Source organism: Arachis hypogaea, chromosome 12 (genome assembly GCF_003086295.3).
Source record: "Arachis hypogaea cultivar Tifrunner chromosome 12, arahy.Tifrunner.gnm2.J5K5, whole genome shotgun sequence".
In the NCBI taxonomy this organism is placed as follows: Eukaryota; Viridiplantae; Streptophyta; class Magnoliopsida; order Fabales; family Fabaceae; genus Arachis; species Arachis hypogaea.
In genome coordinates this window covers 84,617,625-84,689,713 of record NC_092047.1, presented here as the reverse complement: position 1 = coordinate 84,689,713, position 72,089 = coordinate 84,617,625, and the positions used below count along the sequence as shown (strand labels likewise).

At 35.8% G+C, this 72,089-nt stretch overlaps 2 long non-coding RNA genes, 1 other non-coding gene and 1 pseudogene across 3 annotated transcripts; 3 read left to right on the top strand and 1 right to left on the bottom strand.

The window, feature by feature from the left end:
* Positions 1-487: 487 nt before the first annotated feature.
* Positions 488-1,986, top strand: LOC140177053 (uncharacterized). The gene is made up of 3 exons (XR_011868681.1): positions 488-633; positions 989-1,132; positions 1,291-1,986. It is a non-coding gene; the product is annotated as an uncharacterized lncRNA (long non-coding RNA).
* A 24,278-nt stretch (positions 1,987-26,264) lies between these two features.
* On the top strand, positions 26,265-26,372 carry LOC112730982 (small nucleolar RNA R71). Its single transcript, XR_003166779.1, has one exon. It is a non-coding gene; the product is annotated as a small nucleolar RNA R71 (small nucleolar RNA).
* Positions 26,373-45,595: 19,223 nt separating this feature from the next.
* Positions 45,596-50,340, top strand: LOC112727604 (DEAD-box ATP-dependent RNA helicase 18-like; annotated as a pseudogene).
* On the bottom strand, positions 48,973-51,667 carry LOC112727605 (uncharacterized). Its single transcript, XR_011868680.1, has 3 exons — positions 50,894-51,667; positions 50,522-50,682; positions 48,973-50,219 (listed from the first exon to the last, which is right to left on the bottom strand). It is a non-coding gene; the product is annotated as an uncharacterized lncRNA (long non-coding RNA).
* Positions 51,668-72,089: the final 20,422 nt, after the last annotated feature.

Sequence of the window (72,089 nt, the reverse complement as noted above, 5' to 3'; positions counted from 1 at the left end):
TTCACTCTCAAAATCTATGTTGATAAGAAGCAAACTAGGATGTGAAGGTTTCTGCAGTTGAAATATCTCCAAAGCCTGTGGTTATTGGGAGCGCCACAACCTTTTATAGCAAGGAATTTGAAACTTACCATTTAGAAAAAAAGGATTAGTTGATTTTGAATCAATGTGGGTAATAGAGTCCTTTTTCTGCGCTTAACACACCATGCTGACACTACACGTAGGTTTTGAATTAGTGCGGTAAGAGAGTCCCTTTTCCTATAACTATATTTTAAGGCAAGAGATAAAATTGGTTTATCATTGATTGCTCAAGCAGCTGAATTGCCAACTCTTCCATGGAGTGGTTCTGATGTATATTTCACTCCCCAGTAATTGTGCCTTTCTTCTGTCTAGGGTGCCCAATTATAAGTTTAAATTTTTTTTCTTATAGGTGAAAATTCCTCCAGGATTATATGAAATATTTGCATAAAGAGAATTGGATAAATACCCTTTTGAGAAACTGTCCTAACCTTACTTTTGTGTTCTTTTTTTTTTCTTTTGGCAAAGTTTAGAAAGTAACAATCACAAGGATGTTTCAAGTAATAATCACAAGATGAAGTTCTGATGCACATCCTCATTTATCTATGAACCTATCAGGTATGTGCTCTACTGCTCTCTGAAGTTTCAATTCTTAATTACTTTTGGTATAATCCTTACATGGTGTCTGTCATAAAATTGTTTATTGCATTATCACGTGAGCTGTCACTCATAATTTTAACATTGTTTTATCAATATCCCTAAATGCTAATTGTATACATTCGACTTCTATTAGCATTTAGCAGTAAGCAATACATGATGCCTACTCTATTCGGATATCAACAAATATATTCCTAAAGTATATGACATTTTGGCAAAGAAAATGAAAAAGAAATAATTTTCAACTCCGTGTGTTATATTATTGTTTATGAAAAAAATTAAATAATAAATATGATGATTTCTCTTTGTAATATAGATCAACCAAGTTGGAACTGTTACAGAGGTCATTGAGGTGGTGAAGCAGGCAAAGGAAGCACATTGAGAAGTGGTAACTTCCCATAGATGTGGAAAAACTATAGACCCTTTCATTGCTGCCACTGGAATTGAGAAAATCAGAGAAGTAATATGATTTTCTAGAAAATAATTCTTCTGCCTTCAATGTTAAGATGTTATGAGTTTGTTCAAGTGAATTTTCTTGAGAAAAAATTCTGCTTCATTTGCGAATTGGCTTCTTGAAACTTAGGTCATTACTCTTTAAAGCTTTTGTGGTGATGCCAGAGTTTGAGGCCCCAAAAAAGATGCGAGCTGCCCTCCCTTCGGAGATTGGGATGCCGCATTGCGTCTGGAACTGCAGCCAGGCAGGGGCTTTGGTGGCGTGGGTCCTGCAGGGGGACTCACCGGCGCTCGGGAAGGCTCTCTCCTCTGACAAGATTGTTGAGCCTTGCTGTGCCCCCTTGATTCCCGGCATGGAGGGCATCAAGAGGGCTGCTCTCGGCGCAGGTGCTTTCGGCTGCACCATCAGCGGTGCTCGCCCCACTGCCGTTGCGGTCATTGACGACGAGCGCAAAGGAATGGAGATCGGTGAGTGCAAGGTAGAGGCTTTTTTCAAGGAGGGCAACTTGAAGGCCTTGGCTAACATTAAGCACCTTGATCACATTGGTGCTAGGCTTATCAGTGGCAACTGGATTTGAATACCTATGCCACTGCGGCTGCCATTGCCATGGTATGTTATGAACCATCCTTCATCTTCAGTTCATCAAGATGGTACTTCCCCTATCACAAAGAAAAAGACTGCACTTTTGCAGTGCTTTACACTCCGAATATGTTCATTATACTTGTGTTTGCATTTGTTTCTCTGCATTGCTGGCGATAAGATTGGGAGATTTCACTCATAAATTTGGCTTATATGTTATATTTGTAAATTATCTATCTATATCTATATCTTTTAAGATGCATCTGCTGATATGCACATCATTTTCTGAGAGTTTCTTTTTCCGGTTAATTGCTCTCTATGAAACCTTTGGGTTTATATTCTCTGGGGAGAATCCAATAGTTTCACTCTGGTATAATTGCAAAGGATAGCAAGGTAAATACGTGAAATTACAATTAGAAATTTTGAATAATGCAAGGTACTTCTTGAGAAAACTCATGATTTTATAGAGAAGTTAGAAAGAAATGCGGTCATGTTATTTAAAGATTTATTCATCGAAGAGGAAATTTTATTTTTGTTATTTATATTTTCCCTATTTTATCTTTTCACTTAACTTCCATGTACTCCCAACAGTCCCAAGTATTTATCAAGAACCTACTCTTAGAGTTAGAACAATGTTGGTGGTGGGTGTGCATTGGTGGTGGTGGAGTTGGTGGTTGAATTGGAAGTAATTTAGTCTTTTTGAATATTTGTTTGATTTGTTCATTCAATACATAGACAAATATTTTGATTCTGTCTTCAATGTCATATCATCTACAATTCTACATCAACCAAAAAAAACCATATATTGGATTTGATTTTTATGCACCAAGTGTAAAAGAGTTTTCACACACACAATTAATTTAATAATTTTGTATTGTTATGTAAAAGTAATTAATTTTTAAATTTACTACTTAAAAAATATAAAACCGATTAAATAACTGTAAAATTAAGAAATTTATAATATTAGTGTATTAAAATTAAATTCTTGTTTTCTATTGCCATTAATATCAAAAGATATAAAGAAATAGAATTGTCATGACATTATTTTAACTTCTTTCGATGGAAAATACCGAGTTTTTAATTTGAATATGGAACCAAAAGCAGTGTTGAACTCGCGTATGGGGAGGAGGGGTGTTTCATCTCGTTGTGGGATCAGAGGAAGCAGAACTCGGACCCTGCGAGTTGTGTCTCTCAGAGTGTAAAAAAAAATTACCCAGAACAAACAAAACGGAGGGTCCAAATTCCATGTTTCAGATTTCAAATTCCATCAGCTGCAAATCGGACCATGCGATTTGTGAAGCAAAATTTCATGACCAAAGAACTCGCATGGTCCGAGTTGTGTACTCTGAGTTTTTTCAATTTTTTAACACAAATCGGACCCTCCGATTTGTGTACTCTGAATTTTTTTCAACTTTTTCAACACAAATCGAATGGTCCGATTTGTGTACTCCCACAATTTTAAAAAACACCAAAAATTACCATGTTAAAATATATTACTTATTTTGCTTCCATATCAATTTTTTTTTTGTGGAAAATACCACATCGAGCATAAGTGTCAGCCAAGACAGACAAATGCGCAAGTGTTATGCCATACCGTTATAGACTTTTGTTCCTTCCCAATTTGTTTCTGAACCAATCAATTAGAAATAAAGTCTATTACTATTTATTTGTGTATAAATATATATTTTTTAATTTATTTTTATATGTATTTTATGTAATAATTGATTCAGTGACCAAGAATATTAAAACTTGTAATTTGCACCGATTAATAGGTCAAGTATGTTTTTAAAAGAAGAATTTGATGTCTCAAAACAAAAGCAAATATCATGTTTTTATGGCTTACTTATTATGTTAGTTCTTATAATTTTACTAAATTTTTAATTAACTTCTTATATGAGATTTTATTTTCCTACGTTCTCTTTCTGATTATAAAGTAACAAGATATTCTCTTTACAAAATTTGTTTATATATATATATATATACATGAGATAATAATATCTCCAGTGAGAAAGTGATAGGGCACTTTTTCTACGAGACTTGTTTATTCATGCATTGAGATATTTTTTTTTTTCAGGAGATGCACATCAGAGAGCAGATGTTCGAGTTAACTACCGGATGTGTCAGGTCTGACAATATAACTGACACGTGAGCTCATGGCCCGTATAACAGGTATGTATCATATGTATTATAATTGCTTGAGTCTGCATAATTACTTGGTTTGCCTAATTGATATTCGTTAACTGCTAATTGTGATAGTAACTTGTCATAATTATTTTCTATGTGTGATTGTTTGATTGTCTATCGGATTACTTGTGAATGTAACTTGTTGGTTCGGATTATGGTGGCTTGTAAGAGACTGATTTTATTATGGTTTGAATGTTGAATGAATTTTGGGTCGGAGGCTGTGATTGATTGATTTAGTTATATCTCTTGTTGTGTTGTGGATTTTGGGACAGAGGCTGTGATTGTTGGAACGTGAACGAATTTTGGGCCGGAGGCCGTGATTGGATGAATTCTTAGTAAGTTTGGTGAAATTGTTTCTTTAGTATGTAGTGAAATGTTACGGTATATTGTTGAGATTGGAATTTTCGTAAATAAAATATGAAATTGGATATAAATATGAGTTTTGATGATTTTTGGTTTTGAATGGATAGTTCCATGATTTTGAATTAGTGAGTATTATGCGCAATGATCAAGATTTGAGAAGATAGTTTGGCGAAAAGATTCGTAAGACAAGCTATAATCACGGCTGTAAAATAAATTCTCATATATATATATATATTTTTTTTTATGACAATTCTGAAACTCCCTACTGAGATCGTGCATTTAGATTCTCATTCCCTACAACTTTATCTTTTTCATAAAACAAAAGAGAAGTCTATAAAGACTTTACTAAGTTTTTGGTTGTACCTTATTTATTTTATTATCTTAGATATTCTTTTTCGTCCTGTTATCATTATTTATATTTTTGTAAAGGACAATAAGAATTGTTATTTTATGATATGTGTTTGTATATTATTTGTGTAATTATTTTTATATAAGTTATTTTTGTGACTGTAAAGTGTGATGAGATATATTTATGTCTATTTGTATGTTTGTATAAGATAAAAATATTTTCAATTTTTCAAAGAAAAATCAATAAAATTTTTAGTTAAAGGCTCTTATTTATTATCGTTATATATAAAAAATGGCACAATAAAAAATACGACATTTTGATAATGAGAATGTTACAATACAAAAATATTTTAATATTACAAATAAATGCTACAACTTACTATGCTTTTTAACCTTCATTTTAAATTTCAAACATCATTGTAAACACCAAGGTTGCGAGAACCGGACCGGTCATTAAACCGGTGAGGTCACTGGTTTAATGGTTCACTGGTTCGATCGGGATTCAACCGGGGTTCAACCGGTTTAATTAAATATTAAATAAAATTATTAAAAAAATTTAAAATAATCTTAAGTATATAAATTTAATAATTTTTAACTTAATAAAATTTAATATTTCACATAATAAATTATCCATTATTTAATATTAGAGGTTCACAAACAACTTCAAACATCAAAGTTTATAACTAAACAAAAAATAAAACGTACATAATGACAAACCCATAATGTTCTACATTCAAAAGATGAACCAGTTTGAGAATTTTGAGCAGCATTATCTTGTGGCTGTGAGTTACTTTGTGAATGTTCCATCTATAACAATCAGAAAATCAAAGACAAGAAATCAACTTCAAAAAACCATGAAAATAATGAAGCAGCAAACAGAACAGGCAGTAGAGAATCAAAAAATATTTCCAGCAAACAGAACAGGCAGCATAGAGAATCAAAAACTATTTCCAGATTCCAGCAAACAGAACAGGCAGCATAGATAAACTTCATGCAGCTTGACAGTCACAGAAATCAACTGATTCAGGTAAAATAAAAATTTAAAGCTATTTCCATTCAGAAGCAACAAAAAGCAGAAGCAAACAGAATGGTCGAGCATAGAGCAAACAGAAGCACAGAGCATATTCATGAACCAGCAAACAGCCAAACAGAATCAGCAAACAGAACAGGTATTTCCAGATTCCAGGAAACAGAACAGGCAGCATAGATCAACTTCATGCAGCTTGACAGTCACAGAAATCAAACAGAATGGTCGAGCATAGAGCAAACAGAAGCACAGAGCATATTCATGAACCAGCAAACAGAATCAGCAAACAGAACAGGCAGCATAGAGAATCAAAAACAAAAATTAAGATCAGCATGTTATCCATGAACCAGCAAACAGAATCAGATGCCCTGTTATTTTTTTTCCAAACAGAACAGGCGAGCTAGAAGGAAGCATGTTCAAAAGTTCAAAATCAAGAAGACAAGAAAATCAGTCTTACCGGCGAATGAGAGGCGGGCTCGGCGAGCTCTTCGAGGTTCGGCGACGAGGAGGCGGGCTCAACGCGGTGGTGGTCGCGGCTGCTGGGTGGCGAACGAGGAGCGATGCTGGGTCGCGAACGAGGAGCGATGCTGGAATCTGAAGCTTCGTCGGCGGTGGCAATGGTGGCCTTGGTGGATGAGGGGGGAAGAAAGGGGAGGAGGCTGGGAGCTTCGAGGGTTTGGTGGGTGGCTGATTGATTAGGGTTAGGTTGGTTAAGGTTAACGCGTACGCCAGTTTTGTTTTTTTTTGTTTTTTTGTTTTTTTTTTAAAGCCAAAACGACGTCGTTTGGCTTCTGAATTTCCAAACCACTGAACCGTTAAAAAACCGGACGGTTCTTCCGGTTTACCAGTTAACCGCCGGTTTGACCGGTTTTTCCACCGGTTCTTTGCTAAACGGTTTTTGAGGTTACTCGGATCGGTCAGGTAACCGGTTTTCGGTTTTTCCGGTTGAACCGGCCGGTCCGGTCCGGTTTTCAGAACCATGGTAAACACTACTAAAATGCAAACATCTTAAGTCTTGTTGTTTCTTTTGGACTACCATCGTATGAAGAGTCAAACATTTTTCCTATAAAGGTCAAAATAAATTTTAAAGTTTGCTTCAACCTCTATGCTGAATACTTGACAACAAAATTCAATTTAAGATTGTGTTATTGATCTATTCTATCTTATAAAAATTAGGTTTATGTATTTACTGATGGAGTTGATATGATATATTTCTGAGAGTATTTTTGATTTATTTTTTTAACTCATTAAATATAATTTACTATGATAAATTCATTATATCAACTAATTGATTTGATTAGATATTTAAATATCACACAATTTATTATAATATATATCAATTTATTTTGGTAGTATTTTTTAATTTATTTCTTTCAATATTCTAATAATATTTTTTTAATTTATTTTTTAATTTATTAAACCAAATTAATTATACTAATTATATGTATTAATTAATTGATTTGATTAATTTATTAGTCATTAAAATAATAAATCTATGAATAAAATAGTCATTAAAATAATTGATTTGATAATTATTAGTCATTAATTTATACAATAAATCATATCTATCGAGTCAAATTCAATAATGTGAATTAAGGACCAAACTAAAATAAGATGATTTCTTACTTATTCAAATTGAATATAATAAATACAAATTAATTTTATCAGATAATCATAATCTTTTGATCTTTTATATATAGATGGCTAAATAAATTTATAAGAACATCTCTAATGCTTGGTATTAATTTTATTTTATTTTAGGTCCCACAAGATGCCACATGAACATTTGTGGACTATATATCATAAGACTTGATTTGAAACTTAATGTAAAATTTGTCACTCCAATGCTTGGTTTTATTTTAATTTAAAGTTTAAATTATTTTTTATTATTTTAAATAAATTTAATTAAATTATAAAAATTTAAATAAAATAAAAATATAAAATTATAAAATTAATAATTATATACCATATTTAAATTGAGAGAAAAATTAAAATTTTATAAATAATTAAAAAAATGACGTTAAATTGATTTGGATCCATGATCCATTTTTCTACCAAATTGGTAAGATAATAAAAAATAAAATAACAAAATATAGAGTACAAATAAGTATATCTAATTTATTTGAATAAATTTAGTTGAGTCTTTGTCACAATATTACAATAAAACAATGTTACAATAACATCGTTAGTATTTAATTAATGGATGAGTTTAAACAAGTGACAACATTTCACTCTTCTTTTTTTAAAGTGATATGGTATCTTACTGATACGAGTGTCATTTCAAAAATGGTATCCAATGCAAGTTTGAACTTTAAATCAGTTCATTACTGTACAAATCAAAATTGATACCTAAAATTGATCTCATTGGAGTTGCTCAAAGAATCATCATTTTTATTACTATTTCAACTCTTTTTTTTTCTTCTTTTCTTTTTTCTTTATGTATAAATGTACTCAAAATGAGGAAGCAAATATAAATGTTTCATTGATTGTTTATTTGATGAATACCATAGCCTAGAAATGACTCAATTTTTACCCGGAGCAAGTGGACAATGCCACTACATCTTACCCAGTGGTATATCTCAATCAGATTCAATTTTCATTCTCAAATTCATTTTCAATATCATTTCAATTTATTCAAAAATCATAATTAAAATTAATCCTCATCATCCTTCGTTCTCGTAGCCAACCTCATCATTCTCAATCAAATCCAATTGTCATAATTCCTCATTATCACACTCATCCTCATCACACTTCTCATTTCATTTAATCTATCTCTCCTTAGTTCACTTTTTCGACTCATTAGGTATCATTTCTGACTCCTCTACCCTCCATTACACCGGCTCTAGACTCATAATAGGATTTATAAAGGGTTAGGAGATTCGAAGAATGGTTAAAAACACAAAAATACATTTTCTGTAAAACTGGGTGGTCATGCGTACGCATGCCACCTCTCGCGTACGCATGATGTTAAAAATTTGGTCTCGTGTACGCATGCCAATGATGCGTACGCATGATGTTAAAAATAATATGTTCACGTACGGAGATAGTGCTGCGTACGCAAGAAAATTGGGCAGAGCTAGATACTCGCGTCGTGTGACACCTCTGTGTACACATGCATATCAGAATCCAGAAAAAACTAATATGCTGCAGAAATACATTTTTTTTACCAAAATTTTAAATGCGCATAACTTTTTCGTTAAAAATCAGTTTTCAACCGTTCTTGAACCGTTGGAAAGATCAATAAATAAACTTTTATAAAAATCTATTTTCGTTAAATTTTCAACTCCGAGTACTGAGTTATGACGCCGAAGTTGGCTAAAAACCAATTTTCGCCCAACTCCGAGATATGACTTGAGTAATGAGGAAGAAACGGAAGAAGTTGGCGAACAAGAGGTGAAAATTGAAGAAGCTTGTCAAGAGGGGGAGGTTATCCAAGAGAAATAAAAGGAAGTGGAAATCACATTGCCAAAAATGTTGGAAGCCTCTCTACCTAAGTCACCATCGTCTATCACATCATTTGCGTGGGTGAAAATCTTGTCCTTTAGCTTTATTAGTCCACTTGAATACGGTTTGTTAGAAACGGATGATCAACTTAGCGTCCTTTGTGGATTAAAGAGAAAGAGTGAGATGGTTAGTGGTGGACAACGTAAATCAAGGCTCACTAGGATTGAAACCTCAAGATTTGGGTTCCAAGGATGGTGCAACTCTCAATTAGATGGATCTCGGAGGATGGTTTGGCATTTAAGTGAGAATTCCGAAGTCTTGTCACCCAAACAGAATCATGAGAATTAACTAGAAGACTGGTACAAAATCAAGATTTGGGATCTTAGAATACAAAGTGAGGATCAACAATTTTGGGAGCTTTTTGCTTGTTTGAATGAATTTGAAAGTTTGGTGCACTTAATTGGGAATTTTGGAGCATACTTGATGGCCAAGCATTGGTAGAAGTATAAAGATGAATTCAAGCATAAACCTCCATGACAAGAGCTCACCAAAATGTCCAACTTAAGAATAATAAATAAAAGTGCTAGGTGGAAGACACCTCATCATGGTAAAATCTTCCAACCTTCACTTGTTTTTACTATTCTTGTACATATTTCTCTTAGTTATTAGCTTGTTTAGGTAAATTGTTAATTGCATGCTTGAATATCTTGTTTGATGTCACTTTTGAAATAGTTTGTAGCTTTCTTAATTTGATTTTCTAGCCTTATTGCATTATTGATTTTTCAAGTAATTTTTTAGTTGATTTTAGCTTTAGGATGTTAAAAAGTAGGTTGAAAACTTTTTTTAGGATTAGTTATGCATGTTAAAAAAAATCACATCATGCGTACGCATAGAAGATGAATACGCACGATACCTTTCTAGAAGCAAAAGTTATTTGTGCGAGAATCATGCGCACACATAAAGCTTGAAATCATGCGTACGTATGCCTCATGTTCACCTTTTTTCTTCTTTCTTCATTCTTCTTCCTTAACCCTCAACCCTCAACCCTTCCACTACTCAACCACCATTAACCACCACAACCGGAAAAAAACCATTGCCATCGGACCACCCTCCACCACCCATCTTCTTCCTTATCCTTCTTTTCTTCTTTTCTTTCCTTTTTTCTTCCTTCACCATTCCTCTTCTCCCTCATCACTTCACTGCCGTACCACCACGAACCACCACCGCGGCACCCTCAATGTCGTAGCCACCTTCTTCTTCCTCTTTTATTCCATTTCATCTTTTTTTCATTTCTTCCTCCATTCCATGGTTGAGTCCAAAAATAGGGCAGGCCGCTGTTCTCCATCATTTTCAGCGAACTCACTACCATCGGCACCACCTAACAGCTCCTGTCCCTGTTCCTCTGCCCTGTTCAATTTGCCATGTTTCAGGTTTTTCATTCATTTTTTTCTTCTAAATTCTATTAAGTTAGATTAATTTTGCTAGTTAGTTGATTTTTTTAGTTAATTATTTAGTTAGATTGGTTCTGTTAGTTGATTCTAGGTTGTTAGATTAGTTGCGGTTAGTTTAAGTTAGTTTCATAAGTTTTGCATTGTTGTTATAATGTGTTTGGAATTATTATTGACGGTGATGTCGGATTCACTAACTTGTTGTGAATTGCTGCTGATTTGATTAATTGCTTGGTTCTATGAATTGTTGTATCACTGATTATTTTGTTGAGATTTTGTCACTTTCAATGTTGGATTGCTGGATTAAATTGATTTGAATGACTGCCAAAGCTCTGTTGTTCATGCTAAACTTTTGAATTGGTTGCAAGTTTACCTTTTCAATGCTATTGTATGTTGTTATGTCCTTGCATACCAAATGTTTGTAATTTTGTCTGAAAGAGTTTTGTATTGAACATTTTTGGTCAATTTCTTGAATTCGATGCTTGTTTTTCCTCTTGTCTTACCTAATTACATTGAATGAATATGTTAAATCTATAATTGACCAAATTTGTTGAATTTTGCATATTTGAGGTCGTTTACCTATTATTGCAAGTTTGATACATCTTATCCTATGTAACCTCATTTGATTCACTTTGTTTGCCCTTAATTGGTTTTTGGGTTACATTAGGCATAAATCTCACTCTTTTGATATCAACCTTGTAATATTAGTGTTTGAAAGCATTGATATTTGAACATGTTGTGTCATGCATGAACATCTTTTCTTTATTTTCTATTTATTTAAAATATGAATTTATTGAGTTTTAATTAGATTTTAGTGTTTGAAGCCTATTTGGATGCTACTTTGAGCTGCTTTAGTGTTTTAATTATTTCAAGTGAAGTTTAGATCGGTTTGGCAGAGTTCGTATGCAAGGAAAGAGAAGAATTTTGAATCTGCCAAGCTGGCGTTAAACGCGAACCTAGGCGTTTAGTGCCAGGAGCCTTGTGAGTCATGCCAATACATTCTCCTGGACCTCATTTTGCACTTTACACATTTTTTAAACCCTAGTTTTTCTCTGAGTTATGAGCAACTAAACCTCTTTGGTTAAGGTTAGGAGCTCTGTTTATTTCCATGGATTAACACTATTATCACTCTATTTCAATTAATATATTAATTTAATTTCAAAGATTACTTTCATTATTCATCTTATGAATCTGAGTGTATTGGAAAATAACTCGTGTTCTATATGAATTCTTGTTGATTCTTGGAAAAGTTATCTCACTTGAATACTAGCTTGAAAGTAAATTCCTCCAAAATTGCTAATTACTTTGACTTAATAGGATACGTGACATATAATCCTCTTATATTTGGGTAATTAGGGTTTTTGTGGCTAACAAACTAGAATTGAACCTAATCCTCTAATCTATATTAAGTGACTAAGGAATTGGCGGTTGATTAGGTTAGAGGAGACTAAATCACTAAGGAATTAGGGTTTAGTCAATTATAGTTTGCCATGAAATGAATCTTGCATGATTAAAATAGTTGGTAAGAAATCTTAATTTGGAAGAATAAATAACTCTGAAACCTTAACTATCTTCTCACATACTTCTCACACCAATTTCACTATTTGCTTTCTTATTCTCTGAATTACTATTTAATGCTTTTGAACCTCAAAACACCATTTTTTGCCTGCCTGACTAAGTGATCCATTTGACTATTATTGCTTGGTCCATCAATCTCCGTGGGATCGACCCTCACTCACCTGGGGTATTACTTGGTACGACCCGGTGCATTTGTCGGTTAGTTTGTGGACTATGAAATTTGGATACCACTGTGTTTTACTGTTTTTCATGTTTGATTCAACATCAATTGCATATGTTTATGCCTATATGTTTAATTTTTGCTTCGAATTACATGTTGTAGCTACCATATAATTTGACTCATTATTCCTTGTTTAGGCATTTACTTGAGAATGCTGCTTCTATATCACTGAATGATGCTTGCTTATATAATCTCTATTTCATTGCCTTGTGATTCCATTTTACATACCCTATTCCCCTACTCTTTTACAGAATGACTGATAGAAAGAGAAAGTCAAATGCCATAGGGCCGAGTAAGAGGGGAAGAACTTAACAAACCACTAAATCAGCGGATGAGCCACAATATGAGAGACAAATCAGTAGGAGAGACTAGATTAATTAGAGAACACCTCCTACTAAACCGTCTAAGTTCTCCAACCTCTACGCAAAGCTCAAGTTCTCTGAATTTCTGAAATGAAGCCTCCATGTTGAGAGAAAACTCTAGATCCCTGCTGAGTTGAGAAAGTTCACTGATGATCAGATTGATCAGCGAAAATGATTGTTTCTGGATAGAAAACTGGTGGAGGCGAACGCATCTTGGGTCTGTGAATTCTACGCCAACTACTACACGGGGACCCTCAATGCATTTTACCTTCGAGGTAAGCAGATTTTGGTGACTGACGAAGTCGTTGAGGAGATCATCCACATCCCGCCTAAGCTTGAAGGCAAGGATGATTATGAGGGGGAAAAGAAGGATAGACTCATTTTGACCTTTGATTGGGATAAAGTCCTGAGCGTTATAGCACAGCTGGGTAGCACATGGATTTATGGTACTCAGAAATCGGGTCACAAATCTATTACCATCAAGTACCTGACTATTGAGGCTCGGCTATATTATTAGATCCTTTCTATCTATGTGATGCCGAGTACCTATGGGACCGAGATCACAACAGATATGGCAGTTTTTATTTGGTGTATTTTGGAGGGTAAACAGTTGTACCTTCCAAGACTCATTAGGAAGTACATGGGGGCAAGCTCACATCATTGGCAACCTCGCCTTCCCTTGCTTGATTACTCAGTTAGCTTTGAGGCCGAGGTTGTCTGGGAGGACGTTGATAAATACCTATAGTCGCTGGAAGCAAGAAGATTATACCTCATGGCAACTAGTACAAATCTCAGCCATCCACCAAAAACAGAGGGTGCAACTAGGCATAGGAAGAGTGGCTAGCTATATAGGAAGAGTGGTTTTTAAGGGAAATAAAGAGAGATGCCTCACACATTCATATAGTGAGTGAGTAAATAAATAATCAAGTAATGGGATCATATGAAACTCGAGAACCTTCAGAAGAGGCCAAATACAAAACACTCGATAGAAACTGTAAATTCTTTTTATTGTTTTTGGACCTGCATAGAAATTGAAACGTGAGGACCTTTGATGTGAGATCACTGTCCACTTTGACTTTGGCTTCTAGCATTTTTTGTATTGATGTGTGGTATAGATGCAATGTTCATTCACTTCTATTCTAAGGGAACCCTTCAATTGGATTATCATGCACTTTATTATCTCACATATTTAAACTATAACTCTATAATACACTTATTTTAAGAAAATATGTATATATTACATAGAAATCACAAATGAGATTATTATTAACATGTTATGAACATGAAGTATGAATCATCAGTGAGCAACATGATTCATAATGTTGTCTAGCGCCATCCTTCCCGCCACTCACCCGTCGACGGCCGTGTAGGCCCCATTACAGCCTCACCGTGCGAGGTAGCGTTATCGATGTCTAGCGCCATACATTGTTACATTTTGATACGTGCATAACTGTCACATGCACGTAAATGGAGTCCAACTTGGATGAACCGTTTTGTGATGTCCCATCGTCATTCATCAACGACAATTTCTCTCATTCATACGTAGTCACCAATGAATAATAAACCAGATATTCAGTTCATTAGGTATGCAGATGGTTAGTCTAATACTTATGCAGTTTGATTAAGTAGTTGCTAGTAACATATGTCGGATGTTTAATTCCATAGGTATGTAGATGGTTATGCTGATTCTTAATTAGATGGTTATTCCTTCTGGTTCGGTTTACTCATGCACAGTTAATAATGATTGGATGTTTAGTTCACTAGGTATGCGGATGGTTATCCTAATGTTAGGGTTTAGGGAGTAATTTGGGGTGGAGTATGTTTTTACTTTATTGGGCCAATTTTAAAGCCTCTTGTTCACATTGTTCACAAAGGTCATTGTCTACCTAGCAAGAGTATAAGAAGTTCTATGGAATCGATTTGATGATTAAGTATTTTCTCAGATTCCAAAGCATATGTTACAAAGAGGACATTAACTCCCCATGGATCATTCTAATACCTAATAATTCAATTTTATGAGGTTAATTATTACATTGTAAGAGACCACAATAAGACATCAAACATCCTATGATGAGAGTAGTTCATGAAAAAAGCAACCCACATAAGAGATGCTCATAATATCACACACACACACATACACACACACATTTTTACTCTATAACTATTCCGATATCAAAAAATTTCAATAATTTCACCTTTTTTTAGAAAAATTAGAAAAATGAAGAAAATTTTTACTCTATAACTATTCAGATATAAAAAATTTCAATAATTTTACTTTTTCTTTTTAGAAAAAATAGAAAAATGATAAAATTTTTACTCTATAACTATTCAAATATCAAAAAATTAAAAGAAAAATAGACAGAAAGTAAAATTAGAGAGAGTTGCAGTGGCAAATTGAAGAGAAAGAGAGAGAGAGACGGTGATGCGAGCCGCGAAAAGGAAAAGAAAGAGAGGTGGAGGCGATGAGAAAGAGAAGGCAGCAGGGGATCTGAACTAAATAAGGAGGAGGTGTGACAGATCTGGACCATGGGAGCGAGGGTATATTTTCTGTGTAAACAGATTCACCTCTGGCCCCTGGACACGTTGGAACCTCATGAGTTCACCGGGGTGGAGCACAGCGGCAGCGACGAATCTGGACAGATCTGGATCTGAAAAAGTATTGGAGAAAGAAAGATAAAAAGAGAAGGGTGCGACGGTGACAGCAGTGGCAGTGACGGAGAAAAAAGGAAGTGACAAAAAAAATAGGGAGAAAGAAGGAGAGAAGAGGAAAAGGGCGGAGCTTCTTAGAAGAAGAATGAGGAAGGAGAAGATGAAAAAAAGGGTTAAGATTAAGGGATAAAAATGGTATTTTAAAAAATAATCAGGAATAAAAGAGTAAAAATTTGTGTCTCATTTAGTGTGTCTCAGTGTCTCATCTTTTTTTAAGGACATTAAATACATGTATTTTATGTATGTTTGTGTATTTCTGTATCTTTAAAAAATCAGCGTCTTAACAACCAAATATTGTACAAGTGTATCCGTGTCTATGTCTTTTATGGACACGCACATGAAACAAACACACTCTAATGTATGATCTCTAACTTAGTTCTTCTTGAGACCCATGCTAACTTGAGCATTGGAGTCCTTGCAGGAACACCCCCACCATTGGGAATGACAAACTTAGAGAATTAGCAACTCGGAATAAAAAGATGTCGGCAACATTGTGTCTCCAACTTACTCTCTACAATTTTGTTCAAATAACTCTTAAACTTGGAAGAGCATAAACACTTCTAAACACTTGGAATATACACGTTGATTATATCCATAGATTTTGTTTTCTGTAAATCTCAGCAGCCACTTTAATTTTCTTATTGAGATTGTATTTTGATTTTTGTTGATGTAATTTTAGTTGCAGTTGTGATTTGTTGTTTTCCAATATTTAGCATCACTTAAACATGCAACAATGTCTATATGTAGTTACTCTATTTATTTATTATTTTTAAATGTTATTTGTATATTAAAATTATCTACTAAAATTACCATCAATGTATTTATGTATAAATATATATATATAGTTTAATTTATTTTTAATGTATATTTATATTCCAACATGTATTTTATACTGGTGGCTGACTTTGGTGGCTGATTTTTGTGTATACGTAACAATATAATAGATTTTTTTTAATATATTTTCAACAATTATGCTACGTGTACACTAAAATTAGTCATCAAAGTCAGCCATCAATATAAAATATATGTTGAAATATAAATATACATTGAAAATAAATTAAACCACACATATATTTATACCTAAATACATTAATAACTAATTTTAGTAACTGATTTTAGTGTACGAATAACATTTTTATTTTTTCAAATGAACTTGCATATCTTATTATTTTTCTATACAAGGGACATCACTTTATAATTGAATTGTATCACAGTTCTAATTATTATGTCAATTGCATTAGTTTTGGTATTACATGTGTGACTTTTCGAATTGGTGAATATGAATTCTGTTAGGGCTATGTTATTCTTGAATTTAATAGTAGAAAACCTTAAAAAATAAGTTAATTATATACCATGATAGGCTCAAGAACTTGGTTGTGGAATTAGGGATGGTGTTTTAGTTGAAAATGGGTGTAGTGAGTGTATTTATATTTTGGTGGATGTGTCAGATGCAAGGTCTAACATGCAGGGGGCGTGTTACATGCATCACGTGGAGGACGTGGAAGACACGTGGCAGAGCTGCTGGGGTTGGCAAGTAGCACGTGGGGGTGTGTTGAGCCTGCGTGCTGACACGTGGCAAAGCTTAGTTGGGTTGGCAAGCAGCACATGGGGGGAGTGATGAGTTAGCACGCATGGGGCATGCTGACACGTGGCAAATCCTGGTTGGTTGAAGCTCCAGCACGTGGGGGCGTGCTGAGTTAGCATGGGTAGGGCGTGTTGACACGTGGCTCACTCTGATTGGCTAATGAAGCAACACGTGGGGGGCATGCTGAATGCTCCCCTCTATATAAGGCAAAGCTCCGTACCATTTTCATTGCAAAGAAGAGTGTGCTTTGAGTGTTCTTTGAGTGTTTTGGTATTGTAATAAAAGGGTATCGCAAACTTGGTAGTATATCACAACGGTGAGATAATATGGAATACTCATAAGGATTGAGGTTTGGGTGCCAGAATTCATTTTTGTTTGTGGTTCCATGCACATGACATTAATAGAGATTCGAAACAGTCTCTGTCAAAGCATAGAGAACGTTATGTTAAGGAGAGTGAGCAGAATTCTGTACCGGAATTCTATTGTAGTTTTTGGTGGTCTAATATAGTTTGATGTCATGCTGATCATTGACGAAGCGAGTATGTAGAATGTGTTCCAAATTCACTGGCAGACTCAGATGCGACAGCCACGGATTGAGCTTTATGTTGAGTTTGAAAACGTAGAGGCAGATGGGATTCAAAATGATTTAGATATAAAGGATGATAGAGCTGCAGTATACGAAGGAATAAATGGTGACAGCGAAGAGGACTTCGAAGCCACTTATGAAGCCGGCGACAAAGATGAGGATGGTGATGTGGGAGTTGAGGCAACAGTAGAGAATGTAGTGGTTCATCCCTCGGGTAGTCAACCAATGAACATTTCACCTTTTATGCATAACTTGGATCTTGACGCCATGCATGCACCGGAATTTCTGGAATATGCAAACATAGGTACGTGATGACTAAATAATACGTTTTTGTTAATAGTATATTAGAACGCTAATATTAATGTTTGGAAATAGGAAACACACAAACCCTAAATATTTACCTCCTCCATGTATTTTATATCCTACCTAAATCTTGCTGCGGTCTTCGATAACCACGTTGTGGTCCGTTCCGAATGACTCCACCTGAAACATGATTTATTGAAAAAATTTCAAAAAGTCACCGTAAATCAAACATGCATCGTGAATAATACGTAGGACTAAAATAGGTTTTTTGTTATCTCATAGCAATTGGTATCTCAGCCGGTGGAAGGGCCTGTCTCGGTATGGGCGCAATACAGGGCATTCGCTCCCATGCCTAAACAAACAATAGATTAAGAGGGCCATCCATCTTCTTTGTATCATATCGTGATGCACGGTATAGTGCTCTGTAAAGATGTGAGAGACATACTGACCCCCAACTATAAGTCTGGATCCGCTCGAAATCGCGAACCAATGATAGATACTTCGCGTAGGCATATGCGGTCGACTTATCTGTGAATAGAGTCGAACCCAACAAATAGAAAATCTGGCATCTAACGTATCTCCTAATGGACTCCTCAGTATCCAACAGCTCTACGTCTCTAATACGTCGAACCTAACACAACTTTATATAGGACTTCAAAGAACTACTGACTTCTGGTTCACGACCGAATATCGTGATGCTCTGGCTCTGTAGGAAGTTGCTACTACCATTTGTCCATCCGCTCCTAGACTCTCCATCAACGGGTAGGTGATGAATCCATATTTGATGATGATTTTTGGCTGAAATTGAATGGATTTCATCATAAAAACTTGCACTTATTCCAATAAATAGCATGCATTTGAACTTTTCTCCTAATTTGTGCTTGATTATGAAAACATGCTTTTTTGTGCCTAATTTGATTAATTTTATTCCATTTACCTTCCATTCGATGCCTTGATATTATTTGTGAGTGATTTCAGAGGTATAAGACAGGAATGGCTTGGAGAGAATGGAAGAAGAGCATTCAAAGTGGAGGAAGCATGAAGAAGCAAAGGAGAAGAGCTCAGCCTAGTGTGCATATGCACAGACTTGCGTGCGTACGCACAGCCATCAAATCAGAGCCACGTGTGCGCGTGAGCCGCATCGTACGCGTCGCGCGTCCATTCAAGCATCGCCTAGTGTGCGTGCGCACAACCTCCTGTGCGTACGCACGGGTAGAGATTTTTGGCAGAGTGTGCGTGCACACACGTCTGTGCGTCTGCACAGGTGGCCGTACATGCCTTCATTAAAATCTTACGTGACTCGCAATTTTGGTGGTTTGGAGGCCCATTTCTGAAGCCATTTAGCTCATAAGGAAGGGAAAATGAAGGGGAGACCATAGCATAACATTAGGGTAGCTTAGGAGTAGTAGTAGATAGCTTTAGTATAATTTTTCTTTAAGTTTTTCATCATCTCTACTAGAATTTATACTAGGGTTTTTACATTCAAGTGCCATTTCCATTTTGATCTTGGATTTTGCTAATTTCCGTTGTAAGTATCTCTTTGTTACTACTCTTTATAGCTATATTGTTCTTACTCTTTCATTATTACATGCTTTCTTGAGTCTTTATTGTTGATTGAGATCATTTGTTGCTTTTGGTTTCAAGCTTTTCCTCATTTTTCCTATGATTAAGGTTTTTTCCCACCAAGTGTTTGACAAAATGTCAATTATGATTTTGGGCTAGTTTTCTATCTCTTGGCTTGGGAAAAGTGAGCAATTGGGTTCCTAGAGTTGGAATGTCCAACATTTAGTGTCAATTCTTGGATTGTTAATTGTTCTTGTTCCCACTAACGCTATGTTGTTGCTAAGGCAATTAGCAAGCAATTTAGGATTTGTGGGTTAAGAACACTTATCCTCATTTAACTTACTCTCCGATGTGAGGTTAATCAAGTGAGATTGATCCATTCTAGTTGTCATAGTTGTGGTTCCAACAAGGAAAGGACCCTTAGCTCACTCCAAGCCAAGATACCTTTTATGCTTCAATTCTTTCATACACATTTACATTAGTTCCTTTTACACTTTACTTGTCTATATTGCATAGTTACTTCGTTAATTCCTTTATTAGTTCATTTATTACAATTTTGCATGTTCTTTTATTGCTTTATATGTTTATCCCTTTATTGAAAACCCCTTGATCCTCACAACCAAGATTGCACACTCATTGGTCTCAAGTGTTCTTGGGAGACGACTCGGGAATTGAAACTCCCGGAATTGAATTGGTTTTAAATTGTGACATTGTTTTGAATTCAAACTTTGACTGTGAGCATTATCCATTGGCTTGGACTATACTTGCAATGGAACTCAATTTATGGAAAATTCTAAGCCGACGGTTTGCACTATGTCAAGTTTTTGGCGCCGTTGCTGGGGAATTAATTTAAGTGCAATGAGTGCTATAATTTTGGTTGTTGTGAATATGTGAATAGTGTGAATATTTGGTTTTTGTTTGCTACTTGGCACTAATTTGTAGATAGCGCCTCTACCTAAGTAGTGATAGTAACTAACATTCTTGTTTGTTTAGTTCTAGGTAAATAGATATAACTCGAGTATATATTCATTTATCTATTACTTCTATTAGTATTGTTGCACTTTATTTTTTCTTTCCATCATGAGTTATCACCCTTTTTACTTGGAGTCTGGTTGTTATCATGTTGTAGGGGGTAACAATTCCAACTCTAGTTCACATCAAGGTATGGGAGGCCAATTCGAGGGAGGGTCACAAGCAAAAATTCTTGGCAACAAGGACCCTAGGATCCTAATATTTATCAACCTCTCACTCCAAGTGGAACACCTCATCATTACAATTTTTTTCATCCATATGCTCATGCCCCATACCCACTATACGAAACACAACCATTGTACTCTCAAGCCCCTTTACAATTCCCACCACCAACTTTTTCTCAACCAACCTACCCATCACCATATATGGGATAACTTAGCTTCTGATGCACGAAATTGTGATCTCCAGGCTCGAACAAATCCTGGTAATGGCTCCAAAGCTTGGTGCTCTGATCTTAATTCATAATTGTCACAACTTCGATACAACTAACCAGCAAGTGCACTGGGTCGTCCAAGTAATACCTTACGTGAGTAAGGGTCGAATCCCACGGAGATTGTTGGTATGAAGCAAGCTATGGTCACCTTGTAAATCTCAGTCAGGCAGATATAAAGTGATGAAGATGTTTTCGAATAATAAATAATAGAATAGGGATAGAGATACTTATGTAAATCATTGGTAGAAATTTCAGATAAGCGAATGGAGATGCTTTTCGTTCCTCTGAACCTCTGCTTTCCTGCTATCTTCATCCAATCAGTCTCATTCCTTTCCATGGCTGGCTTTATGTGATACATCACCACTGTCAATGGCTACTTTCGGTCATCTCTCGGGAAAATGATCCAATGCCCTGTCACGGCATGGCTAATCGTCTGGAGGCATCACCCTTGTCAATGGCTTCATCTTATCCTCTCAGTGAATAATATGCTCACGCACCCTGTCACGGCACGGCTATTCATCTGTCGGTTCTCGATCATGCTGGAATAGGATTTACTATCCTTTTGCGTCTGTCACTAACGCCCTGCAATCGCGAGTTAGGAGCTCGTCACAGTCATTCAATCATTGAATCCTACTCGGAATACCACAGACAAGGTTTAGACTTTCCGGATTCTCTTGAATGCCGCCATCATTCTAGCTTACGCCACGAAGATTCTGGTTAGGAGATCTAAGAGATATTCATTCTAGCTTATTTCATGTAGAACAGAAGTGTTTGTCAGGCACGCGTTCATAAGGGAGAAGGATGATGAGCGTCACACATAATCATCACCTTCATCACGTTCTTGGGTGCAAATGGATATCTTAGAAGCGAAATAAGATGAATTGAATAGAAAACAGAAGTACTTTGCATTAATCTTTGAGGAACAGCAGAGCTCCACACCTTAATCTATGGAGTGTAGAAACTCTACCGTTGAAAATACATAAGTGAAAGGTCCAGGCATGGCCGAGATGGCCAGCCCCCAAAACGTGATCAAAGGATCATAAGGTAATCCCAAGATGCCTAATACAATAGTAAGAGGTCCTATTTATAATAAACTAGCTACTAGGGTTTACATGAGTAAGTATTTGATGTATAAATCCACTTCCGGGGCCCACTTGGTGTGTGTTTGGGCTGAGCTTAAGTGTTGCACGTGCAGAGGCCATTTGTGGAGTTGAACGCCAGTTTTTGTGCCAGTTTGGGCGTTCAACTCTGGTTTTGGATCCTTTTCTGGCGCTGGACGCCAGATTTGGGTAGAAAGCTGGCGTTGAACGCCCGTTTACGTCGTCTATTCTTGGCCAAAGTATGGACTATTATATATTGCTGGAAAGCCCTGGATGTCTACTTTCCAACGCAATTAGAAGCGCGCCATTTCGAGTTCTGTAGCTCCAGAAAATCCACTTTGAGTGCAGGGAGGTCAGAATCCAACAACATCAGCAGTCCTTTTTCAACCTCTGAATCTGATTTCTGCTCAAGTCCCTCAATTTCAGCCAGAAAATACCTGAAATCACAGAAAAATACACAAACTCATAGTAAAGTCCAGAAATGTGAATTTAACACAAATCTATAGCTTTTTGCCTCTTGAATAGTTTTGGCATCTCACTTTATCCATTGAGGTTCAGAATGATTGGCATCTATAGGAACTTCAGATTTCGAATAGTGTTATTGACTCTCTTAGTTCAGTATGATGATTCTTGAACACAGCTTCTTTATGAGTCTTGGCCGTGGCCCTAAGCACTTTGTTTTCCAGTATTACCACCGGATACATAAATGCCACAGACACATAATTGGGTGAACCCTTTCAGATTGTGACTCAGCTTTGCTAAAGTCCCCAATTAGAGGTGTCCAGGGTTCTTAAGCACACTCTTTTTTTGCTTTGGACCTTGACTTTAACCGCTCAGTCTCAAGTTTTCACTTGACACCTACACGCCACAAGCACATGGTTAGGGACAGCTTGGTTTAGCCGCTTAGACCAGGATTTTATTCCTTTAGGCCCTCCTATCCACTGATGCTCAAAGCCTTGGGATCCTTTTTATTTCCCTTGCCTTTTGGTTTTAAGGGTTATTGGCTTTTTGCTCTTGCCTCTTGGTTTTAAGAGCTTTGGCTTTTTCTGCTTGCTTTTTCTTTTTCTTTCTATATTTTTTTTTCGCCTATTTTTTTTTTCTGCAAGCTTTGTTCTTTGCTGCTTTTTCTTGCTTCAAGAATCATTTTTATGATTTTTCAGATTATCAAATAACATGTCTCCTAGGCATCATTCTTTCAAGAGCCAACATATTTAACATTCTTAAACAACAACTTCAAAAGACATATGCACTGTTCAAGCATACATTCAGAAAACAAGAAGCATTGTCACCACATCAATATAATTAAACTAAGTTCAAGGATAAATTCGAAACTCATGTACTTCTTGTTCTTTTGAATTAAAACATTTTTCATTTAAGAGAGGTGATGGATTCATAGGACATTTATAACTTTAAGACATAGTTACTAACTACTAATGATCATATAATGAAGACACAAACACAGATAAGCACATAACATAGAAAACGAAAAACAGAAGAAATAAGAACAAGGAATGAATCCACCTTAGTAATGGTGGCGTTTCCTTCTTGAGGAACTAATGATGTCATTGAGCTCTTCTATGTCTCTTCCTTGTCTTTGTTGCTCCTCCTTCATTGCTTTTAGATCTTCTCTGATTTCATGAAGGATGATGGAGTGCTCTTGATGTTCCACCCTTAGTTGCTTCCAATAATTGTGTGGAAGAAAATGTATCCCCTGAGATATCTCAGGGATCTCTTGATTTGCAGTCAAATGTTCTACCACTGAGCTATAGACCCTTGATGGAAGCTTTTGTCTTCCCTTTCCTCTTTCTAGAGGTTTCTCTGGCCTTAGGTGCCATCAATGGTTATGGAAAAAACAAAAAAGCTATGCTTTTACCACACCAAACTTAGAATGTTGCTCGCCCTCGAGCAAAAGAAGAAAGAATAGAAGAAGAAGAGGATATGGAGGAGATGGATGGCTGTGTGTATTCGGCCATATGGGTGGGATTGGGTGGGGAAGAGATGTTGAATTTTTGAAGGTAAGGGGGTGTATGGGTGTGAGTGGTAAATGGAAGACAGAAGGGATGAGTGTTTATTGGGAATAGAGGATGATTGAGAAGAGAGAAGAGAGTGAGTGAAGGTAGGTGGGGATCCTGTGGGGTCCACAGATCTTGGGGTGTCAAGGCATTTACATCCCTGCACCAATTTAGGCATGCAAAATGCCCTTGCACACAACTCTGGGCGTTCAGCGCCAGGTTGGTGCCCATTTTGGGCGTTCAACGCCCCTTTGCTGCCATTTCTAGCGTTGAACGCCAGAACCATGCTTGTTCTGGGCGTTCAGCGCCAGGATGCTCCCATTCTGGGCGTTCAGCGCCAGAACTATGCTCTGTTCTGGCGTTTGAACGCCAGACAGATGCTCCTCCAGGGTGTGATTTTTCTTCTGCTGTTTTTGATTCTGTTTTTGATTTTTTTGTTTATTTTGTGACTCCACATGATCATGAACCTAAGAAAACATGAAAAACAATAAAAATAAGAATTAGATAAACATTGGGTTGCCTCCCAACAAGCGCTTCTTTAATGTCAATAGCTTGACAGTGGGCTCTCATGGAGCCTCACAGATGTGCAGAGCTTTGTTGAGACTCTCCAACACCAAACTTAGAGTTTGGATATGGGAGTTCAACACCAAACTTAGAGTTTGGTTGTGGCCTCCCAACACCAAACTTAGAGTTTGACTGTGGGGGCTCTGGTTGACTCTGCTTGGAGAGAAGCTTTTTCTGCTTCCTCTCCATGGTTGCAGAGGGAGATCCTTGAGTTTTAAACACAAGGGAGTTCTCATTCCATTGAAGGAATATTTCACCTCTGTCAACATCAATCACAGCTCTTGCTGTGGCCAGGAAAGGTCTTCCTAGGATGATGGATTCATCCTCTTTCTTTCCAGTATCCAGGACTATGAAATCAGCAGGGATGTAAAGGCCTTCAACCTTTACTAACACGTCCTCTACTTGTCCATAAGCCTGTTTTCTTGAACTGTCTGCCATCTCTAATGAGATTTTAGCAGCTTGCACCCCATAGATTCCCAGTTTCTCTATTACAGAGAGGGGCATGAGGTTTATTCCTGAACCAAGGTCACACAGAGCTTTAAAGATCATGGTGCCTATGGTACAGGGTATTATGAACTTTCCAGGATCCTGTCTCTTCTGAGGCAATATCAGTTGATCCAGATCACTTAGTTCATTGATGAACAAGGGAGGTTCAACTTCCCAAGTATCAATGCCAAATAATTTGGCATTCAGCTTTATGATTGCACCAAGAAACTTGGCAGTTTGCTCTTCAGTAACATCCTCATTCTCTTCAGAAGAGGAATACTCATCAGAGCTCATGAAGGGCATAAGGAGGTTCAATGGAATCTCTATGGTCTCCAGATGAGCCTCAGAGTCCTTTGGTTCCTCAGAGGGAAGCTCCTTATTGATCACTGGACGTCCCAGGAGGCCTTCCTCCTTGGGATTCACGTCCTCCACTCCTTCTTTGGGTTCGGCCATGGTGCTTATGTCAATGGCCTTGCACTCTCCTTTTGGATTCTCTTCTGTATTACTTGGGAGAGTACTAGGAGGGATTTCAGTGATCCTTTTACTCAGCTGGCCCACTTGTGCTTCCAGATTTCTAATGGAATACCTTGTTTCATTCATGAAACTTACAGTGGCCTTAGATAGATCAGAGACTAGATTTGCTAAATTAGAAGCATTTTGTTCAGAGTTCTCTGTCTGTTGCTGAGTTGATGATGGAAAAGGCTTGCTATTGCTAAACCTGTTTCTTCCACCATTATTAAAGCCTTGCTGGGGCTTTTGATCCTTCCATGAGAAATTTGGATGATTTCTCCATGTTGAGTTATAGGTGTTTCCATAAGGTTCACCTAAGTAATTTACCTCTGCTATTGCAGGGTTCTCAGGATCATAAGCTTCTTCTTCATGAGAAGCCTCTTGAGTACTGTTGGATGCAGCTTGCATTCCATGAAGACTCTGAGAAATCATATTGACTTGCTGAGTCAATATTTTATTCTGAGCCAATATGGCATTCAGAGTATCAACTTCAAGAACTCTCTTCTTCATAGGCGTCCCATTACTCACAGGATTCCTTTCAGAAGTGTACATGAACTGGTTATTAGCAACCATGTCAATGAGTTCTTGAGCTTCTGCAGGCGTTTTCTTTAGGTGAATGGATCCACCTGCAGAAGTATCCAATGACATCTTTGATAACTCAGATAAACCATCATAGAATATATCCAGGATGGTCCATTCTGAAAGCATGTCAGAAGGACACTTTTTGGTCAACTGTTTGTATCTTTCCCAAGCTTCATAGAGGGATTCACCTTCTTTCTGTCTGAAGGTTTGAACATCAGCTCTAAGCTTGCTCAGCTTTTGAGGAGGAAAGTACTTGGCTAAGAAAGCCGTGACCAGCTTATCCCAAGAGTTCAGGCTGTCTTTGGGTTGAGAATCCAACCATAATCTAGCTCTGTCTCTTACAGCAAAAGGAAAAAGCATGAGCCTGTAGACTTCAGGATCTACTCCATTAGTCTTAACAGTATCACATATCTACAAGAATTCAGTTAAGAACTGAAAAGGATCTTCAGATGGAAGTCCATGAAACTTGCAGTTCTGCTGCATCAGAGAAACTAATTGAGGTTTCAGCTCAAAGTTGTTTGCTCCAATGGCAGGAATGGAGATGCTTCTTCCATGTAAATTGGAATTAGGTGCAGTAAAGTCACCAAGCATTCTCCTTGCATTGTTGTTGGGTTCGGCTGCCATCTCCTTTACTTGTTCGAAATTTTCAATTAAGTTGTCTCTGGATTGTTGTAATTTAGCTTCTCTTAATTTTCTCTTCAGAGTCCTTTCAGGTTCTGGATCAGCTTCAACAAGAATGCCTTTTTCTCTGTCCCTGCTCATAAGAAAGAGGAGAGAAAAAGAAAAGAAGAGGAATCCTCTATGTCGCAGTAAAGAGGTTCCTTATTGTTAGTAGAAGAAGAGAAGAAGAAATTCGAACACAGATAGAGGAGGGGGTTCGAATTTGGTGATGATGTGAGGAAGAGATGTTAGTAGATGAATAAATAAATAAAATAAGATGAGAGAGAAGGAGGGAATTTTCGAAAATTAATTCTGAAAAGGAGTTAGTGATTTTTGAAAATAGTTTTTGAAAAATGTTAGTGATTTTCGAAAATTAAGATTTAAAAAAAAATAATTAATAAATTAAAAAGAAATTTTGAAAAAGGGGGAAGATATTTTCGAAAATGAGAGAGAGAGAGTTAGTTAGGTAATTTTGAAAAAGTTAAGAAACAAACAAAAAGTTAGTTAGTTAGTTGAAACAAATTTTTAAAAGATAAGAGGTTAGGAAGTTAGAAAAGATATTTTGAAATCAAATTTTTGAAAAAGATAAGAAGATATTTTTGAAAAGATATGATAGAAATTAGTTTTGAAAAAGATTTGATTTTTAAAATCACAATTAATGACTTGATTCACAAGAAATCACAAGATATGATTCTAGAACTTAAAGTTTGAATCTTTCTTAACAAGCAAGTAACAAACTTCAAATTTTTGAATCAAGACATTAATTGTTATTGTTATTTTCGAAAATTTGGTATAAAAATAAGAAAAAGATTTTTGAAATTTTCTTAAATAACTAAGAATTTTGAAAAAGATTTGATTTCTGAAAAAGATTTTGAAAAAGATAAGATTTTCAAATTGAAAATTTGATTTGACTCATGAGAAACAACTTGATTTTAAAAATTTTTGAAAAAGTCAACTCAAATTTTCGAATTTGATGAGAGAAAAAGGGAAAGATATTTTTTTTGATTTTTTGAATTTTTATGAAAACATGAAAATTATGCAATGCATGAAATTTTTAGATCAAAACAATGAATGCATGCAAGAATGCTATGAATGTCAAGATGAACACCAAGAACACTATGAATGTCAAGATGAACACCAAGAACATATTTTTGAAAAAAATTTTTAATGCAAAGAAAACATGCAAGACACCAAACTTAGAATTCTTTAATGCTTAGACACTAAGAATTCAAGAATGCATATGAAAAACACTAAACAACACAAAACAAAAACTCATCAAGATCAAACAAGAAGACTTACCAAGAACAACTTGAAGATCATGAAGAACACTATGAATGCATGAATTTTCGAAAAAAAATTCAAGATGCACATGCAATTGACACCAAACTTATGACATGACTCATGACTCAAACAAGAAACAGAAAAATATTTTTGATTTTTATGATTTTCTAATTTTTTTGGATTTTTGTATAATTTTTTGAAAACATTTGGGAAAAAGGAAGTAATGAATTCATAGTTCTCAATCAAAATCCTGGGAATTAGACATGGCTTCATGGCCAGTCAAGCTAAAACCTGTTATATGAAACACTAGAATTCATTCTTAAAATTTTTTGAAGAAAAATATATTTTTGAAAACACAATTTTTTTTTTCGAAAAATTTTTGAAAACAAAACAAAAAGAAAATGACCTAATCTGAGCAACAAGATGAACCGTCAGTTGTCCAAACTCAAACAATCCCCGGCAACGGCGCCAAAAACTTGATGCACGAAATTGTGATCTCCAGGCTCGAACAAATCCTGGTAATGGCTCCAAAGCTTGGTGCTCTGATCTTAATTCATAATTGTCACAACTTCGATACAACTAACCAGCAAGTGCACTGGGTCGTCCAAGTAATACCTTACGTGAGTAAGGGTCGAATCCCACGGAGATTGTTGGTATGAAGCAAGCTATGGTCACCTTGTAAATCTCAGTCAGGCAGATATAAAGTGATGAAGATGTTTTCGAATAATAAATAATAGAATAGGGATAGAGATACTTATGTAAATCATTGGTAGAAATTTCAGATAAGCGAATGGAGATGCTTTTCGTTCCTCTGAACCTCTGCTTTCCTGCTATCTTCATCCAATCAGTCTCATTCCTTTCCATGGCTGGCTTTATGTGATACATCACCACTGTCAATGGCTACTTTCGGTCATCTCTCGGGAAAATGATCCAATGCCCTGTCACGGCATGGCTAATCGTCTGGAGGCATCACCCTTGTCAATGGCTTCATCTTATCCTCTCAGTGAATAATATGCTCACGCACCCTGTCACGGCACGGCTATTCATCTGTCGGTTCTCGATCATGCTGGAATAGGATTTACTATCCTTTTGCGTCTGTCACTAACGCCCTGCAATCGCGAGTTAGGAGCTCGTCACAGTCATTCAATCATTGAATCCTACTCGGAATACCACAGACAAGGTTTAGACTTTCCGGATTCTCTTGAATGCCGCCATCATTCTAGCTTACGCCACGAAGATTCTGGTTAGGAGATCTAAGAGATATTCATTCTAGCTTATTTCATGTAGAACAGAAGTGTTTGTCAGGCACGCGTTCATAAGGGAGAAGGATGATGAGCGTCACACATAATCATCACCTTCATCACGTTCTTGGGTGCAAATGGATATCTTAGAAGCGAAATAAGATGAATTGAATAGAAAACAGAAGTACTTTGCATTAATCTTTGAGGAACAGCAGAGCTCCACACCTTAATCTATGGAGTGTAGAAACTCTACCGTTGAAAATACATAAGTGAAAGGTCCAGGCATGGCCGAGATGGCCAGCCCCCAAAACGTGATCAAAGGATCATAAGGTAATCCCAAGATGCCTAATACAATAGTAAGAGGTCCTATTTATAATAAACTAGCTACTAGGGTTTACATGAGTAAGTATTTGATGTATAAATCCACTTCCGGGGCCCACTTGGTGTGTGTTTGGGCTGAGCTTAAGTGTTGCACGTGCAGAGGCCATTTGTGGAGTTGAACGCCAGTTTTTGTGCCAGTTTGGGCGTTCAACTCTGGTTTTGGATCCTTTTCTGGCGCTGGACGCCAGATTTGGGTAGAAAGCTGGCGTTGAACGCCCGTTTACGTCGTCTATTCTTGGCCAAAGTATGGACTATTATATATTGCTGGAAAGCCCTGGATGTCTACTTTCCAACACAATTGGAAGCGCGCCATTTCGAGTTCTGTAGCTCCAGAAAATCCACTTTGAGTGCAGGGAGGTCAGAATCCAACAACATCAGCAGTCCTTTTTCAACCTCTGAATCTGATTTCTGCTCAAGTCCCTCAATTTCAGCCAGAAAATACCTGAAATCACAGAAAAACACACAAACTCATAGTAAAGTCCAGAAATGTGAATTTAACACAAAATCTATTAAAAACATCCCTAAAAGTAACTAGATCCTACTAAAAACATACTAAAAACAATGTCAAAAAGCGTATAAATTATCCGCTCATCAGCTTCCATCACCATCCCACTCCCATCAACCTCCCTCACGAGGAGCATAACTTTCAAGTCCTCATCCAAGAACAGCGGGAATTTAAAAAAAAAACAAGATGATTGCATGGCAACTCTTGTCGAAGTCTTGTCCCGTCTGACACCTTCTCATTCCATCCCTAACAACCTTGCTCCTCCACAACTTAGGACGCCTAGTGATCCCCACTTGCCGCCTTCATCAACTCTAAAGTTTAGCATTGATGCTATAACCCCACAAGGAGGCAAGCCACTCGAAGAGATAAACTTTCAACCCACTCTACCTATGGAGAAATCCATTGATGCGGGTGAGAACCTTGTTGAGAGTGGAAGAGAGGATAAACTCAAGATAGGCAACCACCGTGAGACCAAAAAAGGTCTCATTGATGAAGAAAGCTCAAAAGAGGGAGAACTTGAGGATGAAGAATATGAAATTACTTCACAAGTTTTCCATGACCTAGAGGGTAAGCTACCACTCCAAGAAGCAAGGGAAGATTTGAAACCGCTTCCACCCCATGTTAAATATGCATTCCTTGACAAGGAACACAAATTCCCGGTGATAGTGGCAAACGATCTTTCCAATCAAGAGGAGCAACAACTCCTTGAGGTTATCCGGAAGTATAAGAAAGCGATCAGATGGAGCCTAAGTGACATTGTGGGAATAAGCCCTCAAGTGTGCCTTCATCAAATTTTCTTGGAGGAAGGTGCTAAACCGGTCCGGCAACCGCAAAGATGGCTAAACCTCACAATCCTTGATGTAGTCAAGAAGGAAGTAACTCGCCTCTTAGAAGCGGACATCATCTACCCATTTCAGACAGTGAGTGGGTAAGTCCAATCCAAGTAGTGCCGAAGAAATCCGGAGTAACCATGGTGAAAACAGAAAGTGGAGAGCTCGTTGCAACCCGGATTCAAAATACTTGGTGAGTGTGCATACATTACCGCCAGCTGAATCAAGCAACACGGAAGGACCATTACCCATTGCCGTTCATAGACCAAATGTTGGATCACTTGACAGGTAAATCTCATTATTGCTTTTTAGATGGATATACGGGGTACTTCCAGATTTATATAGCTCCTGAGGATCAGGAGAAAACCACTTTTACTTGCCCCTTTGGACCGTTTGCGTATAAGAGAATGCTGTTTGACTTATGCAATGCACCGGCAACGTTCCAAAGGTGCATGACAAGTGTTTTCTCAGATCTTTTGGAGAATTGCATGGAAATTTTTATGGACGATTTTAGTGTTTATGGTAGCTCCTTTGATGCTTGTTTAGGGAACTTAGCTCGGGTACTAGAACGATGCACCAATACTAACCTTGTATTGAACTTTGAAAAATGCCACTTTATGGTGAAACAGGGTATAGTGTTAGGTCATGTTGTATCTAAAGACGGAATTTTTGTAGACCCGGCTGAGATCGATGTCATTTCGAGTTTACCTTACCCCTCCTCGGTGAGGGAGATTCGTTCCTTTCTTGGCCACACAGGTTTTTACCGCCAGTTCATCAAGAATTTTAGCCAAGTCACCTTACCCCTTTCCCGCTTACTTCAAAAGGATGTGGACTTCAATTTTGATGAGGATTGCAAAAAGGCTTTTGAAACTTTGAAGGAAGCATTGATCACAGCTCCTAGTGTGCGAGGCCCAAATTGGGATCAACCTTTCGAGATCATGTGCGATGCCTCAAATCACGCCGTAGGTGCCGCGCTAGCACAGCGCGATGGTAAAGCTCCTTACACTATAGCCTATGCTTCAAAGACCTTAGATTCGGCCCAGTCGAATTACACCACTACCGAAAAAGAGCTCTTAGCTATTGTTTTTGCGCTAGATAAGTTTCGACCCTATTTGCTAGGCTCTAAGGTAGTGGTGTATTCGGACTATGCCACCTTGAAATATTTGCTAAAGAAGAAAGTGTCAAAGCCTAGGCTCATTAGGTGGATATTACTCTTGCAAGAATTCGACTTGGAGATCAAAGATAAAAGTGGGTACCAAAATTTGGTAGCGGACCATCTGAGTCGGCTTGAACATTTAGCTTTGGATCCCACTCCTATCAATGACTTATTTTCCTTCGATACCTTGCAAGCAATAACCCAAAGTACACCTTGGTTTTCCTCGATTGCTAATTACTTGGTCGCTCGCGTTTTTTCCCCACAATTTTCAAAGCATCAAAAAGAAAAATTGAGAAGCGATGCTAAGTATTATCTTTGGGATGATCCACATCTGTGGAGGTGTGAGGCTGACCAAGTGATTAGAAAGTGTGTGCCTGAATCTGAGTTTCAATCTATCCTTCAATTTGCCACTCATCTGAGAGTGGGGGTCATTTCGGCCCATAGAGAATAGCAAGGAAGGTTCTAGACTGCGAATTCTGGTGGCCTACTTTATTTAGGGATACCAGCCAATTTTGCAAATCCTGTCATCAATGCCAGAAATATGAAAATACCTCATAGAGGGATGAAATGCCCCAATAGCCGATGATTTTTTGTGAGATTTTTTATGTTTGGGGCATAGATTTTATGGGGCCATTTTTGAATTACAATGGGTTTGTTTATATCTTGTTAGCAGTGGATTATGTCTCAAAATGGGTGGAAGCAATTCCTACCCGTTGTGATGACGCCAATACCGTTGCTTCACTCTTGAGAAATAACATTATTTGTAGATTTGGATCACCACGAGCAATCGTGAGCGACCAAGGAACCCATTTTTGCAACAGGAAAATTGAGGCGTTGATGAGAAAGTACGGGGTCATCCACAAAGTCTCCACAGCCCATCATCCTAAAACCAATGGGCAAGCAGAAGTGTCCAACAGGGAGATCAAGAGGATCTTGGAGAAAGTGGTTAACCCACAACGAAAGGATTGGAGTTCCAGATTGGGAGATGCACTATGGGCATATAGGACCGCTTACAAAACCCCAATCGGAATGAGTCCCTTTCGTATTGTTTTTGGGAAGCCTTGTCATCTTCCTGTTGAAATCCAACATAGAGCCTATTGGGCGGTGAAGAATTGCAATCCAGATTTAAAGGGAGCAGGGATGGAACGTAAGCTCCAATTGGAGGAATTAGAGTGTCTTAGGCTAGAAGCATACGAGAATGCTCAGTTTTACAAGGAGAAAGCCAAGACATTCCATGACCAAAATATTAGGAGGAAGTGTTTTAAGATAGGTGATGAAGTACTTGTGTACAATTCGAGGTTGCGATTGATCCCCGGGAAGTTGAGATCTAGATGGGATGGTCCATTCAAGGTGGTGGATGTCAAGCCTTATGGAGTGGTGGAAGTGATTCACCCTATCAATGGGATCAAGTTTAAAATCAATGGTCATAGGGTGAAACTCTATCACACTCAACCCAAGAATGCCAAGAAGTTGGAGATTTTCCTCCTTGGAGAAGTTTCGAGTGACCAATGAAGCCATGCAAGGTCCAACTAAGGACTTTAAATCAAAGTGCTTGGTGGGAGACACCCCACCATGGTAACATTGTTCTAACTTTATATCTTGTTTATAGCTTTTTGAATTAGTTGCTTTCTTGTGGTATGATGATTGGCTTAGTTTTGATTTGGTATTTTTGAATTGAATAAGTTGAATTGCTTGTGGATCATGAATTTATGCTTGTTTGTATGATTTGGGGTTGGTATGTTGCTATGCTATAGGAGGGAACCTTAGTTTTGAAAAGAATTTTTTTTTTGTGAAACAGGGCACCTATGCGTGCGCACAAAATTGCATTTTCCACCATCTGTGCGAGCGCACACCTCTGTGCGCCTGCACACTTGTTGCAGCATCCTCTGATCGCAGCGCCAGCACTACCTGTGTGTGGGCGCTGCCCTGTTTTCTGAGTCCTGTGCATGCGCACCCCTCTGTGCATACGCACGTATTCCCCTCATCGCGCTTCTTGTGCGGCCGCACAGACGTGTGCGTCCGCACACCAATTGACAACCCCTCTGGTGGGAGTGTCATCATGAGTTGTGCCCGTGAACAACCTCCCCCCATCTTTGTCCTTGTGTGTGCGCACGGACCTGTATGCGCACGCACGAATGAGTCTATACCTCAAGCAATTCCTTTTAAAAAAAAAGAGCGAGAGAAGTTTTCAGTGCGAGCGCACGCCCTTGTGCGCCCGCACGCGTCGTTGCAACCCCTCTGGTGGGAGCAACCGCACGCTCTGGGCGCCTGCATCCCCCTCCTTTTCGCGTTTTGTGCGTACGCACCAGTTTACGCGTACACACACACCCCTCTATCTTGCGACCTCTGTACGCGCGCTCCCTGCTATGCGTCTGCACACTCTTATACAACCTCTCTGGTCGCAGCGATCGCATGCTATGTGTGTTCGCAGGTCCTCTAATTTTTGCTTTTTGTGCATCCGCACAGGCCTCTGTGCGCGCGCACACATGACTCGTTTTGGGTGTTAACAGGGCAACCTGCCCTGTTGAGTAGCAGTTTCATTTTCTTCTTCTTCTCACTGCTATTACTCTCTTTCAACCTCTGCCCAGTTCCAGGCGACCCTGCCACCGGCCACCGCCGCCGTCAAGCCGCCACCACCTCTCTCTCTCATACCCTCTCTCTCTTACTTCTCTTTTTTTTCTTTCATTTTTTCCTTTCTCTTTTCTCTCTTCACCACCAGTGAGTTTTTTTTCTCCTCCGGCGTTTTTTCGGCGAACCTAACCGCTGTAAGTCACAGTGGCTATAAGACGTGCCATTGTTTCTTCCTCATTTCTCGCTTGTTTCAACCTTCAATTTTCAGGTTCTTATTTTTCTTTTTCTTTTTTGTTAATTTTTGCAATTATTTTGATTTTCTTTTCATATTTCTTAGATTAACTTTATTGCTTTCTCTGTTCTTTTGTGTATTGCAAGTGTTGATATTTGATTATGGGTTGATTATGATTGAATTTGAGCATTAATTGTGATAAGCTTGAACATTGCATACCACATGTTTGATGAAATGCCTCTATGAACACTTTGTTTGATTCATATGACATGGCCATCATATGTGTTCAATTTATCTCTTATTAGGTATATTGTATGAATTGTACAACTTTAATTATGACTTTTGATGGTAGTTAAGTGAATTCACCAATACATTTCCTTGTTTGTTGATGTGTGATTTTTGTTACAAATGCATTGTGTTGTGTGAAACTCAATTGTCATTGTTCATCTCGGAATTTGCATTTGGTAATCACTTTACAAATGTTCAACTTTAGATGATGTCTTGATCAAACATCTTTTGGCCTCAACTTAAGAACATTGCACATGTGGTTACCACTTCTTGAGGATGAGCAATTGACACTTCACTTTGAGTGAATGATTATTGTTGTTGTATACCCTTTTGCTGATGAAATTTCTTGCCAACATCAATAACCATTACATTCAAAGCGTGTTAATGAATCAATTGGTGCGAGCTTGAAGTTGCTTTTATGTCCATGCTTTAGTCTTGCAATTTAAGCACTTATTTGAGAAGCAGTGAGCTTTGACCGATAAACAGTGTGGTTGCTGTGGTATCCGGCCGGTGTGTGTGTTCCAACTGCGCGCATCATTGGAATATACACAATGTGCTTTTGTAAATCACACTATTTTAAAAGCTTCTTTTAACCTTGTTAGTGCTTCCTCAGTGATTTTATTTATTGTTGCCCTATGATCTCAAAAATCTTTTATTTTATTTTTAGGATGCGAAAGAAGGGTAAGGCACCGGTTACTTCACCGGATGTGCAAACTACCGCTCGCTCCCCTGATATTTGGTGGAATCGCCAAGGTGATAAACCGAGTACCTTGGTTAACCGAAGAGCCGACTCTCAATATGAGGCTATTGAGAAGCGCACAATTCATTGGGAGCAGACATTGAAGGTTCCAAGCCAGTACAAGGCGAATATTCATCAAAGGATTGCCTCGCTTCATTGGGAATTTCTCGAGCAAGAACCCGTTGAAGTCAATGAGACTATGGTGCGAGAATTCTATGCGAACTACCAAGCTTGGGAACCGAAGTCAGTATTCCTCTGGGGAAGGATGTTAGATACGTCCAATCAAGCCCTAGAAGCTATTCTGAGCATCCTCCACATTCCGCTTGAGAAAGATGATTATTTCAAGATAAAAATAGATGTATTCAAAGGAAGAATATCTCTGGCTCCTATTCTTAAGAGAATAGGCCGTCCTGGTGCATCTTGGGAGTATAGCAAAAGGAGAAATTCTGTTTCCACTAGTATTGCATACTCTTATTTGAATGCCGAAGCTCGTATATGGCATCAGATTGTGGCGGACTACATCATCTCGAGCACCCACACTACCCATGTCAGATTTAGAACTGCTTTGCTACTTTGGGCTATTATGGAAGGGAAGCATATAGCCATTATACCTTTGTTGCGCAAATCGATTTGGAAATTAGTTGAGAAGAAAAATATCAACATTCCATTTCCGTCGATAGTGATGCGCTTAGCAAACGCAGCGAGGGTAGAGAGGCAACCAATGGATATCATGTTCGAGTTTCCAAGAGGCAACAAGTTCATTTCCGAGGGGAAAATTGGATGGATCATCAAAGAAGACACCCTCGAAGAGGAAGGCATCGGTAGCACCACCATCAAGTCTACCAACCTCATCGACTCCTTTACCGGTTCTCTGGTCTCTTCCGGATTTATTCCGAGACATCTTGCATGATATCCACAACTTGGAGCAATTGGAGCAGAAACGTCTCGAGTGGATAGCGGCGAAGCTAGAAGGAAGAGACCCCGGCCCAACTCCTGAGGCTTCATCCGAGCTAGTTGGGGAGGAACATGTGAAGGTGACCAACCCATTCCGATACCATCAGCTGAAACTGGCCCCGAAATTCTCATTCTCTCAGATCCTAAGCAAGCACGGAGGATCGTGTACGAACTAAGTGTGGGGGAGGATCGATGACTTCGTGGGGGTAAAAAAAATTTCTTTTCTCAAAACACTTTGCAATACTCTTTTAGTTCTTTTTACTCAATTTTAGTAGCTTTATCTTTATTGCATCTTAGTTGGTTTGTCTGTATATATTCCTTTAGTGTTCATAGTTATATGGTAGTTAATGTTTGCATGTTGCATGATAGAATGAATAAGTTTGGTGAAACATCAAGAAATTTTCATGAAATCTTTCTTAGGGCATACCATCGGTTGAATTGAAGAAAAATTTTGTGTCTTCCAACTTGCTTGAAAAAAGAGCTAGAACAACATACCTTGTAAGATTTGCGCTTTGATAGATGGTTGCAATTTTCAACCATAATATTTGTTCTGGTGTGATTTTACTCCTTTTTTATTGTAATCATTGATTTGCATGATTCTTTATATCCTGTATTTGTTGTTTGGACGCATTTAGCATGATTGAGGCCATTTTTGATGTTGAACTCACCAACCTATATGGCCAACCCTTGTACTCACCATTGTGAACCCCTGTTGAGCCTGTAATTCCCTTTTGTTCTGATTTTAGTACATCATTTCCCCTTAAGCAAAAAACTATTGATGTCCTTGAATTACTCTTTGATTAGCTTGGGTGGATTAGTGTGTACATTCTAAGTGTGGGGGGAATTGTTGGGAAGCATTGCTGATAGAGGCATGGAATTTATTGTGAAAAATTGGAAATTGGAAAATACTCATGTGTTCTTTGTTTTAGGTCATATGCATCTCTTGTGCTAACAAAGACAAGAATTAAAAAAAAAACCTGTTCATAATAGAATGTGAAATAAAAAGTTGAAATAAAGGATGCATATGTTCATGTTTTGAAAAAGAAAGTGCATGGGTAAGGTGAGATAGGAGAAAATTTGGGTAGCTAGGTTGTATTGTTATGAGTATATAGGTGATATAGGATTAGGTGGACACTTAAGCTAATCAAAGAACTAATTTCTTAAGTCCACTTAACCATATTTATCCTACCTAAACCCTGGTCCCATTACAACCCTCCAAAGACCTCATGATATTTGTCTTTCATGCATCAAATACTAGTTGATTGTTAGATGAAGTGCAAATATTTGAAAAGTATGATAAAAGGAGAATCGAGTGATTAAGCCCTAAACACTGAGCGAATTGAGTGAATACACATTCGGTGAGGGGGGTTCGATCGCTCAATTCTATGTTCTTGCATCTCATGTTGTATCTTCTTGCAAGTTGTTTGTTCATTAGTTTTGAAAAGCTCAATTCAATTCTTTGGACATTGGTTTTAGTGCATAAACTCTTTGCATTTGCTCCAAAGTCTTCTTGTGATAGATTGGAATTTCACGGTTTGTCTTACCAACTCTTTGCATAGTACATATTGATAGTAACCTTTAGGATAGTTGCATGCATTTAGGTAGTACATAGAATGAATCGTTTTCCTTTTATCTATCTCCTTTGAGTGTGTTTAGCATGAGGACATGCTAGTGTTTAAGTGTGGGGGAATTGATGAATCCATATTTGATGATGATTTTTGGTTGAAATTGAATGGATTTCATCATATAAACTTGCACTTATTCCACTAAATAGCACGCAGTTGAACTTTCCTCCTAATTTGTGCTTGATTATGAAAACATGCTCTTTTGTACCTAATTTGATTCATTTTATTCCATTTACCTTCTATTCGATGCCTTGATGTTATTTGTAAGTGATTTCAGAGGTATAAGGTAGGAATGGCTTGGAGAGAATGGAAGAAGAGCATTCAAATTGGATGAAGCATGAAGAATCAAAGGAGAACAGCTCAGCCTAGTGTGCGTACGCACAGACCTGCATGCGTACGCACAGCCATCAAATTAGAGCCACGCGTGCGCGTCAGCCGCATCGTGTGCGTCGCGCATCCATTCAAGCATCGCCTAGTGTGCGTGCGCACAACCTCCTGTGCGTACGCACGGGTAGAGATTTTTGGCAGAGTGTGCCTGCGCACACGTCTGTGCGTCTGCACAGGTGGCCGCATATGCCTTCATTAAAATCTCACGTGACCCATGATTTTGGTGGTTTGGAGGCCCGTTTCTGAAGTCATTTAGCTCATAAGAAAGGAAAAATGAAGGGGAGACCATAGGATAACATTAGGGTAGCTTAGGAGTAGTAGTAGATAGCTTTAGTATAGTTTTTCTTTAAGTTTTTCATCATCTCTACTAGGGTTTATACTAGGATTTTTACATTCAAGTGCCATTTCCATTTTGATCTTGGATTTTGCTAATTTTCATTGTAAGTATCTCTTTGTTACTACTCTTTATAGTTAAATTGTTCTTACTCTTTCTTATAATTCAAGTTATAGTTTAATTTTACTTCTCTTTTGCAATTTCTATTTCTTGTTGATGAATTTGATGATTGATGATTATTACATGCTTTCTTGAGTCTTTATTGTTGATTGAGATCATTTGCTGCTTTTGGTTTCAAGCTTTTCCTCATTTTTTCCATGATTAAGGTTTTTACCCACTAAGTGTTTGACAAAATGTCAATTATGATTTTGGGCTAGTTTTCTATCTCTTGGCTTGGGAAAAGTGAGCAATTGGGTTCTTAGAGTTGGAATGTCCAACATTTAGTGTTAATTCTTGGATTGTTAATTATTCTTGTTCCCACTAACGCTATGTTGTTGCTAAGGCAATTAGCAAGCAATTTAGGATTTGTGGGTTAAGAACACTTATGCTCATTTAACTTACTCTCCGATGTGAGGGTTAATCAAGTGAGATTGATCCATTCTAGTTGTCATAGTTGTGGTTCCAAAGAGGAAAGGACCCTTAGCTCACTCCAAGCCAAGATACATTTTATGCTTCAATTCTTTCATACACATTTACATTAATTCCTTTTACACTTTACTTGTCTATATTGCATAGTTACTTCGTTAATTCCTTTATTAGTTCATTTATTACAATTTTGCATGTTCTTTTATTGCTTTATATGTTTATCCCTTTATTAAAAATCCCTTGATCCTCACAACCAAGATTGCACACTCATTGGTCTCAAGTGTCCTTGGGAGACGACTCGGAAATTGAAACTCCCGGAATTGAATTGGTTTTAAATTGTGACATTGTTTTGAATTCAAACTTTGACTGTGAGCATTATCTGTTGGCTTGGACTATACTTGCAACGGAACTCAATTTGTGAAAAATTCTAAGCCGACGGTTTGCACTACGTCAGTAGGCCAAATATATGTGCGACATCTTCTAGTGTCACAGTAACCTCACCCACCGGCAATACAAAGGTGTGAGTTGCTGGCCTCCACCTTTCCACCAGAGCAGCTAATAAGGGATAAAATCCTCTTATCACCCCAATCCTAGAAACGTGGTAGATCCCGTCGAGCGTAAGTGATTTTCGACCATCGGGTTCCACGTTTGTAGTGAATCCAGTTTACGAACCATCAAATTTCTATTACGCTGGTTCCACAAAAATATATTTATTAGTTTAAATAAATAATAATTCTTACAAATAATAAATCAACATCAATATAAATATTGTTATAAATATTCATATTTTTATTATAATATTTATTTATTAAAATATTTAACAAATATTACCATATTTGTTTAAAAAAATTATTTATTCATTTATTAATATTCAAATTGTTTATTAAACTCACAGAAAAATAATTTCATTCTAAAAAAAATAATAAAAAATATTATATATTAACATTTATTTCTTTAAATATTATAAACAGATATTTATACTTACACTTCTTTTTTTAAATAAATAAATATAAATGATTGATTTTTTTCTCGAAATCAAAATATTTATTTTTTTAATATTTAATAACAATATATTTTATAAATATTTATTATAATATTTATTTATTAAAATTTTGAAAATACATGTTTGACATGTATATTTATTTTCAAAAAATCCAAATATTTATTTATTCATTAGTATATTTATAACAAAAATTATAAAATATATATTCGATCATAGTGTTTTTATAGCAGAAAATTAATCCAATTATAACAAAAAAATGATATATTTACATTTATATAAAATAAAATATAATATAATTATATTTTACAAATAAAAATTTTATTCTAAAATATTCATAAAATATAAAAAACAATAATCCTACTATATTTTTATATATTGAATAACAAAAATTAAAAAAAATTAAATACATAAAAGAATATAATTTATCAACTTACATAAACTGGATGATCCAAATAATTTATAATATGTTACTTGAGTGTCGTATAATTACGTACCATTTTTTAAATAAATACAAACTAATATTTTTTTCTCTATTTTTTTTAGCACCCTTCTTCTTTCTTTTCTCGCAATCCTTCTTCTCTCTAACATACACTAACAGTAACCCTTCTCTCTAATATACACTACCACTAACACACTCTAATGCATGTATTAGAGGCGAGAGTCTCTTTTTATAGAGCCCAAGAGTAACGTTTGCTGCTTACCGAGTGGAGGAGCTGTCCCCTGCATGCAGACAGCCTCTAACACGCCCACCCCGTGTTGCTGAAGCACATTGGGAAGGCGCGAAACTCTACAAAGCCTGCTTGATTCGCAGGCAACACGCCTCCCGCGTGTTAGGGAGCTGCATGCGTGCCGTGTCACCACGTCCACAACGTGTTGCTGGGGTGCTGACACGCTTCTGACGGATAGCGGTACCACGTCCCTTACGTGTTGACCGTGACATCCATATACCAGCAAAACACTTCACTCCCCAATATTCAGCCAAAACATTAGTACATCTTCCATATAAAAAATAATTTCTGACTCTGTGACTGTACTTAATTATTTTCTTTCACTTTTATTACTGATTTCCTTTCAGTCCCCAAATGCATTGGGTTTATTTCGCAATTCATTTTTTTTTGGCATGCCCATGCAAGACACAGGTACATGCACCAGTAACATATGATTTTTGAGAGATGAAGGAAAAAACTTTATAGAAAATACAAATCACTTTGCAGTCTTACGAAACATTGGGTAAACCAATAAGGTAATAAAATTTAATTTATTTATATAAATAAAAAATCTGTACAATTTGACGTATTTCATTTTATAATTGGTAAAGTGAAAAAAAATTCGCAAAAAATGACAGGGTCATTGAGCAAATAAGGATCCAAGGAGGACCTCCATGCAAATTGCATTAACCTACCTACGAAACCAACAAATCAAAAAGAGTAAACTACCATTTCTACCCACAAAAGTTTTAAACGCTGATAAATTTATCAACAAAAAAAATTACCATTTATACCCATGAAAGATGGATTATATATGGCAAAATTATCCAAACGTTGAAAAATAACCTAAAAATCCCAAATTACCATTTTCCCAACCCTAATTTCAATACCCCTCTTAGCAAATTTCAACCCTCTCTTTATTCTTTTCATCAATTTTACCACCTCCAAAACCAACACCATCATCACTACCACCGTCAGCCTGTCACTAACCGTCAGCCTCATCTTCCTCATTCTCCACTGTCACAGCCATAAACAACAACAACTTTACTCTAACTTTTAATTTTACTTCTCATCATCACTTCTTCAATCCCAAATCCTATCAACACTCTATTACCGCCATTACCATCATCACCCTTCCTCCATTACTTTCAATACAATGTGAGAAGGAGAAGCACCTTTGGATGCTAAAAATTGAAACTTTGGCAAGATAGCTTTGGTGGGGTCGCATGTGAGTAACACAGGAATCTTGCACATGATGGTGGTGATTTGGGAGAGTGAGAAACCGTGGGCTTTGAAGAAGAGATGACGAAATCTGGCTTGATGGGAGTGTCCAAGAGAACGCACTTGTGTGCTCTGAGAGCGTTTTCATGGAAGAAACCGCACTTAGTGGTGAGGTAGGAGATAGTGAAAGAGTGGTGGTCATCGAAGTGGAGGTGGCTGAGAAGATGAATGAGTGGCGGCGTGTTTGTGATAGAAGAGGAGAAGAACACAAGGTGTAGAGTAGAGGAGCAGTTGCAGGAAGCAAAGGTTGCAAGAAGCAAAGAATCATCACTATTGTTGTTGTTTATTGCTATGGAGAAAGAGAAAAGTGAGGTTGACGGTTGGTGGCGGTGGAGATGGTGGTGGTGTTGGTGAAGGAGATGGTGAAATTTCTAAAAAGAATAAAGGAAGGGATGAGGTTTAGAAGAAGGGGGTTGAGATTAGGGTTAGGAAAAGGGTAATTTAGGGTTTTAAAATAATTTTTTAATGTTTGGATAATTTTGTAATATGAAAATCATGTTTTATGGATACAAATGGTAATTTTTTTTTTTTTTTGGGTAGATTTGTTAAAACCAATGTTTTAAAAATCGGACCGGACCGGCCAGTTCGACCGGTCTAACCGTGAACTGGCAGCAATTACGGTCCGGTTTGCCCTCTAAAACCGTTTCTCTAAAACCGGAGGTGAACCATCGAACCGGCCGGTTTTGGCCGGTTGAACCGGACAGGGAACCGGCTGGTTTAAAAGAAACGACATCGTTTTTGCCAAATTTGCTTACTTTCACTCTTGGTTCTGAACCTCCTTCGTTTCTTTCTCCCTTTCTCCCTCCCTTTCTTTCATTCACTGGCACTGTAAGTCTACACCAACGCCGCCGCAAGGAGTGGCATACTGCCGCCGTCCGTCCGTCTATCTAGCTTCCCTCGTGCTCCAAGTCTCAAACCCTCGTTTGCTGTTACCGATCGCAGCTGCTTCCTCGAGCACGGCGTCCGTCGTCTTTGTCTGCTCAGCCGCGCTTCCGCGCGGTTGGTTGCCGTTAACGTTCGCGTCTTCGTTCAGCCGTCTTCTTCGTTCGCGCTCTTCGGCGTTCAAGTTTGCTCGGGGTTCACCGTTCGCGTTCCCTCGCCGTTCACCGTTCGGGTTCGCGTTCGTCTGGAAGCCACGTTGCCCTGCTTCAAACTCTGCGACCAACCCGTGCGCTCCACCTAGCCGTCGAACTGCTCTCTTTTGTCGCCGCCGTGAGTTCCCTAAACCCACCACCATACAATACACTCACACAACACCAATACTCTGCTTCAAACTCTGCAACTTCTTATTTCTATTACAATAAGTAACTATTTAATTTGGCGGTGGTTTGGATTTTTTTCATAGACTGAATTAAAGTATACAATAGTTATGTTCTCTTCTCTATCACATTGATACTAAGCTTTGAATTCTCTTATTTAGTTTCAAGTTTACTGCACTCAACATGTTTGATGAAATGCTTTAACCATATTTCGGGTTGGTTTTATCATTTCTAGCTTTTAGAAACTTAGTAAGTTGATTGCATGTGAAATTAGAATAATTGGATCTTAGTAATTAGGAAAGCAACAGCTGCACAAATAGCATCTTTGTAGAAAACATATTAGCATGATGATTCCACTTGCATTAGTGTTCTTCTGGTAAATTTTAACTGTTAGTGTGAACTTGTTAATTTGCTAATTGTTCTTGTGTTGTTGTTCTGTTATTCTTCTGTTATTTTTATTTTATTTTTTTTTTTGTTGTGATTTTCTGTTCTTGAACTTGTTAAGTTGATAATTTGCTAAATTGTTGGGCTGCTATTGTTTTAATTTGCTAAATTGTTAGGTTTCTGTGATTTAATTTGTTGGATTTTCTATTTAGGTCTTGTTCTTGTTTATTTGCTAAATTGTTGTTGTGTATTTATTGTTGTCTTTGAGATTCTTGCTGGATATTGGTGATCATTGATTTATTATATGCTTCATGTTTTCATTGTTTTGTTGATTGTTTGTTTTGTTTCAGAAATTAATTTTTTGTGATCAATGCTCAAACTCTAAATGCTGTTCTGTTGGTTTTGCAGTGTTTGTTTTGTTTCAGAAATCAATTTTTTGTTATCAATGCTCAAACTCTGAATGTTGTTCTTCTGTTTTTGTTTTGTTTCATAAATCAATATTTTGTGATCAATGCTCAAACTCTGAATGTTGTTCTGCTGTTTTTGTTGTTTCAGAAATCAATTTTTTGTGATTAATGCTCATACTCTGAATGTTGTTCTGTTTTGTTTTAAGGCTGTGTTTAGAAGAGGTGATTGATTTCTGATTGTTGTTTTGTTTTTGTTTTAAAGCTGTGTGTTGTGTTCAATTTTCATTTTGTAGGAAATTCTTTGAGGTATATAAGAATTAAGAAGGAAGACTATTTTAACGGTATTATTCTGTTGATTCTAGTATGCTACAAGCTTGAACATAGAATTGAAGAGAGAAACCCTTTATTATTTTATCATTGGCCTATTTTTGGCATTGCATATCATTGTAGTTTGTTTATTCATAGAACTAGTTGTTTATGATTCCCTTTTGGAGTAAAAAAATGCAGTAGAAGAGTGTTTAGAACCAGTTGCTTTATTCATTGAATTTTTATAGAATCAGGTGTTTATTATAAAACAGTTTTTCCGGTTGAACCGGTTGAACCAATGAACTAGTGAACCAATAACTAGAACGGTTTGATGACCGGTCCGGTTTTCTGAACCTTGATTAAAACTTTCATGGGTAGAAATGGTAGTTTTCTAATCAAAAAATAAGGAAACCAAAAGTTACAAAGTCAGTGAGTGAAGGCGGAGCGTAGAGGTCTGCGGCGCACCATTACAATGGAATTCGAACTCCCAAACAAGGCCTTAACCACCACGCGCTTTTCGGAGCTGAATCCGCTGCTATCAGAGAAGGTTCTCGAAGCCTTATCGGAATCCGGGTTCAACTTCTGCACGCCGGTTCAAGCCGCCACCATTCCCTTGCTCTGCAGCTTCAAGGATGTCGCCGTTGACGCCGCCACTGGTTCAGGAAAAACCGTAGCTTTTGTCGTCCCTTCGTCGAGATTCTTCGACGCTCCTCTTCTAACCCCAAGCCTCATCAGGTTGGTTCTTCACCTGTTACTTTTCTTTTGTACCACTGTATGAAGCTTGGTAATTGAAATTTTTAAGTTATATTAAGGACTGGTATTCGAATAAGTATCATTCAACTATTAACCTTTCAGCTTCGAAGGATAAAATTCCATTGGCCTCTTTAATTATTTATTTTTAGCTGCTATGACTTTGGGGAATGAAAGACTTGGGATAGGGGTTACTGGATAGAAGTGTGTTAAATGGTTTTTTTTTTTTTTTTTTTTTTTTTTTTTTTTTTTTTTTTTTTTTTTTTTTTTTTTGCTTATACTAGGTACTAGGAATAATCATATCCCCCACAAGGGAGCTATCACATCAAATATATCATGTTGCACAACCTTTCATTTCAACTTTACTGAATGTTAAGTCCATGCTGCTTGTTGGTGGAGTTGAAGTGAAATCAGACATGAAGAAGATAGAGGAAGAAGGCGCTAACATACTAATTGGCACACCTGGGCGGTTGTATGACATAATGAGCCGGATAGATTTCTTGGATTTCAAAAACTTCGAGGTATATAATACTTTCCGGTTTCACAGTTAGTTTTCAAGGATGATTTGATAGTATGTGACTATGTTTGCACGTGTGTGCGTGTGTGAGATAGTGTGCATATATAACTTTAGAAAGAATGTTGGAGATTTAATGTGGTTCTTGATCTTTTCTGGGACATATGCATTTTTCACTTAGCAGAGGACCAAAAGTCCAAGACTTAACGATGCAATGTTATGAACTAGGTTCACCTGGAAAATTTGACTTAAAGTGATAGAATGCTTGGTTTGATTTTGCTTTTTACCACTTTGGAAGATGACAGTATTGTGTTTATAACTGTGCTTACAGATTTTGATTTTAGACGAGGCTGATAGACTTTTAGATATGGGATTCCAGAAGCAGATAACTTCCATTATATCTCTTTTGCCTAAGCTTCGAAGAACTGGCCTGTTTTCTGCTACTCAAACTGAGGCTGTTGAAGAGCTTGCTAGAGCAGGATTAAGAAATCCTGTGAGGGTTGAAGTTCGGGCAGAGGCGAAACTTTTAAATGCTCCTGCAGCATCAAAACAACCTGAATCTACAAAAACACCTTCTGGGCTTCAAATTGAGGTATGAAGTATTCCATCCTAGTGCATATCATAAGTAACTTTGCTATCCAATGGTTTCCCTCCTCCATTTTAGCACCAAGTCACTTCAATATATTTGGTATTTAGCAGCTTGACTCTAGTGTCCCTACCCTTATTCATATATGTTTAAGGTATTGCTAATTCATGTCATGACACCATTCATACTCAGCTTTTTTCTTATATTCAGCTTGTTGTCATTTTGATTTTGCAATACTTGGAATGTGAGGCAGATAAGAAGCCATTACAGCTAGTAGACATCCTTATTAAGAACCGCTCAAGAAAAGTTATAATGTGAGATAAATATTAACCATAATCAATAGTGTAATCTGAGTAGTAAAATTTTAGCGTATCTTGTTCAAAAGGTGATTTTGACTCCAATACAGATATTTCATGACTTGTGCTTGCGTTGACTATTGGGGAGTTGTCCTTCCACGCCTTTCTGTTTTGAAAGGCTTCTCCTTGGTTCCTCTTCATGGAAAGATGAAGCAGGTAAAATCCTTTCTATTACCATTTGTCAATATAGAAGCTTAATATTCTGTAAATCAATGATAGTTTCTTCATCACTCTCAAGTATTGCTTAACTCTTACTGTTTGTATGGTTGATTGATTATGAATTTCTTTGTTGCTGTACAGACTGTTAGGGAGAAAGCATTAGCCTCCTTTACATCCCTTTCAAATGGAGTTCTGCTATGTACAGATGTTGCAGCACGTGGACTTGACATACCAGGTGTAGATTGTATAGTGCAGGTACCTTCTTGACCATATTTATATGCAGTTTGACTTTCTGTTGATTGGTGTGTTTTATCACCTTTTGGTTTTGGATGCCAAAGTAAACTATTCATTGTCATTCAAATGTTCTCTTGATATCTTACCATTTGAATTCATACATTGACTGAATGATCTTGATATGTTCCCTGTTTCTGCACAGTATGATCCTCCTCAGGATCCAAATGTTTTCATACACAGAGTTGGTCGAACTGCTCGGCTGGGTAAACAAGGTCATGCAGTTGTCTTCTTATTGCCAAAGGTATTGTCGAGTGTTCATGTTTTAATGCATTTCCACATTTCCCAATACAAGATTCAAGTGTGTTCCTTTTTCGGTAACTAACTTGTATAAGTGTTTAGGAGGAGTCTTACGTAGAATTCCTACGTATAAGAAGAGTCCCTCTTCAAGAGAGAAAATGCTCTGATGATGCACCTGATGTTGTACCTCAGGTTTGTTTGCGCCCTTATCATCTTATTTATTTTGTTCATGACTATTTTAATCATACAAGAGTAGGAGTCATCACTCATGCTCATTAGTGGTTAATAAATTTTTAATAATATAATAAAGACCCCTTTTTATGCTGGTTAGTAATAGTCAGTAGAGCTATGAATTGCTTAATAATTTTTTCTAATAGAGGCAGCATACTGATTTGTAGAAATAAATTCTCTGATACTACTAAGAAAAGCCCTTATGGCTACTTAGGCTGATGCTGATATTGCTGATTCACTCTTGGATGTATTTTGTGTTGATTGATTGTTTGCACAAACATGCATATCAATCTTATATTTATCAAAGTTTGGATGACAATTGTATACAAAATACAAAATTATAACTTGTTTCCCAACTCCTGATAACTATATTACTAAAATATGGTTCAGATTCGTTCTGCTGCGAAAAAAGATCGTGATGTTATGGAGAAAGGAGTCAGGGCATTTGTTTCCTACATCCGTGCATACAAGGAGCATCACTGTTCATATATTTTTAGGTGAGCAATGTTTATGAGAAGTGTTGTTTGTCTTTCTATAAATTCGTTAAAGCATCATAATTTGCAAAGAAATGCACACCCTACTTACAGGTGGAAAGAACTTGAAATTGGTAAATTGGCCATGGGACATGGCTTATTGCAGCTTCCTCTAATGGCAGAGGTAAAACATCACTCACTTTCTACTGAGGGATTTGTACCAGTTGATGATATCAATTTGGAGGACATTAAATACAGGTAAATGCAAAATTCATGCATAACCCTTCTGTGGTAAAAGCATCAAATGTACCACTCTTTATTTAATAGAGAATCTATCATGCTTATTGTCATATTTTCCAAGAGACGATAATTTAAGCAAGTAACTTGATGTGCATGACTGGATTTGAAGCTCACCAATGTCTAGTTGGAGCTATGTGGAGGCTTAATAGTCTTGGTCTTAGCTAGATTAACCAATTATTTATTTTTGATGCCCTTTCTAATATGTTAGACTGATGGAAACTATACAGTTCTTATTGCATAAATTTGTATTCTTAGGTTGAATGCACCATATTCATATTTAGTGCCTTTCATTGTAATTAAAAATATAATTTTTCCTTCTCTCTTGGAATCCTGTGCTGATACTTTCAACTATTTAGAGATAAATCTCGTGAAAAACAAAGGAAGAAAAACCTGCAAGCAATGAAAGAAGCGAAAGAGAAGGAGAAAGAGGCAAAACCAGAAAAGCCAAGCAAAACTCCCAGTGCACCTACTGCCATGAGGAAGAAAACAGCCCGACAGAGACGTGCTCAGCAGACAATTGAAGATGAGGAAGAGTTGATGCAAGATTACCGCTTGTTGAAGAAACTGAAGAAAGGGACTATAGATGAGAATGAATATGCTAAGTTGACAGGCGCTGAGGAATTACTCTGATACCAATTTTGTGTGTGTTATGGAAAGAGGTGTGTTTAGTCTTAGTGCAATATTGGCTAGAAAATTGCAGCATCCTTTGATGCCACATTTTTTTCTCTTGGCATTCTCCGAAAGGTCTGGGATTAAGACATCTCTGGCTACTGATGGCATTGTTGCATCGAGTCCAGAGAACTGATTTCCATTCTACAGCTCAGAGAGTTGAATTGACTCAATGACTTCTGCAGCTGATTATACTGGGAAAGCAACGACAAAATGGTTAAGTTTGGGGTAAGGCACAATTTCTTCAATGAGAAAAACAGGGCCTTTTAAAAAATTACCAACACAATAGTTGATTTTAGGACTTGTTTTTGTTCAAATCTACCATTTGTGTTATTCTTGACTTAGGGTGCATCGTCCATGTAACTTTGATTAGTCTGATAGTGTCAGAATCTGTAGAAGTGTAGAAGCATAATTATGTTCTAGTTATTTGTTACGTTAATCAACAGTCATAATAGAATTTTGCCTTGTACTTATTACTGATATTAATTCATTTTAAGATTTAAGCCCCTCACCTTGTTCGTGGTGATTTACATTTTATTTTATTTTTCTAAAGAAGTTTTACCCTTGAAGTAGTTTGAATTTAAAATTTACATTGAATTGAATATTTTCTTAAGTAAATTATACTGACCTCCTAGGATTAAACGGTATTTTAATACACGATATACCTTCATTTTACAAAAAGATATACTAACCTCCATTTAAGTTACATGACATTCGGAAGATTGATGTACATCATACACCTAAATCCTCTCTCCTTGTTAGTCTGCTAGGGTTCCCGAACACTAAAACGGAGTAGTGAGCTGTCCGTTTTCCTACAACAAATAGTGCCTCACTATCGCCAAGTTTTCATATCCTGTAAGACGGAAGGAATGTCGTCAGAGACAACACAAGAAACAACGGAACGAAGAGAAGTCTCAATACAAGACCTAAATGAATTTATAGAGTTTGAAGAAGGTGATGTAATAGGAGTGGAGAAATGCAAACATAGTGTGGTTGGGAAACTGAGCAATATATGGAGAAAACCAGAGGGATTCAGAATGGTGGAGATCCAGCCAAAGGTTTACCAATTTTTCTTCCATAAAGAGGCAGACATGAAGAAGATGCTGAAAGGAAACCCATGGATTTTTAGAAATTCACAAGAGCAGAAGTCAAGCTACAACTTTGGAACATGCCAGAGCATTGCAAAACGATAGTTTTGAGGAAGAAAATAGCAGCTAAAGATGGAAAATTTAAGGAATGTAGTCTTTTCTCAGCTGGGCCAGGGAAAGAAAGCTTCCTGAAAGCAACAGTAGATATGGAGATAACGGAACCGCTTAGAAGAGGAATCACGATGGGAAGCAAGAGAGATGACTCAACGTGGGTCAAGTTTAGGTATGAAAGGCTCCCAATCTTCTGTTATGCCTGCGGAGTGATAGGCCATGATGAAACAAACTGTGGGAAGTGGAATCGGAAGAGGAGGACAATGATGCCAAACCAAAACATAATGGGGAAGGAAATATGCCAAACAACAATTATATAAAGGTGAACAAAGAAGAGAAAACGAGCGTGGTGGCCCAATTGGCCAGCCTCACTATGAAGGATACAAACCTGCAAACAAATGAGAAAGAGACTGCAGAAGCAAGCCACAGAAAAAGTACTGAGGAGGTGAAGGAAGGGAAGAAGACAGGGAATGAAGATGAGAACCAAATTAGAACTGAAATCGAAGAGCAAAAGAAATGCCAACAACATGAAACTCAGAACAAGAAATGGAAAAGGATGGCACGAGAGGCTCTGATCAAGACCACAGATGAAAGGAAAAGAAGGAGATGGAGCTGGGGAAAAGGAAGAATGGTGAAACCATAAAAATAGAGACTGATCAAGAGGAAATACCCACCAAGAGGCAACATTATGAGACGGAGGAACACTTTGTTGTTGATGTATACATATAGCGAAAGGTCAGTGGGAGTAAGTTTATCTTTCTAGTCTTATATGTTGATGATATTTTGCTTGCAACAAATAACTTGGGAATGTTGCGTGAGACTAAAGAATATCTTTCTAGAAACTTTGAAATGAAAGATATGGGAGAGGTATCCTATGTGATAGGAATTGAAATTTTTCGTGATAAATCACAAGGATTGTTAGGATTGTCTCAAAAGGCCTATATAAATAAAGTTCTAGAGAGGTTCAACATGGAAAAGTGTTCCGCAGGAATTGCACCAATTCAAAAAGGGGACAAATTTAGTCTTATGCAATGCCCAAAAAATGACATAGAACGGAAGCGAATGGAAGGAATTCCATATAGTTCTGTAGTGGGAAGTCTTATGTATGTGCAAACTTGCACAAGACCAGACATTAGCTTTGCAGTAGGAATGCTTGGAAGGTATCAAAGTAATCCTGGAATGGATCATTGGAAAGCTGCAAAGAAGGTTTTAAGATATCTTCAAGGTACAAAGAATTATATGTTCATGTACAAAAGGTCTAGCCAATTAGAAGTAATTGGTTACTCAGATTCAGAGTTTGGTGGATGTGTTGACACAAGAAAGTCTACATTTGGCTATTTATTCTTATTTGGAGAAGCTGTCATATCATGAAAAAGTTTCAAGCAAAAAGCGTTGTAGCAACATCTACTATGGAAGCAGAAGTTGTAGCATGTTTTGAAGCTACAAATCAAGCTTTATGGCTGCGAAATTTCATTTTAGGACTAGGCATTGTTGACTCAATTGCTAGGCCATTGAAAATTTATTGAGAAAAATACCGCTGCAGAATTATCACAATAAATTTTCAATGGCCTAACAATTGAGTCAACAATGCCTAGTCCTGAAATGAAATTTCGCAGTCATAAAGCTTGATTTGTAGCTTCAAAACATGATACAAATTCTGTCTCCATAGTAGATGTTGCTACAACGCTTTGCTTAAAACTTTTTCATGATATGACAGCTTCTCCAAATAAGAATAAGTAGCCAAATGTAGACTTTTTTGTGTCAACACATCCACCAAAATCTGAATCTGAGTAACCAATTACTTCTAATTGGCTAGACCTTTTGTACATGAGCATATAATTCTTTGTACCTTGAAGATATCTTAAAACCTTCTTTGCAGCTTTCCAATGATCCATTCCAGGATTACTTTGATACCTTCCAAGCATTCCTACTGCAAAGCTAATGTCTGGTCTTGTGCAAGTTTGCACATACATAAGACTTTCCACTACAGAACTATATGGAATTCCTTCCATTCGCTTCCGTTCTATGTCATTTTTTGGGCATTGCATAAGACTAAATTTGTCCCCTTTTTTGAATTGGTGCAATTCCTGCGGAACACTTTTCCATGTTGAACCTCTCTAGAGCTTTATTTATATAGGCCTTTTGAGACAATCCTTGTGATTTATCATGAAAAATTTCAATTCCTATCACATAGGATGTCTCTCCCATATCTTTCATTTCAAAGTTTCTAGAAAGATATTCTTTAGTCTCACGCAACATTCCCAAGTTATTTGTTGCAAGCAAAATATCATCAACATATAAGACTAGAAAGATAAACTTACTCCCACTGACCTTTCGGTATATGCATACATCAACAACATTTTCTTCAAAACCGAAAGAAAGATCACAACTTTTAAGATCTTAATTAATGCTTCCGCTAAAATAAGTTTACACACTTGGCAGAGGTTGCAAATAGGGGTGGCAAACGGGCCTAAATCCGCCGGGCCGGCCCGCGTAACCCGCCAAAAAAGGCGGGCCGGACTAGAAATTTGGGGCCGTCGAAAGACAAAAGCCCGCCTAACCCACACCGTTCAAACCGTGGGCTTTGGCGGGCTTCCCCGGTGGGCTGAGGCGTTTTTTTTTTTTGGTTAAAAGGCTGATTTTTCAGCCCAGATCCAGAACCCATGAACCCACTCACCCCCGACCCGACCCGACCCGAATCTCCAGCGAAACCTAATGAATCCCTAATTCCAATTTTGAGATTTGCAGCTTCCTCGTCTCCTCGACGGCTCGACCTCAATCCTCAGTTCCTCACCGTCACTCTCAGTCTCTCACTCGGTCACTCCCTCGGTCCTCAACAGTCAACACAGAGGACAGAGCTTCAGCCTTCAGCCTTCAGCTTCTCCAGTCTCCAGCGTTCAGCCTTCAACTTCGTCCCCAAGGTCTTCAATCCTCACCGTCACTCTCAGTCTCTCACACAGTCAAACCTCACACCCGCCGTCTCGCACTTCTATCGACCTCAGCCGTCAAGCTCGCACTTCAGTTTCGTCCTCACTGAGTCACCGTCGATCTTCGGTCATCGTGGCCTCGTGGGTTCTAGCCACCGCTGCTGCTCCGTCTAGCCGTCGTCGCTGCTGGTCTCGGTCCTGGGCTCCTGGGTCTTGTCCTCTCGCTGCTGGTCTCGCTCTCTGGGACTCTGGGTCTCCTTATTTATCTTCATCGCTGCGAGTCTGCGACACGGCTGCTCCTCGCCTTCTTTGTCCTGGTCCTCGCCTCCTCTGGTTAGTTTTCTGGCTTAGGGTTTGAGATTCATCAATTTAGGTTTGTTTGTTGTGTTTTGTGCTGTTTGATATAGGTAAATTAGGGATTATGGTTGATAATGGTTGATATTTGGTTGAGTTTTGATTATGGTTGATATTTAGTTAAATATGATTATGGTTGAGTTTTGATTATAGTTGATAATGGTTGATATTTGGTTAAATCTGATTATGGTTGAGTTTTGATTATGGTTGATAATGGTTGATATTTGGTTGAGTTTTGATTATGGTTGATATTTGGTTAAATCTGATGCAGATTCAGAAATTGTTTCCAGTTTTTTGTGTTGTTTGATAATGATTGAGTTTTGATTATGGTTGATAATGGTTGATATTTGGTTGAATACTTGAATCTGAAACTGTGAGTTGATAGTGGTTGATAATGGTTGATATTTGGTTTATATTTGGTTTATATTTGGTTTATACTTGAATCTGAAACTGTGAGTAATGGTTGATAATGGTTGATATTTGGTTTATAATTGAATCTGAAACTGTGAGTAATGGTTGGTAATGGTTGATATTTGGTTTATATTTGGTTCATATAAACAATCTTTTTATTCATATAAACAATTTACATTTGCTTTTATTTCAGAAAATATGAATTCTGAAACTGTGAGTAACCTTGTTACTACTGGAGTTGGTTCTGAGGCTGCTCCGGTCGAGGTTGATGAACCTAGTTCGAAAAGGCTGAGACCAGCAACATCCGATGTTTGAAATTTTTTCAAAAAGCTCGGTCCAGATAAGGATGGAGTAGAACATGCTGAGTGTAAAGGATGCAAGAAAGTGTTTAAAGCTGGAGGTAAGCGATATGACACTTCTACTATAAAACGACATCTTGATAGTTGTACTCAAATTAAGCATGAAGATATTGGTCAGACTATAGCAAAATTGTAACTTAAAATGGGTTCACTTAAGATTGATTCAGGAGTGGCTAAAGATATGTTTGCTTCTTATGTAGTTGCTGCAGATAAGCCTTTTAATATGGTTGATGATAGGAGATTTAGAAATTGGGTGAAATATATTAGTCCAACTTTAAAACTTCCTTATAGAAATACGGTTAAGGCTGACATAGTGAAAGTTCACAAGAGAGAAGCTGCGAAACTTAAAAAAATTTTAGTTTCCATTCCAAATAGAATTTGCTTAACATCTGATCTTTGGACTTCCAGTACCAATGAGGGGTTTATATGTTTGACTGCACATTTTGTTGATGAGAATTGGAAATTACAGAGTAAAATTCTCAATTTTTGTCATATGCCTCCTCCTCACACAGGATTTGAGTTGTCTTCTAAAATCTTTACGCTTTTGACTGAGTGGAAAATTGATAAAAAGATTTTTTCCATTACTTTAGATAATGCTTCTTCTAATGATACTTGTGTTGAACACTTGAAAGTACTTTGGATGTGCATGGTTCATTGTTGTGTGGTGGTGAATTCTTTCATGTTCGTTGCTCTGTTCATATTTTAAATCTTATTGTCCAAGATGGAATGAAAATATGTGGTGATGCAGTGCATAAGATTAGAGATTCTATTAAGTATCTGAGAAAATCTGAAAGTCGAATGGTTAAATTTAAAAAATATTTTGAAGATACTGAGGGACTTGAGTATACGACTGTATTATGTTTAGATGTTCCTACTAGGTGGAATTCACTTTATGCAATGCTTGCAAGTGCTATTCCTTATAAGAGCTTTTGAAATGTATAAAGTAAAAGATGCTGGATTTAGGGAGTATTGTCCTTCATCAGAGTGGAGAAGAACTGGAAAGATATGTGATTTCTTATTACCATTTTACGAAACTACCAAGTTGATGTCTGGAACTTCTTACCCAACATCCAACTTGTATTTTTTACAAGTTTGTCAAATCTAGCTTATTTTAATGAATAGTTTGAAGAATGATGAAGTGCTTATAAGGAACATGGAAGAAAAAATGATGATTAAATTCAAGAAATATTGGGAGGAATACAGTGTTGTTCTTGCATTTGGGGCAGTTCTTGATCCTAGATTTAAACTCAACACTTTGGTTCATTGCTATAATGAGATTGATCCTAATAGTGCTAAAGACAAAGTGGAGCATGTGAAGAGTAAGTTATACAAGCTCTTTGAGGTTTATGACCACAATTCCTCTACAACTGTAGAGAGTTCTTCCCAACTTTCAAGTAATTTTTCTCAAGCAACATCTTCTGCAATTAGAACTCGGCTTATTAAAATTGTTGGTGTAAGTATTTTTATCTACTTGGTTATATGTATTTTTTATTTTTCATGCTTTTTGATTCATATATTGTTTGCAATGCAAAGGATTTGATGTCCCGTAATCAAGAAGTTGAAGTGAAAAGTGGAAAGAACCAACTTGATATTTATTTGAGTGAGGCAACATTATTTTGCAATGATGCAATCATTGATGTTTTGCAATGGTGGAAAGACAACCATCATCGTTTTCCAACACTATCACTAATGGCACGAGATTTGTTGAGCATTCCTATTACTACCGTAGCTTCAGAATCTGCATTTAGCATGGGTTCTCATGTTTTGAATAAGTATAGAAGTCGTTTGTTGCCAGATAATGTTGAAGCGGTGATTTGCACCAGAAATTGGATACGTGGATATGATGATTTTGGTATAATTATATTTATGACATACAACATACTTGAGTAATTTTGAACATTATTATGTACTATTTTTCTAATATATTTATTTACTTTTTTCTAGAGGAAGATAAAGATGAGGAAGATATTGCAAAAGGAGAAGACTATTCTTCAGGAGTTGGTTCCAATGATGTTATTGACTTACATGAAGATGAAGATGAAGATGAAAATTAAGTGTTTCGAATTATGTTTAATTTGCTTTGAAGACTATTTATAATTATGTTTTTGGATTTTGGATTATATTTATTTTGTTTATAGGACTATTTATAACTATGTTTTTGTATTTTGGATTATGTTTATTTATTTTGGAGACTATTTATATTTAATATTTGCATTTATATTGATTTAAATAGAAGATATGTCCTTATAAATATTTTAAAAAAAAAAATTTAGGCGGGCTTAGCCCGCCAGCCCGCCATTAGGCGGGGCGGGCTAGGATTTTGGGACCGCCTGAATAGGCGGGGCGAGGCGGGGCGGGGTGGGGCGGGCTTCCCCGCTTGCCACCCCTAGTTGCAAAGCAGCCCTACCAGGGATCATGAGACTCCTAAGTTGAAACTGGCATGGACTTGAAAATCCATAGGCAGTTAGAGCTCTTAACAAGCTCTTGAAACAACAAGATCCCAACCTTGTGTTCCTCATGGAAACAAGGAGATAAATAGGCTAAAAAACAGAGGAGGATTAGTTAATGTTATGGGAACCGATTGTGATGGAGAAGGAAAGCAACGATCAGGAGGATTAGCAGTTTTGTGGGACAGCACATTGGAAGTAGAGATAACATCCATGTCAAGGAACCATGTGGACATGATCATTCAAGAAAATGAAGAGGGCAAGCATGGAGAATCAACTGTTTTTATGGTAATCCAAACGCAACAAATAAACAAAGATAATGGGATGGGATCTCCTAAACTCTTTGGGACAAACCAAAAACATGTCGTGGTTAGTGTGTGGAGATTTTAATCAAGTTTTGGAGCAAAAAGAGAAACTCAGAGGATATGCTAACACTTGGTCTAACAATCAGGTTGGGGAAGCAAATATTTAAGAAAGGCTAGATAGAGCAGTGGCAACAATAGATTAGAAGGAAGCATATTCCCGAAAGCAATGGTAAAGCATCTTCCAAGATACAGATCAGACTATTGTCCAATCCTAATCGATGTTCATGGGGAGAGCTTAAAAAGGAAGAAGAGGCCATATATTTTCAGATTCAAAGAAATGTGGCTTAGAGACTCTGAATGCAAATAGATTATCAAAAGAAGCTGGGCAGTGAACTATGATCAGATTGAAGAGAAACTAGGAAAGTGCAGCAAAGAATTGCAAGAATGGAGGAAAGAGAAATTTGGGGAGCTTCCGAAACAAAAAAAGGAAAAACAAGAACTCATACGACAACTTACATCTCACTCACAAACTGAAGAAACAATTCTGAATTTGAAAACGGCACAGGCAGACTTAGACAAACTCTTCTATCAAGAAGAGATTAAATGGGCCCAAAGATCTCGTGCAAACTTGTTGAAAGTGGGGACAAGAACACTCGATTTTTTCATCAGACGGCATATCAACGAAGAAGAAGGAATAAGATTGAAAGACGAAGGAAATCTCTATGGAGAAGACGAGAAAATTGAAGGAACCATTGTAAAATACTATGAGTAACTGTTTAAGGGGGAGAGAATTTGGGAAGTTGAGAAAGCTACAGAAGCAATTAGAGAAAGAATATCACAGAAAGCTTACAACATCCTGGGCAGCAACTTCACTAGAGAGGAGGTTAAGGAAGCTACGAAGCAAAGGTACCCAACGAAAGTGAGTTGGCGGTGCTGAATTGCCTAATGCTTTGTTTGGATGGAAGATGGAAAATAGAAGGAAAGAAAATAAGAAGAAAGAAAATGGAAGGAAAGAAAATAAGAAGAAAAGTTGATTTTTTTTATGTTGTTTGGATGAAGAGAAAATAAGTGGAAAGAAAGATAGAAAAAAAATGATAACCAAATAAAATTACATTAATACCCTTCATTTTTTTAATAAAATTTTTAATACTATGGATATATTAGTAATTTGACTTTCATTTTAAAATCATCATCTATTTTCATCGCAAGTTTGAGAGGAAAATTTGGGTGGGTCCCACGCCAGTATTTTTTCTTTCCTTCCAATTTTCATTGTCATCCAATCAAAGGAAAATGAAATTTTCCATCAGTTTTTCTTCCTTGCATTTTCCTTCTTTGCATTTTCCATTGATCCAAACAATGCGTAAATGATGGAGGTGAGTTGGCGGATTTGAACAAGATGTATATTTTTGGCTAATTCCAAAAACCAAGAACCCGAAGCATACAAAAGAATTCAGGCCAATCTCACTCTGCAATGTTTTATTCAAGATAGTGACCAAAGTAATTGCAAATAGGCTGAAGATTATTTTGCCGAGTATTGCAGGTGAATATTAAAGCTCTTTCCTCCCGAAAAGATTGATTACTGACAATGCTTTGATAGCTTTTGATATCTTTCATTTTATGAGGAAGAGGAAGGAGAGAACAAAAGGCTACATGGGGCTGAAGCTAGACATGGCTAAGCCTACAATAGGATTAGATGGAAACGGATCTTCTCAATATTAAAAAATTGAGAGAGTAAAGTGTGATGATGTGATCTCTTAGGTAGCATTTGGTGGAGAGATAGAGACGAAAATATTGAGACTGAGAGAGAGAGAGAGAGACTAAAAGACAGGGATTAAAATAAATCTCAGTATTTTATTTGGTGCAAAATAGGAGACAGAATTGAAATAAGAATAAAACTCTAATTTAATTTGCACAAAGGGTAAAATTGAAATGAAAGTATTTTAGGTATAAAATGTTATTAAAGTTTCAATCTCCATCTCTAAAAATTTCAGTCTCCTGTGTCCCTACTTTTTGGAGATACTGAAATACTGAAATTTTAGAGACAGAAACAGAAATTTTAGTACCAGTCTCTGAACTAACAAACACGATACTGAATCTCAATCTCTCAGTCTCTGTCTCAGTATCTCAAAACAAACGCTATTTTGTTAATTTTATAATTGAGACTAAAAATAAATATAAAAAAGAGAGAATAATAAAAGATTAAAAATTATATTTTACACTTTTATTTTTTTTTTTTTAAGAATTGAAAAGATTCATTTCCAAGATTGGATTGAATGACAATTTCTTCTAAAGGTTCTAAAAGTCATGGACTTCCTTAACAAATGGATTGAACTGATTGACAGATGTATAAGTTCAGTATCCTTTGCAGTTCTAATTAATGGTGCACCCTCCAAGACATTTAATCCCACGAGAGGGATTAGGCAATAGGGGATCCCCTTACCTTTTCATCTTTTGTGCAGAAGTATTTTTTAGTTTATTGATCAAAGTTCAAGAAAGAATAATAATCCGTGGAATTAAAATAGTAAGACAAGCACCAGAAATTTCACACCTATTTTTTGCATTATCATCTTTACAAGAACATTAGGTCAAGAAATAACGGTAATGAAAGACATCTTTCGATAAAATATAATTTTAAGAGACGATGGATATCTTTTAAAAATTTAGAACATTTTTTTAATTAATTTTGGAAGAGAATAAAATTTTAATCGGATGAAGTATGTGTGTGAGGACTTTTTAATTTTTTTTCTTTGATTAAAAATTCTTATTTAAATTAATTTTTAAAAAATATATAATTTCATAAGAGTGATTGGCATGTTTAAGAAATTAATAACATTTTTCATTAATCAAAAGTTATTTTTTATATTAATTTTGGTGTAAAATATTAAATTTGCTTGGTGCGTGAGAGGAAAGGGTTAGAAATTTTTTTAATTTTGCTTTAGCAAAAAAAATTTTATATAACTTTTTGTCAAAATATAATTTTAGAAGAGTGATGGGTGTGATTTATAAATTTATAATTTTTTGCTTTAACAAAAAAAAAATTTATTTATTTTGGTCCAAAGTATTGTTTTAATCCCACAAAAAAAATGGGTTAGAAATTTTTGAATTTTAGTTCTAAAAAATTTAATTTTTATTTAAAAATTTTGGATGAAATATAATTGCAGAAGAGTATGTGAGATATATTTTTAAAATATGTGAAAAGTTATGTTTGAAAAATAATATCTCTTTATAGAATTGTAACTTATTCAAAAGTTGTAACTTATTAAACAGTTATACCTTATTGAATAGTGATACTTTTGAAATAAATCTTTGAGAAAAGAATAAATAGGTCCCTGACTTTTTGTCCTGCGGACATTTTTGTCCCTGACTATTAAAAAATACTTTTAAGTCCCTGACATTCACAAAACTTGGACGGATCAGTCCCTTCGTCCAAATGCCTCCGTCAGGGACTGATCCGTCCAAATGCCTCCGTCAGGGACTGATCCGTCCAAGTTTTGTGAAGGTTAGGGACTTAAAAGTATTTTTCAATGGTCAGAGACAAAAATGTCCACAGAATAAAAAGTTAGGGACCTATTTCTCCTTTTCTCTAAATCTTTTTATTCATGAATGTGTAGTTGCATGTACTCATATCTTTTAAAAATTTGTAACATTTTTTTTCAGACAATATTTTTTTATATTAATTTTTGTACAAAATATTATTTTAAATGGGTCATATGAATAGGTTAAAAATATTTTATTGTTTGATTTATTAAAAAATATTATCTTTTATGAAAGTATAATTCAAGAGAGTTATGAGTGTGATAAGAAATTTTAAACAATTTTATTTAATCTAACATTTTTTTATATTAATTTCATAATATATTAATTGAAATCGGTGATATGAATGTGTTAAAAAAAACTTTTATTGTTGCTTTAATAAAATTTATTTTTTATCTGAATTTTTGATAAAATATAATTTCAAGAGACGATGAATATCTTTTAGAAATTCAGAACAGTTTTTTAATTAATTTTGGAGCAGAATAAAATTTTTATCGAGTGAAAGATGTGCGTGGGAACTTTTTTAATTTTTTTAATAAAAAATATTATTAATTTAAATTTTCAAAAAATATATAATTTAATGATAGTGATTGCCATGTTCTAGAAATTAATAACATTTTCATTAACCAAAAAGTATATTTTGTATCATTTTGGTGTAAAATATTAAATTAGTTTAATGAGAGGAAACAGTTAAAATTTTTTTTCAGCTTTAGTGAAAATTTTTTTATATGATTTTTTGTCAAAATATAATTTTAGAGCCATGACAGGTGTGATTTAGAAATTTATAATTTTTTCTTTAACCAAAAAATAATTTTTGATTTATTTATGTATAAAATATTATTTTAATCTTGTGCTATTGCAAAAACGGGATTACTCATGCCAATGAGTAATAGCTCAAATGGCATAGTCTTCCCATACTCAATTAAGAGATTGCGGGTTCGAATCTCCTATCTTTGGAAAAAAAAAAAAAAACAGGATTACCCATGAAGTGAAGTTAGCTTTTTTTTTCTAACTCTCACACCGGTTACGAAAGCAAGGGATATTTACTCAGCAGAAAGGGCTCCTCCGTTAAGAACCTTTTTCGGGCATGCCCCTTGAGACTAGTGCTACTCTTTGCCTTCCTTTGCCCATATGAGATTGAATGACAGTTTTCTTTTATACGATTAGATCTGCAATGCTTAATGATTCAATCATAGCTGATAACATCAAGTTATTCAACAGCAGATAGGCTGTTAGCTCTTACTCTACGAACACATCGGATATTGAAAAGAGCGTTTACTCTTCTTTGACTATATAAAGGCCTAAAAGTATCATATAAAGGGATACCACAATAAGACATTAAATATTTTATGATGAGAGTAGTTTATGAAAAGAACAACTCACATAAGAGATACTCATAACATCACAATCTCATAAGAGGCCTGCTACACATACAAGCCTTTTTGGTTTACAAGCTATACAAGTTGCTCTAAGTCCAAGAAAAAAATACGCGCCTTAATCACCTTCCACAACACGTTCACTCTTCCTCTTCTTCCTTAATCAAAACGCAAATTCAAGGGACATTCGAAACAAACTATGATTCTGCAGAAACGTTCCAACTCCTCGCGAAGAATAGAAGAAATCAAGAAGAAAAGATACAAATCTCCATAAAAAAATCACCAAAAAAACGAAGAAACATTATTCAAGGTACTGTTTTACTGTTTTTCTAGGTTTTTCTTTTAGATTGTCTCTGCCATGTGCCTCATCCTTAACCAGTAAAACATTAAAAGATTTCAAGAAGAAATATACTGTCTCCTCCTGTTTTGGGTGTATTTCTTAAATCCTTTGGGTGTATTTTTGTAATCCTTTGGGTGTATTTCTGTAATCATTTCTTTAACTGTTTGGGTGTATTTCTGTAATCGTTTGGGTGTATTTCTAAAGTTCCATTATCTTTAAAACGATTTCAAAGCTTGATTTCAGAAACCATGAAAATCGAAAAAAACGAAGCAAAGAGAGAACGCACGAAGGAGATCCAACAAATTTGGCAAAAAATTCGAAAAAAGAAACGAATCTTTTGAAAAATGGAATTTATATATTTGTGCGTTAATTGATTTGAATTGATTTAAAAGTTTGTTAAAAAGGCCCATAACATAAGCAGCGCGTTTATGGGGATTCGTTCTCTTCAGACTTGTAAAGCTTGTAAGCACAAAATACTTGTATGTAAAGATTAATCCATCTCACAATATATGCACTATCCCAAATACATGTCCTGTAACACCCAAATTGAATTTTTTATTGGTAAGAAGCATTATGTGTGAGATAGGACTTTGTATTAACTTGTTGGTTAAACATAAAATTTGAGTACTTGACTACAAACTACAGGATAAATGCAAGCACAACAACATGCATTTCTATAATTCAAAGTAATAATACAATAATAAAAAAAATTATATATTTTAATCTATATAATTTATGCATAAGGAAAGAAAATGAGCATGGCCAGATTGTTACACTGTTATTGTTGTTAGAAACCATAAAACGATAAAAATTCTTAGCACATGTTTGTAGATAATCATTGAAAGATGAAACTAGTGCTTGCTTTGAATTAATTCTTTTTGAAAGGGTGTGTAAATAGAACATGAAATAAAAATAGTTAAAAAATAACAAAACATAAATTATATATAAAATATAAAATAAAAAATGAAAAGTGTACACAAAATCTATGCATACTAAAAAATATGTTTTAACTTTAGAAATAATTTTTTAATTTTTGCCATAATTGTATAGACATCATTATAACATATACTAATTAATTTATTATTACATATAGAAAATGTAGCCAACTATCCTAATCTTTTAACTAATTTTAATTATTATAATGATATTCTTCCAAAATCTTATGATTCAAAATAGATAAAATAAGATGTAAACTGAAATAATATAATTATATATAATTAAATAATAATGTTAATGTGACACACTTTTATGTATGTGTAGATTGGAAATGGCAGATTATACTTGGGACATGAATGGTATGCACCATGTTTTTAACATAGAATCTAGAAAATAAATTGCGCTGCTGTAAGCAAGAGATAAATAAAACGTTAGATTGTTATAACTTCTAAAAGTGACGGCAATCAAACACTCTAAACTAAGCAGTTGATACATAATTGCATGTCATAAAGTAAAATTCAATTGCATACTGCACCGCAATGCCTTCCACCGCCACTAGAATGACCGATTGAAAAAAACAAGTGTTTTATTCAAATTTTTGTTCTATTGTTAACAATAAATAAATTAACAATTTTTGAGTTTTTGTTTCACAATCTTAATTTAAGAAACGAAAATGATTCCTTTTGTGGGTGTTTCAAGATTTCAATTGTAGTTTTGAAAGTAAAATTAAAGATGAAAAGAAAACATGTAAGGTGGCGGAGACAAAGTAAAATGCAGAAATTAAAAGAGAAAGAAAGAAAAAGATGAAGAACAAATAAAAAATAAAGAACTTTGATTAAAAATAGAAAATAAAGTACAAGTTTGAGTTCAGACTTCAGAGAAATTACTTAAGATTTTAAGTCTCCAAGTGTTTTCCAAAAAGAACTGAACTGATTACAATGTTTTCCTAAATCTCTATTTATAGACTAGTCTAATGTCAGCTGACAGTTACTCTTTGAACACCACTTGCGGAAATTTTGAATTGCACTCGTAACTGTTCCCGCACTTGTTTTCTTGACGACTGTCCTATACTCTATTTTGACGCTCCATATTGATAACTGCTCCTGCATATAGCACGTCCTATAATTCAGGCTTAATTCAAATTTTGAATAAAAACGGCTTCTTTGCTAGTGAATTAGAAGCTTCCCCTAATATATTGAATCTGGCTTCATAAGTTAATAATAATATTATCTTATATTTATTTACTTAAAACAAATTATTTTTTTCCTAAGTGATAATAATTTTTGCCTAACAAGATGCCCTCCAAGATTTCTCACTTGAAGATATGCAATGATTGAAAGTGAAAAAACTTAGTTGTTTATTGACATTTTTCTTATTTTTGATATTGAGAGTCAATTGACATTTTAGATACATCCGCTTGACAGATTAAATGCCTACTAGTAATAGACTTAACAGAATTTCTAAGTCTATAAAATTTTTACATTAATAGTTGAACTGTCAATGTGTCTATTCTTTTGTATGAAATTTTTAAGTGTGTCAAATGATATCTATTCTAATTTCGGCACATTAAATGTGTATCAATTGACCTTTGTTTTGACCTTTAATATTTCAATTAAGAGTTTTTTGACACACACTTTCATTGTTTTAATTGACACAATTTTTCCAACTTCAGAAGTAACAGAATCTTAACTTCGTGAAGTCGTTTCTTTCATATGTTAAACTCTAGGTGTCAATTAAATTTGATAAAATTTCTAATCCTATAAAATCTCCACACTAACATTCTAATAGTTTTGACTCCAAGCGCTAATAGACTTAACAGAATTTCTAAGTCAATTAGGCTTTTGTATTTATGAAGTACATACCCAAATGTCAATGAAAGATTATTTTTGTCCAAGATTTTAAATTTGATGCATCTTTTTTTTTTAAATAAAACCATAACAAGGTAAATAAAAGTTAGAACCAAAAGACAAGAAAGAAATAGAAATTTAAAAGATAAGAAAAAAAAAAAAGGCAAAGACGATTAGGATGAATAAAAAAGAAAAAGAGATAGAAAAACAGAGCAAGAAGAGAGAACAAAAAAAGTAAAGATCAGAATGAGAGAAAAAAAAAACCAATAAAAAACAAAGAAGATGAGATCATTTTTTTTATCATATTTTTTCTGTTTATCAAAATTAAATCCTTATTTGCGGACAAGTCATTTATTTTATACTTTAGAAATTTCTTTTCAATCATTCTCTATATGGCTTTTTAATGAGATGTTTGATGAATATTCAATCTCTCTTTTATCATCTCTTTATACTTTGTTTCTTTCTCAGCTTTTAACGGTTCAATTTGTCTAACATATTCAGTAAGTTGAGTCATGTCATGATAGTGTTGATTTACAAGTTTCTTTCTAATTCCAAATTCTAATCCATTTATGGCAATTTTGACAATTTCAGAGTCTGGAACTGGAGTACAACATTTATTTCTCATATTTTTGAATCTAACCAAATACTTATCAATTGATTCTCCGACATTGCGTTTAATGGAGAATAAGTCATTTAAACTAATTCTTAATTCACTACGAAAAAATTGTTTATGAAAATCTTTATCTAATTGCCTCCAAGAGTGAATTGAATTTGGCTTTAGATTAGAAAACCATATAAAGGCATTTCTTGTTAATGAAGAGGGAAAGAATTTCATCTTTAAATACTCATTTGATGCCACTTCATTAATTTTGACAGTATAGCGAGCAATGTGCTCTACTGACGATTTTTCATCTTCCCCAGAAAATATAGTTAATGACTTAGGAAACTTCTATCCCTCAGGTAATTCAGTTTGTTGTATAAATTTAGGAAAAGGAGACATAAATTGAGGTTGATTTGTACATCCAACACTAAATCCCAATATTTTTAGAATTTGTTCAATCACTTGATTGACATCTTGCCCCCCAATATTATTTTGCCCAAGTCTTTCCAACATATTATCAGTATTTTGACCATGTCTAGACATATGAACATTATAATTAGGAATTGCTCCATCATTTTGGTTGACATCATTGAATCCTAAACCATAGTTGTCATTTTCTTCTGAATTTACCACAGTAGCAATTTTATTAACTTGCCTATTTAACTGTTCAATTCTAGTATTTGTGTTTTTTAAGAAAAGACTCAAAACAGTCACCATTTGATGAGTTAACATGTTTACTAGAATAGGATAGCTTTCACCTATCTGTTGCCTAATGTTTGCTAAAGATTCGACAGTTTGACTAGATTGATTAACAGGCATTGCTCTTGACCTGTCAGAAAATACAGGTCTGGAATTTTCTACCCTAGTGACAGTGGATGTAGTAGAATTAGATGCACTGTTATTTCCTACATTAATAGCATGTGAAAAATTTTGTTGTGACATGTGTGAACCTGACACCCCAGAAACAGGTACATTTGACATGCCATATGGATTTTGATAAATAGGATTTTGAAAAGTTGAGTAGAGAGGCACAGGCAATCCTTGTGTCACCATGGGGGACATACCCCGGTGGCAAGCCATATGGCGGCCACCCCACGGTATTTATGTGAGTTGCATTTAACCCTGTATGGGCATGGCCAACGCCATCATGCCTCACTGGCAGCAAGGTAGGCTTTGTGTTTGAAATCACAGGAGAATTTCCGGACTCATTTTCTCTAGTCTCATCGCTGGAAGTGGAAGAAGATGCTGCAGATGTATTTGACATGTCAACTGACGTTGATTTCTTGGTCTCTGGAAACACAATCTTCTCATTACGTAACCACATGCAAATTCAAAACTCTTGATTTTTTCTTTTGACAAACTACAATCTATTGACAAGGTCCCACCGAGCGTGCCAATTTATTTTACTCAAATTTTTGTTCCATTGTTAACAATAAATAAATCAACAATTTTTGAGTTTTTGTTTCACAATCTTAATTTAAGGAGCGAAAATGACTCCTTTTGTGGGTGTCTCAAGGTCTCAATTGTAGTTTCGAAAGTAAAATTAAAGATGAAAAGAAAACATGCAAGGTGCCGGAGGCAAAGTAAAATGCAAAAATTAAAAGAGAAAGAAAGAAAAAGATGAAGAAGAACAAATAAAAAGTAAAGAAATTTGATTAAAAATAGAAAATAAAGTACAAATTTGAGTTCAGACTTCAGAGGAATTACTTAAGATTCCCAGTTTTACTCGAGGCTGAGAGCGTTTTTGAGTCTCCAAGTGTTTTTCAAGAAGAACTGAACTGATTACAATGTTTTCCTAAATCTCTATTTATAGACTAGCCTAATGTCAGCTGACAATTACTCTTTAAACACCACTTGCGGAAATTTTGAATTGCACTCGTAACTGTTCCCGCACTTGTTTCCTTGACGACTGTCCTGTACGCTATTTTGACGTTCCATGTTGATAACTGCTCCTGCATATAGCACGTCCTATAATTCAGGCTTAATTCAAAATTTGAATAAAAACTACTTCTTTGCTAGTGAATTAGAAGCTTCCCCTAATATATTGAATCTGGCTTCATAAGTTAATAATAATATTATTTTATATTTATTTACTTAAAACAAATTATATTTTTTCCTAAGTGATAATAATTTTTGCCTAATAACAAGAAAAGGAATGCCCAACCCGAAAATTATAGTGAACAATGAAATCAAGGAATTATAAATAAGTATATAAGTAGAGTAATGCATATGATGTATGGTGGTTATTAATTTGAAAATCAATTAGAAATTTGAAAAACAGGTAAAAAAAGAATGAGGAAATAAATTGAAATTAAGAAGAAAGAAAATACCACTTTTTAATTTTGAAATGAAATGTTTAGAATGGTATATCCCCACGATATTGGAAAGCAGGATACTTTATAGTTTAGGAAACATTTCAAGTGTACTGGGAGTATTGGTGTTCCAGTTATTTTAACCGTTGATTTGAATTATAAAAAATATATAATATATATTAATTGAAATCAACAGTTAAAACAACTGGTGTACCGGTACTCTCCGGTGCACTTAAAATGTTTCCTATAGTTTATACCATTGTGATATCAGAGATACACTAATCGAACGATATAGGTTGAAAGTAGAGTAATTGGACTATTCGATTTGTGTGCAGCATCAACGTGCATGTAATCTCTCTTTCTCTTCTTCTCTCTCTCTCAAATTTTAACCCTCATTTTCTTCTCCTCTCTTCTTCAACAATCTCCCTCCGTTTTTCATAAAATAATATCAAAAAATTAGTTATTTTAATTATGTAAATTATTATTTTTAATTTTTAATTTAATAAAAATATTAGTAAAATATTAGAGATTAATGTTATTAATATTAATTAAATAATAATTGATGTGGAAGCTGGAAATGTATTGTTGAATTTAGTTGGTGAATACTATTACCGTAGGTTATTAGAAAATATATTTTTAGGATATTTAATAATAATTATTAGAATTATATTTTAGATATATTTAAGTTTTATCAATTATTATTAGAAGTTAAATTATTATTGTGGAATTTTTGTAAAATAGATTTAACATATTTTAAATATTATATTTTTTAAATTTTAATAATTAATTAATTAATGTTAGATATTTAATTAATATATTTATTGTAGTTAAGTTTTTAAATTTTTGAATAGTATTAGTTAAGTAATTTGTATGTTAGCCGTGCGTATGCTAGTTAATTAATTAATTTATTAACACTAAATTTAGTATTATTTTAATAAATTATTTGATAAATTATATTTATTATTTAAGGAATACTTTTAATACATAATTTAATAAAAAAATTAATAAATAATTTAATAAGTTATTTATTATTATTAATAATATTAGAGTTATTGAAAATAAGATACTGTTCAAAATTTTTAATATGTCATTAGTTAGTTATTTTAAGTCATTAATTATTATTATATATTAGCCTTGTATTATTATGTATTGTTTATGTATGTATGTATATGAATAGAATAGAATAGAATATTAGTATTATTAAATTTTATTTTATTATTTGGGTAAGTAATGGTAATTTGTTAAATATAACTAAATTATGTTAATGATAATAAAAATTCTGTTTTTATTGTTATAAATTATCATAAAATAATTAGTGAGTGTTTATGGATAACTTGTTTGATGTAATATTTGGCTACATTTTGTAGAGTTTACGGATGTTGACGTGTAATCACTTACTGTCGCAAGATCTGTACAATCCTATTGTGGAGGAGCCTTTATAGCAGACTGGTTTTTATCACATTTTTTGAATTTGAATAATTCAATGTCAGTCGACAATGGTAAATATTCTAATCGAGAGGTGGCACCCTGATACACATACATTTTACCTTCCGATTGGTGAGTGTGATGTGACATTGGAAGATATGGTTATATATCCCTGGTCTTCTGATAAACGGTTTTCCAACGATAGGAGTGACTTTGAGTAGTCACAATACTTTAAAGGTTGAGTGTTTGCATTAGTTTGGGTTGCATCTAGGAAGGCAAATTGTAGAGGAAATTTTATAAAATTGACATGGCTTCGGAATCTGAAAGATCGTTTATATCTGACTGACGAAAATGGCATTCAGAGGTATGTGAAGTGCCACATTATGTTATTATTTGGTATAATCTTGTTTGGAGACAAGCCTAGTGCCGCAGCTGTGCATTGAAAATTTCTGCCTTTGCCTTGCGATTTTGCCAGTATCAGAGAATTTAATTGAAAATCAGCATACCTAGCACACTTATACAAAGCGCTATGTAGGACATCTTGTTTCGACTGTAAGAAAATCGATGGATCCGTCTACCATTTTTTGCGTTGATTTCTGGTAACCCTCAATTTTTTTCACTTGCAAATAGGTAAAATTATCTAGTGTCAACTTTAACTAAGTGTTGCACATTGTATTTTAATGTTTAAGGTGAAATTTTGTTAACGAAATAAATGATGCCATGTGGCGTAACTGGGAGCGTGCTGACCGACACTATAGATTTTATTCTCTTGCTCACTTTAGGAAGTCATTGGAGGAACTACAGAAAGGCCAAAACATGTGAAAAGATCTAGGAGGCGACCAAGCTCTATTACTACGGACAATAGTTAAACTGATGGAGTCGTGTCGGTCAGAGATAAGTCCCACACTATCCCGAATTACCACATGTTGTTGCAAGTTATTAAAAAAATAGTGCCACGTATCAGAAGTCTCTTCCACCACAATGACAAATGTAATAGGCACGATATTATTATTATCATTATGTGAAACTACAACCAATAGACAACCCTTATTTTTTTTTTTTTATACAAGTGAGTCCCATCTTCTTGGACATCTAGTTTATAATGTCTAAATGCTTTAATGCAAGAGTAATAACTCCAGAAGACTCAATGTTATATACCCGGATATCAGTTACCAAGTCATCGCTCTGATATGTAGGCATAGTTTTAAAATGGACGGTTGCTGATAACTTCTTGTGACACATTACCTCAAACCACATAGATAAAGTTCGTAAGATGCTTTCCAACCTCCAAAAATATTTTCACTGACTTTTGCTTTGCCAACTGTGCTTTGCAAAAGCTGATGGTGTAATTGAACTTCGACTCTACTTTCGCAATAACTGATTTTATCTTTATAGAGGGGTCAGCCTCTACCAACGAATTCATTACTTCTACAATTGTGTTGGAATCTAGCTTCGAATGGTCTTGAGAAATGGTGGCTCTAGTACAAGTACAACTATCATTGTACCTCCTTATAACTAGGGGTGAGCACGGGTCGGTTTGGTTCGGGTTTATAGTAAAATTAGAACCGAACCGATCAAAATGTAATTGGTTCGATTCGGGTAATTGGGTACCCGATGACTTTGAAATTCATAAAAAAAAAAACCAAATTTTTATCTTAAAAATTCAACAAGTACAATAAACATGTAACATCAATAGAAATAATCCAAACATGTTAAATACCAAATACATTAAAAACTAAACTCATTAAAATCCAAACATATTAATAATGAATAATCATTGTCTAATGAAAAAGTCATATATATTTTTTTATTTTTTTATATAATTAATATATGGTCGGGTTCGCGGGTTGGTTCGGATTCCGCACCCCCAAAACCGATACCCAAACC